Raw genomic sequence first — 72,089 nt, 5'->3', positions numbered from 1 at the left:
TTTTTATATAGGTAATATGCGCTGGCCTCAGACACTGTATCACAGATATTACTAGATGTTAGCCAGTAATATATCTTCTTGGAAACTTTGTTAAGGAACTATCTCTCACCTTATTAAACATCAAAATCTCCAAAAATATTATTTCGATATTAAAAATAACTTGGACATTTCAAAAACCACAATTATGGTCCGCAGCACTTGATAGGTAAATACAATTGTATTATTGCCTGGCCGATATTTTGAAACGTGAGTTAACAAACGTTTGTAACAAAAAAGGTTATTTTATGTCAATGTAGGTCTCCAAAAATTGCTTTCCTGGAAAAAAGTAGCAGATAAGCTAGACGTTAAGATGACCACCCCTTTCCATCTGAAAGTAGTTATTTTAAAAAGAAAATACTATTTGATAAAGTTAAATAAAACTATTTGACGCCCGTTAATTACAATAAAGAAAAAGATTGTTTTAATTTATTATTATTTTTAAATTTTACCGATCTAAGAAAACTTTTAAAGGTTGGGATGTTGGTTAAAATCTTAAAATTGATTTTGTAACTTTTCATATGAAAAACATATAAAACCATTTTATATAATATAATTCTAAAAATCACGCACTTTATACTTTACACCCTTAATTTTACTTTTATGTTTTGTACAGTGTTTTACATTTGTAAAAATATTTATTATATATCGTACTAGAAAAATTTAAAATAAACCATCACACACTTGTATTGTGGACTTTGTAACATACTAAGATATTAAAACCGAAACCATTTGTTTAATGGATAGAAGATTGAATCCAGCATTTCTAAGCATTTTGTTAAATTGAGTTACAACAAATTAGAATGAAGATTTAAATGTACTTCAATAGTACGACGAAGAAATTATAAAAGGCAGACATATGAGATCGGGTTATTGTTGAGGATTAGAAGAGAATGGTTCACGGGATGATGCCAACTTACCGATGTTGTTCTAGCTTCTTGCCTGGCTCACGGTGGAGGAGGGGGGGACACCTCCAGCTCGCTTAGAGCCTTACGGGGGTTGAAGCGAGATCCATGGAAGAAAGGGCCATTTATGACACCCCTCTTGTCACTACAACAGCCACTGGCGTCGGTGTGGGACACGAGATTAGAGGGATACATCTCGCATACTCTATCTTCTGTCTATCGCATACGAAACAAAGTTCTGAACGGCACTAATACTGAAAACGAATTAGAAAAGGCCACGGGACCCGGGACGGCGCTACTACACTCAACGAGAAAACAAAGGGTTTGTTGAGGTACCGCTTACTGTCCTACCGAAACAAGATTCTAGGCGGCACACATAATGTCATTGAGAGAACAAAGGACCAGACTGCGAGGCGTCGAAGCACGCTTAGAAAAAGCAGACTTACAGATAGGCACACACTGAATCAGCTTAATGAATTATAGCCTGGAATGTCCTGAACTATTTTAAATGATAAAACTAAAGCTTATTTTATTGTTTCGAAGGGAACATAGTGATCTATTACACATATAGTGTGTTTAATTTTTAATTCGAAAGAGAAATTTTATAAATACTTATAGTATAATGATTATTTACCAAAGTATTAAATTTATGCTTGAAACATTTGTGTTCAAAGAAGTGTTGTAAAGTTTTGGTTCCGAGACATAAATATTAAAATAAAAACCGACAGTGTGTATAAAAACAGTATTATCTTTGAAAGTGAGTTCATGGTCCAAAATATAAAATTAATACTATGAAAGGTAAAATGGGTTGTACCTTTATTGGCAGTCCATGTAATAATTTTTCATCACAATGATATAACGTTCTCAATACCCTGACTGGTAATACTTAGTGTCGTTAGAGTTAGTGCACAATTTTCAAAACTATAGATATAATTTGGTCACAGCTTGCACTGAAATAATATGTAACACACTTTAGTACCTACATTTTAAAACATCGCGGGTCGTATAGACCGGTTGAGATGTGTGACAGGACAAGTGGAACATAAAAGGAAGTATTCACAGGGGTTGGCAACCCTGTCTTTCAAGTAGAGCCTGTTATTTTTACGCAACTCTAATTAGAGATACTACAATTGTTGCGAGTACAACCACTTCAAGTACTGTGACTTTTGTCAGTTAATTAGTCCCTTCCACAAACACTACCTTCCCCTGATTTTGTCACTGTTTTTCTCTTTTTGTAAATTATAAAAATATAGTTCGTCTTAGGAATTTTGCATAATGAAACTTACTTGTAGAAATTAATATTAATGAAACATGTCTCATGGTATTACAGTGTTATTTTATGGTTATTTTACCACCGAAATAAGTAAATGTAGTAGGGATATCACGATACCCTACTACATTTTTTCAGAAGACAACTGTTATAAGCCCGGCCAAATTACTTTATGTATCAATATGGTAATGTAATATTAAATGGAGAGATAGAATATACATAGGAGTAACAAATTTAGCCCTGTTTATGCTAATATTGATATTGTTTGTACACCAAACCTTGATATGCAAATAACACATCAAAGAATGATTTTCGATGACACTATTCTTGAAAATTCCAAACTGCCGGACTATTTTCTGCAAGATATTGCAAAGATAGTGATTATTGCCAACGTTCGTAACTCAGGGTAGCGTGCCCGCTTAAATGCATTGGAGACATGTAAGCCAAACTACCACGAACGAATAATATTTTTTGAATTTTAAGAAGCATTTAATTATAATGTTAACCTAAAAACAATATTTCATACGTTTTATGGCAATGTGTATTACGTAATTGATTCAAAGCACTTGCAACGTATCCATTGCCCGCTTAACTAAACCTAAATGCTACATATAGTTTACTAGTATATTAGTACAATTATATTAAATTATGTTTGTAATTGGTAATTGACATGAATAGATATTCATTTATGAATAGTAGGGATAATTTTAAACAGCTCTCAAATGATTCTGCAATACGATAATGGTATATTTAAGAATACGCATATCAAATTGAATTTATTTTTACATAGTAACGTTTTTTTATGAAGCATAATTGTTATTCAATGTAAAAAAGTATTCAATAAATTTCTTCTAAATAAAACAGTGCAACGTAGTCTGGACGGACCCGACAGAAATTAACGAAAGACTTAACAACTATTCCACCATAGTAATTTCATCACATGTGTTGGTAACTTACTGAATAATTTTATAATGATCGTTCTCAGTTTGTCAAACATTTTTTTACCTTCTGATAATTTTTCTGGGTAGGGACACTCAAATAATCTAATTGCATGAATAATATCCTTTACGACTTATTCTCATACCTACCAAATATACACACTATATTTTATAAGAACTCGGTCGTCATGTTCTGAAGGAGTGCGACCTCAAACACCTTGACACGGAATTTTTATATATTAGATAAAAAATAGCTAAATTTTATTATTTTGTACAGCCACAAGACGAGATAAAATGATGTACATAAATAATGATTTGGTGTCCAGCTATTACAGTACATTGTAACAATAGTATCCTAATTAAACTAAATAAAAGTATATTAAAATACCTGCATTTGGTGTTGGGAGTGTATACACAATAATGAGAATAAATACTTTTGGTCAATTATTATTATTTGGTTATCAGCTTAGAAAAGTGTTCAAAGTAATATCATTAGACACATTAAAACTTCCACCGTTAGGAAAGACAAATTCTTCGGAAGACTCCATGTCGTCAAAGGGTATATTTTCAGGCACAGTTCCGAACTTACAGAAGTCAAATTCTCTTAAGTTGGATTTGAAAAATTCCATTAATGCTTCCTCAATGGAGGCTTTGACACCGACACTGACATTAGTGAAAGAATACGTCAACAATCGACTCATCAGTGGATTAATTATACTGAAACCCGTCACATTGAACATTATATTGTTGAGAGCGGTGATCTTCATGTTTCGGATAGTAACCACATTGCCCGAACACCGGTCGCTCGTCAAGTTCACCAAGAGTTCAAGGTAGATTGAGTTGTTTTCGACAACCAAGTCTAACGTTCCGAAGAACGGAATTCCCATGAACCTCGCTTGGTAGTTGTAGCCGATTCTTAGGTCGTCGAAGCCAAACTCGGTCCGAAACAGGAAGTACTCCTTGGCCGTGACCATTGTCGTGTTTCCTGCTCTTCTTATCGATGTCATATCCTGGAATGTCCCGTTGGTGCAGTTCACTTCCGTGTAGAAGTTTAGGAAGAGTACCTGTTTGAAGTATTGGGCGTGCACATTTGGTAAAGGAACTTGACTGTTCTGGGCTAGCCGAATGTCCTCTGTGAATTGGTTAAGGAAGCCGTCCATCTCTTCGTTGAAGGAGTAGATGTCCGCACGCACAGCTACAGTCAACAGAAGGAACCAAAAGGTGCCGGTGATGTCGCTCATGGTGTATGCTGGAACTGATTGGGTGAGACGACTAACAGTTTACACAATCGGTGGATAGCTCGCGTGACTAACACTGATAGCGGCTGATAACATCAGTTGTAAGACGCAAACTGTTATACAACAGAACAGTACGACAGCACTCTACATTTAGGAAGCTATTATGTACGAATTTAGCTATACTTGTAAACAACAATCACTAATCGATTAATAACTGTCATTAACTATTTACTCATTAATTTTGTTTCTGTTTATAATTTTTGAAATTCTTTTGTCGTTGAATTGGCAACGTATGTCGTTATATCACGATTAGTTTTGACCTGTATGAATTGAGGAATCTTGAATTGTTCAAGTAAGAATTAAAACATAGTGGCAGTAAAAATATATAAGTAAACGGATTAAGTATGGTTTGTGTAACTAATGTCATTAGAGTAGATTTTAAGGATACGAAGTAGCTGATTCATTTGATTAAAAATTAAATTTATGGACCATTAATCAAACAACCTAAAAATGAATCACTCAACAAAGTCCCTCCAGCAAACATATAAAACATATGATCTTAATGTTAAGACTAAGATTAGATATAAAAAATATAACATGTTTGATGAGATGTGGTTTAGATAATAATTATTGGCAAAGCTTATAACTCGTGGGGCTGCTGCAAATAATTTTGTGTGTGTTTGTCTATCCTCACAATATCACCAAAATTTACTGACTTATGTACTTGAAATTGTGCATAAAGCTTCATTTATATATGAGGAATACTAACGATGGTGCATTTCATGCCACGAAATTCTGCTGAGCTTTAGTGAATTTTTACTGTGATATTATGGGGAACCATGATGGCAACGAGAAAACAAACTTAGTACACTCGTACAAAAAAATTGGCATATCAATACATGTATCCTAACACATGCAACAATCTTTTTATGGTTAATTGGTGTGTAGCCTTTTATTATTTAAAAAATGAGATGAAACTTAGTTTAATGAATACAATTGTTAATGTAACATATAGCAAGGTAAAAAAGATGTCATCTGTAGATATGAAATTTTTCATGGAACCTCATTCCTTCATAAACAAGAACGAGTTCTACGATGTTGCATGTCCAACCATGGAATGTTACTAAGGGCCACAAAAGCCCACCACGATGTGGGTTCACACAATTTTTCTTTAATTTAACGGGGGGATATTAAACATTTCTATTCCGTATTGTTGTCTCTCATTCTATCTGTCAATAAAGAAATGAGATATAGATTTGAAATTGTTATTGAACCCCAGCGAACCATGTCATGCAACCGGTAGTGTGTATTATTATAGTAAATAGAAAGAACACAACAAAATTTAAGTTCCAATAGAAAAAGTTTAACATAATAAAATTAAAAAATTACGCGAGATCACGAACTGAATATTTTATTAATTTCTCCTTAATGTAAATTATTAACTTGTAACATCCCTGAATATTGTGAATAGTTAACTACCTTAAAAATATTTGTATACCTACGTTTAGCATAAAGAAGCATAAAATATATTTGTTTAGCAATAAATCAAATGTTCCCTAAATTAAGAGCGTAATAATTATTCAAGTCTAGTTCCGCAAGAAAAATGTAACTGCCGAAATAGTTTTGGTCATAAACATTAATAGTTTTGGAAGCTAGATATTTTTATATATTTGTGCTTAAATATTTCTCTTCAAACCAAATAAAAATATTTTGATTGTAGTGATATGATAAGATAAATTTAAAGTATTACTTGTATCAGTTAGCCAATTAATCCTTCAGGGAAATATCCCAATAGTTTGGAGTAGAATTTTACGTTCTAGCACAGAGTTATTGATGCATTATCTATTATTAGCATCTTTAGATCATGTTAGTTAATAATATGAATAAAAAATGCTCATTGCATATAATGTTGAGATGAAACCCATGTAATTAGTACTTTTAGAGCCCTTGGTAGGTTACATTATATTATTATTACACATTTTAAAATCTATTTTCCCACTAGCCTCCAAAAACTTCGTTTGAGCTACAGAGCTCGTAACCCCTTGATAACTTTAAATACTTCTATATATGTTGACTGAGATAATAAAAGGTATGTAGCTGCATATAACAACATAGGCACTGTCACAAATGTGTGATGATAAACTAATATTCCACATCGTTGTCAGATAGCAAGTAAACAGAAGAGGATTCGGTAATTTAGCTGCACAATTTCCGGGAACCCTTCAATATTACAACAAATCATATCCTGTATGTAACGCTTCAGAGCTGAACTACACAGCTAGCAGAGAGTTCAACCACATTTTTTATGAGTGTAATCAACAGATATATTAACATAATAGTACTTTCAGTCAAACGTACATCGCGCGCGCGTGCGTGTGTGTGTACATATATATACACACTTAAATAATAAATAATACACTGATGAGCTTTTTGATTTTAACTTTACTAACCCAACACTTTTTACAATTGAATAAGTCATTAAAATGACCCTCAAACACATCAAGAAACACCTCATGTCCATTTTTTAATGTTAGTAAAGTTAAAGTCAAAAAGCTCATCAGTGTATTTTGTTACATTAACCTAAGTTGCAAAACTCTAGCCATCTTTGAACGGCTGTCATTTTTGACTCGGTTATCCGTTTGAGGTCGGGTTTGCGGCTCTGTACTCTACTAATATAGACCTTTAATTTGATATGCATATCAACCTATGCTTACATTTAAGATTTTCTTCTGACTCCTAGCGGGCCGCCCCCCCTAAGAAAGCAGCGGATCACTGAATATGTGATAAAATAGATTTTTATGTCCAGTAACTTTTTGTAAGGTTTAATAGCTCTATTTTAAATATTTTGAAAAATATTTAACCGACTCGGGACTTTTTGGACACCCTGTATATATATATATATATATATATATATATATATATATATATATATATATATATATATATATATTATTTCACCGAAGTGAAAAAGTATGTTTCGCCTTAGCCTTAAGTGAGATGTTATTTGTTACTGAAATACTGTTTCTTTGTATTAAATATTAAATGTTCATCCCCTTTTCAGTTTCAAGCCTCATACATATTGTTACACCTCATTCTTTTCTATGTAGTATGCAAAATGTTTATCCTACAGTCACACAAGACATGTTTATACACAAAGTCTCTAGAAGATTATGTGTAATCTAAAGGGTGGCGAGCCAATCAAATTCATTTGTCCACAAGGCGAATACTGCAGGGCGGTTGTACAAAAATTTTGTTTTTATCTTAAAGCTTCTTCCCTTTAGCTCGAAAGTTGTTCAATATCTTGTCTGGAATAAGAGTTCTTCTATTCATGGTTAATATGTATACAAACCATGGATCTATAAATCACCTAAAGCATTTTTTATTAATGATGTACCGTTTAGTTCATAAGATACTGAGAAACGACTCTGGATTAAAATTTCATTTGCGTTTTAAACAATTTTGTAATCCTGGTATTCAAAAACAAACTTATTAACACTTGTGTACGAGCCAATTTTGGTTATATCCACAATAAATGCGGCCTTAATTACGATAACTACTACCTAAATATAGCCCAATTTTTGTTTAATAATGGCCCCAATAGATGTTAGAGAAAATAATGTCACATTATTGTTAAATAAAGAGAGTTAACTGTTACAATGAGCGAGGCCCCACCTGTCTTCCCCGAGCTGTCGGATGTAAACGTTCCTTTGATGTTGTCAGCCCCGCAGCCCCTTCATTGCCAACCATTTCCTTCTCCTTCCACGTCACGAGCATTGCCTAAGGAAAATGTTTTCATATTGATGTACAGTTTTTGTATTTTGTATGAAGAGTCTGATTTTTACGCGTCATTTAAACTCAATAGGTAGATTCATCTTGTTGAAAACGATGTACGAGTACATTACGTTATTTACAAGGTTTCATTTTCCTGATTGAAAATAATATTGAAGTGAATTTTCGAAATTAGTGAGTTTAAATACTTATTGTTATTGTTTCAGACTCAGAATACGTTTTACCAAAATTTGAATTCCACTTCTTTTCCGTAGCACAGAGGTTTTGATTTTCCAATTATTTTTTTATTCGGTAATTAAAGCGGTTTTTAAATAATTTATCATAAAATTAATCATGGTAGGTTTAGTATATAACAATGCTCATATTTTCTTGTGGTTAAGTTAGGGTTAAAAGTATCTTTTAAGTGTATTAAATATTTCGTGCTACTGTTATAGTGAAGTTACACTAAAACCGCAGCTTAATAGATAATAATTACAATTAAATAAATATTTTTCAATATCATTAATTAAATATGTTTACTGAAATTTAATACCAACTCTACATTAAAACTCAACATCCCCTTCCAAATACACCATATTATTGTTAAAAATTAAAATACATTAGATAAATCATATTATTACACAAAAGTTATTAGTGTATTATCCAGCGGGAAACGATCTATTGCTTTCACCATTATAGTAACGGAAAGCTTAGGAAAATTAAAGGATAGAACCTTAAACATATTTTTAATGCAAAATTTATAGGTCATATTTGCGCGTTAGATATCTTTTGCTGTCAAAAACAAACTTTTCTTATATATTAATTCCGTGGAAAGTGCTGTTAGAAATAGATTTAATGGTATTTTGAAATTTTTGGATTTCATTTTTAAAATTGTATTAAAAAAAATTTAATGTAACTTAACTTTTTTGAGGCAGTAACTTTTGGTGTTTTATGTTGGAACATCAACAATTCTCTGGATTTTGAAGCAGTGAAAATAAGTACGTTCTGCATGCTGTAAGATTTTAGAATTAATGGCAGAACTTAAAACAAAACAGCTGTTACAAAGCTAAGAATTAAACTGTGTTAGATTCCTAACAACCGTTCCTATATATCGTCCAACAAAAATTTAAAACCATTTAGGTTCAACAATTTATGATTGAAATATCCTCTACTATATTAGGTCATCTTACCGGTGCAAAGAATTAAGAGTTAATGAATTAGTATTGTGGTATCAAACAAATTCTTGCTCTATTTTCAAGCTTATCAAAGTATTGTTTATACATTAAGGTTATCCAAAATCATGATTCAACAACAGAACTCATAGCAAGTATGGTAGATACGTAATAGGAGTGACCACATATCTCACAGTGGCCGCATCAAGCATCATGATGTTTTAAGCTATAATATTGCTGCATCAAGCATCATGATGTTTTAAGCTATAATATTGCTGCATCAAGCATCATGATGTTTTAAGCTATAATATTGCTGCATCAAGCATCATGATGTTTTTAAGCTATAATATTGCTGCATCAAGCATCATGATGTTTTAAGCTATACTGTGGCTGTGGTTTGGCCAATGGTAGCTAGACGTTGGCAGGTTGGCATTTGGCCTATATTATCTGCAAGAGATGAAAACCAAGTGTTATTGACATGTGGATAATTCAGTCACAATAGCAAGTAACAACTCACGCGTACTCGTATGACTGTCACCAGCACAGACCCAGGCAATCAATCACTGTTTAAAATATAACAAGGATAGATCGGAGCTATTGGCTCTAGCTGCAGTCTTACCATACATCCTAGTTTCACTGCACCTTTATTTATCATCTATTAGATTTTGAGGCCCTAGGAAAATTTGTTTACCCATGTGTATATAACATTTAAAATTATGACTAATATTATTATGATTTAGGTTTAATTGACTTGTAATACTCTATTACTGGATAAATCTTGTAGAATCTTAAAGCTCTTTAAATTTCAATGTTAACATAAAAAATAAATATATGTATCCCCTGTTTTAACATTTATAGAGCGTATATCGAAAAGCTGAGGTTAGTGTTATGAGAAATTCAAATATTAAAGTTTGGAATTATATATATTTTCCAGTTCTGGGTACTGCTTTGGTTTAGTAAATAGTTCTATAGTTTTATTACTAAACAGTAATCATATGGTTATAACAAATTTACAACTAATCATTCTATAAGAATAAATATAATAAAGTGTCCATAAAACGTATGGAGTCAAAACACAATGAGTTATAATTCATTTAATGAGAGTCATAGTGGTGATCATTGTTTGTTTATTTATTTATGTGTTACTTACGGTCTTATAGCTCAAAACTTTTTCTTGTTTGTAACTTTTGTTTCGAGAATGATACGACCAACTTTTTTATTTACCTACATTTATTTTACTTATACCCTTTTACCACTCCTAAGTTAAATGCACAAAAATAAAATTTAACATATAGCGCAATACTTTCGGAAATCTCTAAGTACATTCATTCACACATACGTTAATATATTTGAGTTTTTTGAGTAGGTAGTTGTAGAATTTCAAAATTATACGAACAAATTTATTATCAACTTACCACATTATCTTTTACTATTGATCGGGTGGTTCAAAATAATTCGTTATTTGTTATGGTGCGGAGCTCTTAAAGCCATTAAATTGGCCATGTAATTTTGTAAACAACAATACAAGATTTTTGACTCAGATTTAATTAAAAAGTTATCAATTTACCGAGACCAGCGCTTGCTCGTTTGAACGCGCTAACCGTCAGGGTGTCCAGAGCAGATAAAAGATGGTTGAATAAACTCACACTTTAGGTATGAGACCGTCGAATATTTCAAAATTTAATATTTCTTTAAAAATATTTAAAACCAAATTGTAATATTAAACATATATGGTGAAGGGGGAATCATTCTATCGCGGTAGCCAATGGTATTATACGCTTTTATAAATACGTGATGCGACATCTCCTGCACCCTCTCAGTCTGCGGACCTAGGCTGGAGCCTAGTTGGCTTACAGGGGGAAATCCAACACTGCGTCCTATTCTAGTTCACTGTAAACACTGGAAGTAACGAGTGGTTGATCCTTCCATCCTGACCCTAATCCATCCTGACCTTTTAGACATAGTAGTCCGTATAGAGATTCTTAAACCCTAAACTAACTTGATGAAACTCCCTATATATTTATTGAGTAATAAGATTTAATAGAACGGTATTTTAAACGTACCCCAAACGGAGAAAACATTATTTGTACTTACAAAACACAAAGTCCTCACTCATTCATTACTCACTAATTCTCGAATTTCACGATATCTCACACGCATATCTCTTAACTTTTGCACACGCATGCCTTATGGCTTGAATAATAAAACTAAAGATTCTCATAAAAATCAAACATTGATAGGGGATGATATAGGGTTGCAACTACTACAGGAACTACATGTTGTTTTTAAAAGAATGTAGACTTTTTAGAACAACGCATGTTTTATTTTATTAAAACAATAATTCAAACACTACTACTGTGTCTGAGAACTTTGGGCCGGAGTAGATTACTATGAACAGAAGTAGAAGCTTATTAACGTGAGACTTTCGAGACATATCTAAACTAATTAGCATACATGAACTGGATTTGTAATTAGAATTACATACAGAATTACCTGTACGTTACATGTTCAATAGAAATTAAATTCGTACAGACACGGAAAGCCGTACCGTAAACCCTCACACAGTAAAAACTGGATCGACAATAAAGTCCATTTTATAACGGAGTAAGATCCAACCCAACGACATCGGTCTTAATGTCCCCACATAAACACGATATTAGCACTGTTTGTGGCAGGGTTTAGTTTTACTGCCTCTTCGGTATTGATGAGTACTCCACTTATAACTGTTGTGCCGCGTTTATTTATTTTTGTATTGCCCTTATTTTACAGTCGGTACTTAATATGATGAAGTTAAGGATAATACACATTCGACATGTAAACTGTTAGTTACAGTTTGTTGTGTAATTACATTTAAGAAATCTATTTCTGATTACAACAGAGATGATAGTTTAGTATGTTCGTAATAGCCCAAAGGTTCCAGGCATTTTAATTAGTCTTCCTTCTGATTGATGGCTATTACACGATTAAACATTTTTATTTAGTCTACCATTTAAATTTTAAAAAGTTCTAAAAATTACCTCATAACACAATAATTCAACAATCAGTACAACAGGTATAAGGTAAAAAAGCATTTAAAGACCAAAATAGTCAGTGTCCTGGACGTGAGAGTTAATGTAGAGCCTCATCCGCGCGTTTTTAAACGAAGAAAAATATGTAGCCCTACTGTTGATTTACTTTCATCCGCGTTTTTATTCAACCACATTATTAAAAATAAATAAATTTAGTTATTGTATATTTCTAAAACAATTTAAAAAAACTATGAACATTTTGATAAACGAAATATTATATATTATCTATTATGATTACAAACTCAACAGAATACACGCATAAGATCTATTTCTAAAAATATGTTAGCAATTATTGCATTGATATTATTAATGAAATTACTAGATGAATTTTCACATAAATATAATCAAAAATCAACTCGTATTTTGAAAACATACCAATTATCATGACCATTTCCACCAAACCACATCTATAATAGTTAGGAAGTATCGTGTGTCAAGCGTTATTTCCGTACGGTTAATAGCGGACGCAGTGAAAAATTACATATCCCTTTGCAATCAGTATGCCATTAATAATCATCCATCTATGACTGGTTGATAACAATTTCCTGAGTAGATCCTGGCACAGTATGGTGCATTCAATCACCAAACCTGCAATGCTGCAATATCCGGACAGCTGCAGTAATACCAATGACAACTGTCAAATTCTGAACCCTATCGTAGACTACGTACCGTTTGAAACGTAATAACCACAAGTATATTTTTTGTAATGACTCAATCAAACAGAAAATATTGCTTCTGAATAAATATATGTTATAGATTATACATCCATTGCGTGGCAAATATGAATAAATTAGCTGCAAAGTCTTTTATATAAACCTATTAGTGAATATAGAACCTGATATCTATGTACAACATATAAGGACTTAATTTACTTAATTATTAATTATAAACACATATTATTTTGTGATCTATGTGGTTCAACAAACGTAATTTTTAAACAACGTAAATTCTAAATTAAAATTTTGACAAATTGCTAGTATTTTAGTTTATCTTAGTTAAATTTGTTGTTGTCATTTGCGATATAGAGTCATTACTTTATTTGTTATCGTAAAGAATAACGTTGTGCGCTTAAAAATAATAAATAAGAAGTGGGGGGGGGGGGGTGGGGGGGGGGGGGGGTGGGGGGGGGGGGGGGTGGGGGGGGGGGGGGGTGGGGGGGGGGGGGGGTGGGGGGGGGGGGGGGTGGGGGGCTATTATTAATGGTTATCCCCAAGCATGATCCCATTTGGATTTAAAGTAGGCACGCTAAAAGATTTTCATGTTTTTTTGCACTGGAAGATATTAAAATGGTTTTTTATAACTTTTAATGAGAATAAGTTGTCAAAACGTATTTGTATGTCATTTATTTTGATCAAGGTCAATACATATAGTAAATGGTGATATAAAATCAAGGAATTTTATTCCCAACACAGATTAAATTTTTGCAAATCCACAAATGCCGCCCCCTCAGTGGGCATTATTTGCGTCGTAAAACCATTTTGGTCTAATTAGGGGACAAATTATTTTTAACAGTGACTTTTAAAAATTACTAATGGTTTTTAGTAACTTTTCCTAAATACTAAGGGGATCAAGTGTTGGGCCAAAGGGTTTTATTGCATTTATTGAAAGAATTTGATTGAAAAATAATCCCAGCACTGTATAGTTTTAGTCCTTAAAATTTTAAAAAGGTTTTGGAAGGTCGTTCACCAATAAGATTTCCCGTCATCAAAAATTTTCTTTGGCGACACTTGCTAGTTTATGGTGTCCTTGTTTTTGGACTTGCCATAGTGTGTATTATCAATTTTTCAATTTTTTGTTATCAAAAGATAAATTAATTATCGGCATTTGGAGCTTTAATAGGGCGGGTGCTTTACATTTTCAATTATCTTGCTCTTTTCTTTTATCTTTAATAAAATATTCATTTAAAATTATGTTATGAAATTTTTTCGTCAACTTGTTGAGGCAATAAACTTTATTTCCCAGACGCCTAAAAGTCTATAAAAATTAATTTTAAGGGCAAACAAAGATTTAAAAAACATTTTCGTGAAACAGTTGATGACTGATGTAAAAAGTCAGTACATTTTATACTATCACAAATTTAATTTTAATTTTCAAATTTCACTTTTGTTTCATTTTTCAATATTTCGTTTTAGACACTTCTTTTTTAAAACCAAAAAAGTTAATTTTACATGTCACGCTCCAACACTCGATTTTTTATGTACACTCTAATTATAAAAAATATTTTAAAACTAAAAAAGTATTGTTTACAAAATCACGCTCACCTTAAAACTGTAATAAAAATTTTTTTGTTTTTTTACTATATATATTTATATTATATAATATTTTATGTATGTATGTATGTATAGAAAATATATATATATATTATAAAAATTATATATATAAAAATATTGAATTTTTTGGTTTTTATATAAATTTCCTTCCACTATATTTTAATTAAATAAAAAAAATTTTTTTTTGGGGTTTTAAATTGCTTGCATAAGAAAAAAAAAAATTTTATTTACCCCTTCAAAACGTAATTGTGTTAATTCATTATCTGGCAAATTTAAATAAACTTGCTCGACTCTTCTTTATGAAAAAATTAAAAAAATACCCCAATTAGTTAGTGGGTAATATCGATAAAATGGTGAAACGGCCAAACTAGGTTATCGTAAAAAGATTGACCTCAAGAAGCGGGAGATCGAATAGTGCTTTTGTTTTGCACGTATATAGAAAACGATGGTTAAAATTTTAAAAAAAATTTAAATGTCCTGTATATGAAGTGAAATTTATTGGCGCTGTGTCATTTAACTTTCTAGGTTTAATGCTGAGTCTCAGAAACAATTTTCTAAACCCTCTTTCTAGTTTTGTAGGGAATTTTAACGGTGAAAAAAAAATTTTTTACGTTTTATACTTTTAAATACAAGTTTGACAATATCGATCCCTGTCAGTGAAAAAAAAAAATAATTAAAACTTTCCATGTCAAATTTTTTTAATGTTGAAAAGCACAAGGTTTTGATAATATCGATTTAAAGCTAAGTATATATTTTATAATTTATAAAACAAAACTTCCCCAAAAAATTAAATGTAAAAAATGTAGTTTTCTAGAAAATGTAAGTGTTTTTTTACCGATGGGTTTAAAAAAATATACTTTTTTGTCACATTGTTTAAATTACTAGAACATGATGAAACGTGCGTTGATTCTATGTTTAAATACAGTATTTACCAAATTCCTAAAAAAACCCTTTTTTCAATAATTCCTTTCACTTTGTCTTCCCAAATTTTCGCCCAAGTGACAATAAAATTTCATTTTTCGATAAATATAGCTAAGAAAGATTTTTTCTGAGGTAATTATAAGGGGGAAGAGAGGAAAAAATGTACAAACTCGCAATAAATATTTGGCATGTAGGACGATCAATGAAAAATTATATTCTATTGTTTCTTATCAGGTCAGGTTAAGGAATTTATAGTGACTTGAGTTTTTGAGTTAATAAAAATGAGTTTATAAAAATAATATCAATTTAAACGCTGCATAGTTACAGCATGTGCGATTTTAAAATTGATATGAGTTTGAAAAAAAGTGGTCCGGGGGGATTCAGAGTTGTTATCCTTAATATGCTAGTTTTAAAATTTTTTTAAATAAGCAAGACAATAAAAATAAATAAAATAAGTAACTATAAATATATTAAACTTATAAAAAATCAAACTTTATTGGTTATTTTTTGGTTAGATGCATTTGATTTTATTAAAAAAATGGATATATAACTCACAAAATTTTGTCGTTTCTCTTTCCCTGTGAAGAAAATCAAAAAAATGTTTTAGAACCGTTCTACCATCTTTCCTATTTTCTAGCAACCGTATTAAAAAAGTACAAAATAACCCAATAAAAAGGTTTACTTTTAAAAATAAAATGAAAATTTCCCGTGGGAAATCATATCCTGAAATATCTGATGACATTATATTGAAATGGGAAAAATGATGGCTTTGAGGTAAATGATAATTTATATAATAAAATAAAGTTTAGTATTTTGCTTCCTTTAAACTACTGAAATTTAAAATTTGAGAGGGCCCCTTACATCCTAATGAAGCTGCTTTAAAATTTTGCAACACTGCCCCCATTATTTTATTTGTTTGTTGTAAAACTTTTTTTAAAAAGTTTATAAAAAAGACAAGGATAAACACAATAAAGCCCCCCGGGGGGAAGTAAATTTTTTACACTAAGGGAATGCAGCCGTTGGCCCGGGCCTGTCAGGGGCTTAAGTAAGGTAATCCATTAGCAAGACACCCTTGGGTTGGTCATCTTAGAGCTTTGGTACCGGGGCTTGCTTTTTCTTCTTTATATTTGAAATTTAAATTTTCGGTTGACTTTTTTCACTAAATTTTTTTTTTAAAAAAAAATTTATTTTACATTTATACAGGATTTACATAAATTTAAATATTAGTAGAAATCAGTTGAAAAAAAAAGGAAAGTTGAATGAAAAATATTTCTGAAAAAATTTTTTTTGGTAAAAAATCATATTTTCTATTTTATACAAAAAAAGGTTTGTTTGTATAAATACATTTTTTTGCATATGTAAAGTTTAAATATCGATAGTAAGTTTATAAAACGATGGGGTTAACCTAAAATAACAGAGTTTTACTTAAACAGCTCAAATGGGGCTTTGGGCCCGATTAAAAAAAGTTTTTTAAAAGGGGGCAAAATTGCAACGTCATTACCAAGTTTTCCCACATGCCCTTTTTTATTTTGTTGTTTGGGGGCCCAAAAATTTTTTAAATATTGGTAACTCTTTTTGAAAAAAGTATATTGCAATTTAACCCCCTTTTTTTATTTAAAACTTTTTCTAGTATCCTAATTGTATTTAAAATTCAAAAAAATTTTTTGGGGTTTTGGGGGGAAACCCAATGTATTTAACAAGTTAACAACAAAACCCCCGGCGCGGGTGCAGTTAAAAACAGGAAAACCCCCGGGGGTTTTTTTTTTCTCCCGGGGGCTTTTTCAAAAAGGGAAAAAAGTTGCATGGGAGGGGCGGGCTCGGCGGCCTTAGTCTCAAAATCCCACCAAAAAACCTAACAGGGTTATTGTCCCAAAGGAAAAAAAGTTTAAAAAATTTTCCAAAAATTTTTTTTAAAATTTTTTTTTTGGGTTTCCATCCATTCTTTTTTTTTTTTATTTGTTGGTCAATAAATTTTTTTTTTTAAAAAAATTTTCCTTTTAAAAAAATTTTTCCGTTTTTTTTGGTTTTTTAACTTTTTTTTTAAGGTTTGGTTAGAAAGGGGACACTTTTAAACTAAAGTTTTGGGTTGAGCCATTGAAAATTCATCTTGGGGGTCAAGCTTTTGGGGAGTGGTTTTCTTTTTTGGTTCGTTTTTTTTTTTGGCATCTTAGTGTGGTGGGTTAATTTTACCCCAAGAAAAAACCCCGGGGGGGTTTTTTGCTTTATTTTTTGTTAATGAAAAAAATTTTTAAAAAAAATTTTATTAAAAAGGTTTTTTTTTGGGGGGTTTTTTTTTTAAAAATTTTTATTAATTTAAAAAAAAGATTGTGTTTTTTTGTTGAATTTTTTTTTGGGAAAGTTTTTTTGTTTTTTTTAAAAAGGGGGGGGGAAAAAAGGGGGGGGGGAAAAGGAAAGAAAAGTTTTTTGTGGGTAAAAAATTTTTTTTGGCCCCCAATTTTGGGAGGAAAGAAAAATTTTAAAAAAACGAAAAATTTTGGTTTGTGGGCGGGAAAAAAAAAAATGGAAAAAGAAAAATTTTTATTTTTTTAAAAAAAATTTTTTTGGGCGGTTTTTGGAAAATTTTTTTCGGAAATTTTTTTGGAAAAATTTTTAAAGGCCCCCCGGGGGGGAAAAAAAAACGTTTTAAAAAAAGTTAAAAAAAACCCTTTTTTAAAAATCTTTAAAAAGGGGGGGGGGGGAAAGTTTAAAGGCGGGGGGGGGTTTGGGGGGGGGGGGGGAAAGGGGGGAAAAAGGGGGGGGGTTGGGGGGAGGGCCCGTTGAAAGTAAATATTAATTTTTTTATTGTGACCACCTCATTTGTACTGTTTACCAGAACACGATAAACATATTTAAAAATTTCATACACTTAAGTTCCATAACATTTTAGGTTTGTAGTAATTGGAACGACTTATGATATTAAACCATAATGTGTAAAAACCTTAGTTAATAATTATAATTATATATATATATATATATATATATATTTAACGTTACGAAAATGTATTAAAACGTGTATATTTTATGGCCATTAATAATTTAATTCGATGTTACTATTAATTTGTTTCTACGAAACAAATTGAATCTATTGATTTTTGCCTCTTTCCTGAACAGGAAAATAAATATACATACATAGTTCTGAAAATCCAACCTTTGTCAAAAGACCAACTAATTAAAGTTTGATAACAATCTTTAAATGTTAAGTAAAATTTAGACTACATTGTATCTCAAATCTGCCCTGCTAGCAGTTGCTCGGCTTTGCAAGCATTTTAGTAGGCGTTGAACGTGTATGAAAACTGCTGGTTTGAGTGAATTGTATTTCCGACGCCAATGTTGAGATTGCCTTCTTGCTACGATCAAGAAAATACTTAAAACATTTAAATTGTGCCCATTGTAATTTATATTCTTCTTATTATTTGTTTATTTTATTGTTTGGATATTTAAACGCATATGTGACAGATACGGCCAAATACAATATAATTGAAATCGTAAAAAGTAAGGGCTCTGTTGGTGTAATGATATCACATTCACCCGGAAAGTGAGAGATCCGAGGTTCGAGTCCCCGGCGGAGCAAGTACTTTTTGTGATTCAATGTTTATATATATTTATATATATAAGCTTATTATATATATATATAGCTATATTTAATATATTGGCATTGGTACATTAGTTAAAAAAAATACAGTCCAGCGAAAGTTTCATCTAGCATAGTTTCTTGCCGACTGTTTCAAACGCAGTTTTCTATGCCAAACTCTAACCATCTTATGTTTTAAGGCATTTTGTGAGGTAGATGAGTACTTACCCAATCGCAGAAATTCCAAACGGTTAAATGTATTTGTTATTCCTTATGGAATGTTACTTACTATAAATAAAAAACAGATTGATAATAATAAACAAGGTTTACAAAGAACAGTTGATTATATTGAACATGTTCTTAAATAAATATTTCAAAACCTTAAAGACCAAGACTGGATTCATTGCTACTTTAAAGACCAGTGGGCGTAGCAAAATATGGAGGGATTTTCAGAGTAAGGCCTATATAAATCCCAGGGTCCCTAAGAATGTCCTTGTATACTTTCAGTACAGTCGGATGAATAGATTCTGCGTGAAAGCAAAACAAACAGGCAAATTGCACTTTTGAATTCATAATCTTATTAGAATTAGAATATATATCGTATTATTATTATTATGTTAAAATGTCTTTAGTAAAGTTTCTTTCAATAATATCAAAAAGGGCTGTGATATTAGATCTTGGACGTTAAGAAATGTTTTTAGTGCTAATAATTCCTTCAGATACACTCAAAAATATATGCTTATATCCACACCAATCAAAATCTCTATTATACATATTAGTGACAGTGGCGCAGTGTAGCTGGTACTACGGTTTTATCGCAAGATAACCGGATCATGCGAGCGTGGCTGCTGCTTGGATGAGGCGATCCAGTCCTTGCAAACAGCCCGCCTGTCCGGCCGATTGTAGTGGTTCGCAAGCGGTCACCTTTAAGCCGTTGGTTTCCAGGTTGCGTTAAAGAGGGCTTCTCAGCCCTAAATTTGCCTGGTAAAAGAATGCATATTTACTTACTTTACTTTGAGTGCTTTGTATATAGTTTAGACAATAAAAAACAATAAAAATATCTTCGATTTAGACAATGAAGATTGTTTTAGTATATAAGTGAGTAAACACTCGAAGCAGTGGAGGGGGCTATTATAATACAAACACTTGTATTTTTTTTAATATGTTAGACCAGCTACTTCATATACATAAAAGGTAAAGATTGTTAAGACTTTCAGACGTAATCACATCAGACTCTTTTGCAACATTTCAAACTAAATGAACAAAACACAAAACAAATAATGAAATAAATTGTACGTAAAATGTGTATAAACAATAAATGGTGGACTTGTCTATAACTTCCTTTGTTTACCTCACACACTTTGTTTTATAAAAATAAAAGAAGAGTGCGTACATTTAGGTACGATTTCTATAAATATATTTACCTCCAAAACGGGAAACATCTGGTGACGAAGAAACAGCTTAGTTTATCAGCAGAACGATAAACCGTCTCCCGCGGTTTTATTTTTGCAGCTGGCGCAGAATTGCCGTGGAAATACTGGGTTGTGGCGAGAACCCTCTTTGTCGTTGTGATTACGTTTTATCACAAGTAATAATCTTGGTATACCATGTTTGTGTGAGTCTGTACAACTGACTTGATTTAGGTTTGGCTAAAAATAATCTATTTCTTCACTTTTTGACATTTTCTTACAAATGTGATGGTACAAATCTATCTTGCATGTAAAATTAAAGTCGAGGTAACAAATAATTTATAAAAATACAAACTAAATAAATGTTCCTGAGTCATTATATTTGACGATTTAAAACAACGATGTAGTAAAAGACTTAATTACTTATTCTGAGATTGCGTTATGTTAGTTTTTAAATTATAAGAAAATATTTAGTTGTTATACAAAAATATTTCATGATATTATTCATTTAATACTACTATTCTATTTCTTGTAATAAGTCTCAATGCCAGTAAAATATGAAAATCTTTAACTATATTTTAAAATCTACCATTAACAACTATATGTAATATTTCCTGCAATAATTATATACCTGAAAAAAAGTATTATAAAAATGTTACGGATACTCGTGTTAAGGTTGGGACACACATAACCGCACCGTGCCCGACACGTCCAGTCGGCCGTGTGCTGGCCGTCATACGGTGAAAGAATTGCAGCGCAGTTTTTCAACCTGCAAGTCCACACATGTCCGCACCGACACCAGACCGTCGTGGCCGCACCGTGCCCGCACCGTCACCGATATGTTTAGTTTGAATTTTGACGGGCACTGTTGCGGTCTACGAGGGGCATCATATGTTGTTTACTGTTGCGTTTCTTCTTTTTAAAAACTATTTAAGTAGTCTACACACGTTTCTATTTTATTGAATTATTTTAGTATAGCCTACTAAACTCTACATCCTGTGTTCGCGTACAAAATCATATTTATTGATAAAAGTATTACATTTTCTTACCTTAGAGTAAACTAGCAATATTATCTTATTTACAACAAATTTGAAAACCATGTTGTAACATTAAAGTGATTTTAAACAACTAAATTTCGAATTATGAAAAATCTATAAACATTTTTGATTAATTAAGAAATAACAAGCATGTAATTATTTGCGCAAAAATCTATTTTTCTTTGATGTATTGAAGTTACTTGATAAATTTATTCCGGTATTTTGTAAGGGTCATATTTAGAATATTTCTATGACATTTTTATTTTTTTATTCTTTTCACTTCAATAAAGTAAAAATAAAAATATTTTATTTACAATAAGATTTTTAAGCAAGAAAAACCCATGTTAAAAATAAATAATAATAATAATAAATCATTTTATTTCCCCATAATAACAAACTGAATATTACAAATAAATATTATTGCCAGTGCTTAATAATAAAATAATACTACTATGACATAACGTATTTACAATAGCAGTAAATAAACAAATGCAACAAATATATGTTTTCTACTTACTTCATTTCTAATTTATGTACTTAGAGTAACCAAATATAAAAAGTAGGTTACATCCTTCTAGATTTTTCTTTCTTTTTTTTTAAGTAATAATTAGGCCAATAGATTTACAAAATAAGGGAAATTTTAGATACCCCATAAGAGGATGTGCCTGTGTTGGGGGTGCTATATACAAAAAGGGTAAAAAAATAAAAATAGCGGAATCAAGCAAGGAATGAAATGATAAAAATGAGTTATTGTAGCTTATGTAGTAAATAATGTACTATTGCGTTTTAAAAGTTTAAAATTTAGTATAACTAGTGTGCTAGTATTAAACAAAAAGGAATTTATACATGATTTACAATTCAAATATTAGGCCTTTACACATGTAACATTAAATATTATATTATAAATAATTATTTTATAAATGCTATAACGTGTCTATTAAATATTATTATAACTTAGCAGACAAGACTAACCATACACTAATGTATTATCTTAAACATATACTCAATATCATTTTGACCGATCAACCATAACTCTAATTTTTTTAGAAAATATATTTATGTTTCTACTATTTTTTGGACTAATTCTGGAAATAAATTATTTGTCCTCGGAGCTATAAAAGAAAAACATTTTGTAAAAATCTGTTTTTTTTTTAAGTTCTCCAGTATATATTTTACAAATATTTACTATGTTTTACAAATTATTATAAAAGGGCTTGCAACATAATAAACTCTCTGGCATCACACTATAGCTCTTGGGTTTAATACAAAAACACTAAATATACTGTTTATAGTGTATTTGACCGAAATTCACTGCAATGAAAACACAATGAACAAGAATTATAGGGTATAAAAAATATAACCAAGATAATGATATTTACAAAATTTTAACATACTAGCTGATTGTACAAAAGCTTTACTGTAGCATTACAATGTTTCATTCAGCACAGCGATTAATAAAAAATAACTACAATGAAATTAACAATTATCTCAAGCAATACTTAATCTTCCGAATATTTTTTAAGTATCTGTCCACTTCGAATTCAAAAGAAACATGCTCTAGTACAAACAGTGAGATTGTTGCGCTCGGACTACATACGGACATGTGTGGCCTCACGGTAACCGAGCTGAGCCCGCACCGACAATCGGCCGACTCCACGTGTCGGGCACGGTTGCGGTTATGTGTGTCCCAACCTTTATATGTGATTTGTAATCACGCGGTTGTATAATATGATATGTGGACACAGAAATACAATTTTGATATAGGCAATCCAAATGCAATTAAGGAAAAATATAAATTAGATTATTTTGGTGGAATTATGCATAAAACAGTTAATTAATATACGATTGTTGGATTTCCTGATGGAATATATTCATTTGTTTTTATATTGTGTCAAGGTGAAATTGTTATAGATGAGGAACATGTAAGAGACACATTATTGCACAATCTTTTTACTTTTATTATACTACTTTCACAAATTATTTTGTGGATTTTATATAAAATTAGTATACGTAACGCTTTCGTCATGATGCATTTATATATCTGGGTATATTCTATTGCAGGTAATAATTTTCCTCAAAGCGTATGTAATCGTCGAAAGCACATATTGTGGGCTTTGCAATATAGATTAAAAATTTTTAGTATCGCACTAGTTTAGTAGTTTTCAAGCATGTTTTTAAGATAAACCACAGTTCCATTTTTAAATTTATATTTAATCTCTTTTTAAAAATACGCATCTTTTATAAATTTCTCCGAGGATAGGTAAAACACGCTGTTAATTGAATTAGGAAATTGCTGAACTTCTGCGATAAAAAATTTTGCATTAAAACAGAGCGCAATTCAATGTTTCTACAATGGATTATACAGTTAATTACAGTTTTAACTATAAATTGTATTTAAATAGCACCTCACGATTAATGAACTTTTAGTACACGGTGGTAAACGGCGTGAAACTTGCAGTGCTACTTAAATGTATAAGCACAAGTTGAGTTGAAGTTTACAGCTGCAGGTGGAATTGAATCTGCACCATAAAACTTTTACACTGCCCGGGGCGGAGCTGGGTTTATTACTTTGTAGATGGCTTTCAACTTGCTCGTCGGATTGAAAACTTTGATTACAAGTTAACAGGACTTCTAATAGTTCGAATTCTACTAGACTAATGGAAGTATATTACAAGAAACTAACTTCGTGCATAGCATTTAAGATATTCTGCAGTGTTCTATCAAGAATAAAAATGTAGTTCTACCTATTATCGACTAATAATTACACAAAATCCTAAAAGAAAACCTTACACATTATATTTAAAAACATTAACATCAAGTGTCAGAAAGATATAAAAATTAGTAAATTACCTTAAAACCAAAACAAGTCTCACCCATTAAAAATATATCAATTGTAATGAAAAAAAATCTTTTGTTCCAGAGATCAGAGTAGATTTCTTTTGCAACATAACACCATGAAAAAAGTAGTTGAAACAAAAAAGCCTAACTAATAATTCTCTCTATCTTATTAATTCATTTAGCTGAACATTAGCGAAGTCTATCACTCGAGGTGGTGAACACTTTTTATTTTATCCCCATTTATATCTCTATTACTAGCGGACCCGACAGACTTCGTCCTGTCAAAAAGATTTGTAATGTGGGCAGTTTTTTGTTCTTACCTATTTTTTAGTCGGGGCAAAAAAATTCTCCTGAACAGAACCGTCACCCTGGTGATAGAGCATTGTGCATAAAAAATAATTAAATAAAACATACATAAAGCATTAAAAAGTAAGTTATCGCTTTATTGTTAATCATGAGAATCATAATATTATTAACAAAAATCAGTTTTATTTTCTTTGTAGTTCTGTGTGATATACGATGTTTTTTGTTTGATTACCTGGCGCATAGACAAAACAAATCTGATGGTTTTCCAACACGGGAACAGGCAACGTACAATTGACCATGTGAGAAACATGGGTTTTCTAGATTAATACTACAAATTAATTAATGATTGATGCCCCTGGGACTTGTTTATGGTCATAGTAAAAGGAAGCCGCGCTGCAAACTGTAGTCGTTTAAAACTCAAATGGCACATCAGCCGGAATCATTGGGATGCGCGGTATGAGAACCATCTTCTCCTTTATACTTTCCTTTCAAGTATAGTTGCTACTATCACGTTGTTTAGTAATTTTTTTATCGCTAACCGTGTGCCGTTGCAAAGACACGGTTGGTTGATATTTCGCAAACATTATAACTACCGATCCAACCTTTAATTGAAAATTGTGAGGTTTGCAATCCTGGCAAAATCCAGTGAATTCAAAAATTCCGGTGGATAGTTGACTACATCATCTTGGTTAGTATCCGAATCAACTTATTTATATACCCTCGATTCGCCTGTAATTTGTTCTTGAATATTGAAAATTTAATTCATTTACATCTCTGTTTTTTTTCAGCCAATATAGCTCGTTCGCTCAACTAATCATGGTTTCTGTAATTTTGAAAAACATCTGGAAATCACCTTCTGAATAAGTTCATCGTTTGATCGAGTTAACTGACAGAGACTTTGAGGAAAGTTAATGCAGCCAAGTCAACATGTCTATAGGAAATATTGGCCATTTCCAATGTCTCTGAAAAAGAGACATAGTTTCTATTTCCAATGTCAATGAGTTGTTTAGAGAATATGTTTCCAGATTGGTCATTTTGGAACTCGACACGCATATTCTTGCTTAAATGAAGTACTTTGACATTTTTCAAGTTGGAGGACTTTAGACATGCCATTGAGTTTCATCAGCTGGCATTGATCGTGGAATCACTGGCAATGTTTGACGAAAATCTTCTGCTAATAAAATCATTGCACCACCAAATTGCCTCCAAAGATCGTTAATGTGCCATCGTGCATTCATCCCAAACAATCAATTTACATTGCTGCAAAACCTTTGCCATTGCAGAGTTCTTCGAAATGTTGCAGGTTGGAGTTTCATTGCTTTGCATATTTAATGGAAATTGTAGTGTATGGAAAATGGGCTGTTCGACCACCTTCAAGCAAAGTTGCTGCGATTCCCGACGAAGCGAGTGCAAGTGCAATTGTATTTTGTGAGCGAATTGTTGCTAATATTAATTAAATCCAAAAATGTATTTCCTGTACCACCATGTGCATCTAAGAAGTAAATCCCTCCAGTTTCATCATTTGTTACTTTCATAAGAGCATCAAATACATACTTCTGTTGTTAATTCAACAGTGGAAGGTTTTGTTTGAATTAATTCTCTCAAAGTGTTGAGATCGTACAGTGTTGGTTTTGGCAACTCTTGGTTAAAAGCATCATGCACTGGACGATTGGGCGCGGGCCAGGCCCTAATTGAGAATTAATAGTTTGTTTGACATCATCAAGCACATGTCCTCAATTGAAATCAATGCTTCGTTGTAAATTTCTTCACTGATTTGTATATTTGGATTTTATATTCTATTCCGTATTTGATACAAAATATCATCAACACATATAATCTTTGTACTTGATCCACAAATCAATTGGGTTTTGATGGGAAGCATGTAGACATGATTATAGAAAAAACGTATTTGATGAGCGTGTGATGATACATAAGTCTTGTTTTTTAGACTGTAGTCGGAAAAGAATGAATCGTTATCGTTTAAATTCACTTACTAAGTCACAATTTAGCTTGCCGTATTGCCTCGATCAAAATGCTATATAGTTCGATTATACAGTTCTTGGAAAACTAACTTTGGTCAAAATCATCCTACTATGGGCATCTGTAATATACTTTCCGTCTCAAATATTTCCAGAGACATAGTTAGATTTTGCCTTTTTGTCCTGATGAAGAAAAATCTACACATGAGTAGGACTGAGAAGCCTATTACGGCCTAGGGAGAAGTCCTACCCATTTCCTATGTTACTTTTCGGTATAAGGGAGAGAAATCCTTATTGAGGTTACGCAACATTCCAAAATAAAAGTTTTTTTGTTACTTTGAGGCATGTTAGTATTAATTTCTCTGTTTTGCCATAAGCCATTGTTAAAATGCCATATCACAATGTCAAGGAAGCCCACCAGTTTAAAGTAACATATGTGAAAACATTCCTAACTTTGTTCATTAAGGTTGGTTTTATAACAGTGTTTAAATAATAATTATATAAAATGCATTAGATGATTTAAATTCATCAGTAACACGATCTGGAGTAAAATGTTGATATTAACTTTTTATTTACTATCTGCATTACGCTAATGATTAAGCACTGTTTACGTAATATTTGATCAAATTTAAATGTAAACATATGTTTCAGCCAATTTGTCGACATAAAACTGAAGGTGTGAACAGCTGTTTTTAGCGCCGATTTAATTTGGATTATGAAACGTAAAAAACTACATTTTTTCTGAATTTAAAAAATATTCCAGGTAACTTTTCTTATATATTTGCTTCATAAAAACCTTCCTCGGATTTCAATGGGACATTTTACAAAAAGAATTAAACCGAACTGGTCCAGCCGTTCTTGAGATTAGCGCTTACCAACACATTTAACGATTCATTTTTATTTATAAGATATCTAAACATTATATCGAAAAGAACTGATAGAATTGATTAGAAATGGCTGACATGAATTTTCTTTTCTACATAGACAACATCGAGTTTGATAATGGTGCAAGTCACTCCATAGCAGTTTACAGAAAGTTAGTAAACATATACTTTACATTAGTCTCATGAGTAACCATGATGGAAAACGAGAAATGACATAATAAATAAGTTTGTAAATAAATTGAGAACACTCATATGGCACTTTAACATATGCCATAGTAACACATGCTATAGAATTTTGCCTGCAACCTCAGCGAAGCCTGTTAAGTGATATGTGCTGGGTCGTGCTTCTACCTGGGTTATGTTTTACATAATGTTATAATATTATATATTAATCTATACATTTTTTATAGTGATGAAGTACTTATAGTAACAACATTGTCATCTGATTTTTTTAAACCTGGTTACTTTTCCGTAGTGAAGACCTAAACTTCAATCGTAATGAATAATGGTTTGCCATAGTATAAATACACCCAAGATTAACTCTGCGTCCTGTTTTACTTACAATGCAAATAATATATTTTTCACAAGCGTACAAAGTTTATCTACTATCAAAAACTACTGAAAGCCGTTCCAAAAGGGATGCTGCAGAAGTTATCTATGCCTCTTTGTAGGCTACTTAACATAACGCCGGACACACAATTTCATAACGTGCTTTTTATTAGTTTCATTCCAGTATTAATATCTTAAGTGAGGTTAACTGTGTGGGCCCTAGGCTCATGGAGAAGCGCAACATTTGCGCAATGTGACATGATGAGAAGTTTAACACTATAGAAATTACACTAAATAGTTGTTGGGTTTTAAATAGGATCAGTGAAAAAATAATTGACAAGAAATGTTAATGATAACCAGACCTATTAATAGCATAAGTAAAACAGTTCTTCTGCTGCACCTTTCAGATTTGATTACTTGGTACTTTGACTAATGTTTGTTTTTGATTGGCACTCTTCTAGATTGTGACTTGTTTTTTATAGTACTAAAGGTCTTCCTCCTAGAGTTGATGGAATGGAAGCAAATGTTATGTGGACACAGGGTTTAAATTTTAAAAGGAAACATACTTGGAAAAAGTGGTTCTGACTACTATGTGGTTCTGACCACCTGAGAAATCTTTGTCGGATCAGTAAAATTACAACGTTTTGCTTGACTTTCTTGCGGGTTATTGCAAGGAAATAGCTACAAAAATCTTTGCAAAAACTGTAAATACCTTGAGAATCATAAAAAATATGAACTATCCTATGTTGGAGTATACATTAACATCTCAGCAGAAACACTACTTATCATGTCATAGGCTGTCTCTTTAGGCACATTGTCCTCAGCAGCCAAAATATTCCCATGAACATCACATTAAGGTGCGTCCCCGGAGATCTGGAAAATAGCTGGTTGCTGTGTTTTTGTTTCCAAAGTTACTTACAATCAACACATTCAGTCCATTCAAAATTGACATTTTTTCCAGTATTCGTCCAGCAAAAACCCGAGACACGATATTGTGTGTAATGAAAAACACTGCTTCAGCTGGAATATCTAAATGAAGGTGATGTTCATATATAATCGCGGTATGATATGCCTTTATGAGGGATTGAATTGTACTGTAACATGAAACTCTATGGTTGTGATATAAACTCACATTATTTTATAAGAGCCCTGTGTTATCATTGAAAATTATAAATTCTTTGAGAAATAGAACAAATATATAGTTCTTTGGAAACCTTTTGATGAAGTTTTCCACACACGTCCATCAGAATGATAATAAAGTTCAATATATTTCACGTATAGAATTCTCAATATTCGCCTGTCAAAGTATCTGATGTCAATGCTATGTAACGGAATCTCTTTGAACAAGCATCTGGTGGATAAATTACACTTATTTCCACAAAGAATCGGCGTTTTCTATATAACCAGGTTTATTGGTTACATGTGATGAGACCGTCGTTACATAACGCGTTTGCAGCGAGATATTAGATGTTGATTGCCAATCAAACGAGGATAAAATAAACATGCCCTTGTAGAGGGTTGTGTTTCATTGGAAATGTTAACCAGGTTTATTGGTTACATAGGGTGGGTTCGTCGATACATGACATTTTGCAGTGAGATATTAGATAAAGATTTCAAATAAAACAAGGATAATGTAAACCGTTAATGTGTAGAGGGTTGTGTTTCATTGGAAATGCCATGTGTTAACCAGGTTTATTGGTTACATAGGATAAGTTTGTCGATACATAACACATTGTAGTGAGATATTAGATATATATTTCAAATAAAACAAGGATAATGTTAACAATTCCTGTGTAGAGGGTTGTGTTTCATTGGAAATGCTGTATGTTAACCAGGCTTATTGATTACACAAGATGAATTCGTCGATACATAACACATTGTAGTGAGATATTAGATATAGATTTTCGAATAAAACAAGGATAATGTAAACAGTTCCTGTGTAGAGGGTTGTGTTTCATTGGAAATGCTGTATGTTAACCAGGCTTATTGATTACACAGGATGAATTCGTCGATACATAACACATTGTAGTGAGATATTAGATATAGATTTCAAATAAAACCCATGTAATTTAAACCTTTACTGTGTAGAGGGTTGTGTTAAAATATAAATTTCATTACAAATATTTAAAAGGAAGATAAACATTCACACAGATGTTTTGTAAAATACGTATACAGGGTGTTTCACCCATCCAGTATCTGTAGCAGCGAAACAAATCGAGCTGCATAATTCGATTTAAACGATACCCTCTTTTTTGACCACATAGAATTTCAGTAAAATAATTTTTAACCTGGAAAACTGCGTAAAGAGAACTTTATGAGGCTTAGGGGTCATTTTTAGAAAAATTTCAATTAGGAAAAATAGGCCATGTGACACTTCATTTTCAGGGGCTATATAACGTGAGACAGAAACTCAATATTATGTTTATTAGTATTTACAGGGTGTGACAAAAATGTTTTTAATGTAGGTTTTAAACAGTAAATTCCTGTTGTCGGGCCCCTTTAAGACCTTGGTGCATTAATGTATTTGTATCATGTTTATTTACATACCTTATCAGCAAATATAAACGTGGTGTAATGTTTAACTTCCTGTTCTAATTAAAACACCATTGAAACATACAACATTTGAACAATACATTAAATAACAAGAAAAGCCAACAATTCTAAATAGCAACCTATGGTGCAAAGTACACCATTTCTTAATGTTATTAAAGACACAGGTTTATGTATTTGAAGTTTTTTTTTACCTTGCGCAGTTTAATAATAGTTCTGGTCATTGGTTTTGCTTAATTTATCTTGTATTGACTAATGATTTGAAAGTCATTAGGTGCTTGATTTAAGTATTGCATAATTATCCCTGAAATATCTTATTCTAACGAAGAGGATTTTCATATGATCATAGTGTTTGGTGAGTGTTTTCAAAACTATATAGCTGCTGTGTAATATGCACAACGTTACCCAGAGCGAGGGCACCATTCTCGCCCCGTCTATCCCAACGGATTGAAGGATTCTAATATATAGTAAATTCAAATATTATCGAAGGCAACGCTCTGTAGCAACGGAGAAGTAAATCGGCATTACATGATGTTTTGGTCTGTTGAAAATCCCAACTGGACGAGGGAAGTTGACAACTATAAGTATTGGGCTTTAAACACGTAGTGTGTAATAAGGAAGGTCATTTGAATGGTGAAATGTATAATCACTTCCTACAAAATATTCTTCAAATATTTTTTATAGTACACCCTGGGCACCCTCGTTCAAATGTTTCTTCAAGAAGGGGATCCACCTCTCTATTCAATTAATTTCCGCCAAACTCTTGATCTACATTATCCTGCCAAGTGGAATAAGATAGGAGGGACGACAATATTTTTCGGCAAGATGACCGGACTTGATTTATTTGGACTTGAGGAGACGACCAGATGATATTGTTTACAGTACTCGGCCTACAACAAGAGAGAGGACATATGATGTTACAAATTTTCAGCGCAGTGGAAGTGGAAATATTTTAGTGGTAAAGAAGTGTTAAATTATCAGTAACTAACATAGTATATTAAGATTTTAAGCACTAATGTTAAACGGGCTAGATAGGAAAAACTTCAAATACAAATATTTAAATTAAATAACATTTTGATATGGAGTACTTTGCAGCATAGGTTACTATTAAATACTCTTGATATTAAAAAAAATAGATAATAATTCGCGCAAGATAGAATAAAACTAAAAAAGGAGTAAATCTTCAATAGCATTTTAAAATTGTGTATTTTGCAATATAGGGTGTTGACTAAACTTTTGACTTTTCGTGTTTTTTTATTTATTAATGTTTCATGAATTGTTAATTGGATAAGGTAATTACGTAATTCCATATATCCTCGGAGGGTATGTAATTAATATGACACAAAAAATAAGTGCGCCTAGGTTAATACCCTTTTAAAGGGGGGCCGAAAGCAGAATTTACAGTTAAAAACTTAACTAAAGACATTTTGTCACTTTCTGTACATGTGAAATAAACATAAAGTTTAATTAGTGCCAAAATTATCAAAATATATAGAAATTTTAAATTAGGCATGGACATGGCCTATCTTTCAATTCCACCCCTACCACCAAAATTGTTTGGTCTGAGCCATGCATGTATAAATATAAGTCGGGGAATGTTGGTCCTGGACAGATTATAACATTTGCTCAATCACCTATTGTTTCATTGAAGGGCAGATAATGGAGAAATTGGCTTCGTCACCTACGTTGGTAGGTGGTCAACAGATATGACCACAGGGAAATAACATGATCGCTGAGTGGTAGTTGTTCATATTTAAGTCAGGGGACTAGATTTTCATAAAATCTTTGCACCGTATGAAGTTAGTTATAACGTACATTTAATGTAACCTATTCTGCGAAGGATTGTGCATGAGACGTGAAGTATTATTTGTTGCGTTTGTATTTAAGATGTTTTAAGCTCTTCTGGTACTTTAATGTATACATACTTGTGAAAGGTGTATTGAAAATTGGAATTCCTCAGGCATTTGCTTATAGCCAATAATTGGTATGAATGTCGAATTTTTAATAGAAATAAGAATTGAGTTTACAACTCCTTCAGTGTATTCAGTATGTGTGAAATATTGAAATATCAGTTAATGTTTTAATCTAAGTCAATAACGTAGTTTATTTCAAAATAAGTTATTTGTATTGGACTTAGTTTGCTCACTTTCGGCCTTCTATTTTATGATAAGATCAAGTTAAATATAAAGGTGTCAATAAAAACAGTATTAATAAAATTAATTTAACAAACTGGCAACAAGTATTGAATAATATATTCATGGATGACACCTGTGTAAATAATATGGATGTAATAACTTAAGGGGTGAATTTTTGACCCTTCGAAGCGTTTCTGTTCAACTGTCGTGAATAAAAAGTTGCATGTTAGCGCCGGGACACATCTGCGAGCGTTCCCCCAATAACTCGACAATAGCAGAGCAAATAAAACCTCCACAACTGCTTCATTGTCCTGTTACTGGAATCCCACCCCCACCCGGACGTTCAAAGTGTCATTAGTGAAACTGTACTGATGAAAACAATTTTTTGTTTCATAATTTCATAATCTCATCACACATGAATTACGCTATGAGTGTTTATTATACGTTTGATTTGTGGCAAATATCCTCTCAACATTGTATCTAATAGTTATGTATAAATAAACGGTATCTTAACTTCAAATATGTATTGAACAATTAGTTTTTTTCCGTAGCGACGTATATCCATAGAACGTTTTAACGTATATCCGCAGAAGGTTGTAGTTCTCACTATAATGTTAAATTATTAGGAAGAATAGAGCAGCACAAACTACACTGTTGGAACCGTATCACAGACTGGTAAACATTGCCACCTTATTTGCCAGAAGCGGACATACGTCTATTTTTAAACACTAAATTTGTGTCATATACTGTTTTAAAAAACAATAACAATTTAAGACTACGTTAAATATGTATAAGTCAAGTATATTTGTAACTATTCTGATTAAACTTAGTTTTTAATCGGAAGTGAAAATAAATATCAAAACTGCATTTCTTAGCGTAGTGTTTTAATTATTATGTATTATTTACTGTTGTTTAAAGGTTATTTACATTTTATATTAGTTAGTTTTTTATTTGATAGAAAACCTATACTGTTGTTACAGAATAGAAACGTATAAAAGAGAAAAATGAAATGTACTAATTTCATTTTTATTTTGAAGGTCAATAAGAATTATATTTAAAACAAATATGGCTGTTGTCCATGAGTCATGGACTTCTATAATAAACCATCATCTTTCTTTTGTATAATTGACTATTTCGGTAAAGATTCTTATGGTTAAAGTATTTTATTAAAACTGTCCATAATGTTATAACTAGCTGTAAAAACATAAAATAAAATCACAGTTTGGTCAATTAAAAATTTCAATCAATACTAGGTGTATAGAAAAATACAAAACTATGATGCTATGCACATTAATAATACTTTTAATATTTCTGTAATTCTTTCAATTATACAAATAAATATTAAATAACGTACAATTAACAAAAATAAATTAAAATTATAGTCATGTATAATTACATTTTAAAATTCACGAAAAAAGTTTCAATTTTATTGTACGGTGGTGAATTGCTGGACAGTTGTATGATATAAGTATGGCAACTGATAAGTTGAGTTGAACTTTACAGCTGCAGGTGGAATTGAATCTGAGCCATAAAACTTTACGCTGGCCCCGGGCAAACTGGGTTTATTACTTTGTGGATAGTTCCAACTTGCTTTGTCGGATTGCAACTTTGAGTGAAAGTTAATATGACTTAAAACCTTTCAAAATGGACAGGATAGATGGAAGTATTGTTTTTGAATTTTCATCTTTATATATTGTGTAATTATACGTTATACGGATTTCGACTGTGCTTATAAGGACTAAACCGACTCTAAACGTATGTTAAAATTATAAAGATTTAATATAAAAAAAAATCTCTATACACATGATAATGAAAAATAATTACCATAAAATAAAGATGGTTTAACACATTATTCACTAAAATCTTGATTTAAAAAATAGATGTTATAGAAATGGAAAGTTACATTCACCACAGATTAGTGGAGGTTATAACAGTAATTTTATCCAATACAGAATATGTAATACTTACATAAAAAGCATTTTTTCGTAAAATAAAGCACAGAATAATGAAAATTTAAAGACTTTAAAGTAACTGGTTAGTAAAAAACAATTTAATATTGTAACGAACGGCAGGTATCGAAGTAAGAGTGTTCAATATGGTTGAAGCAATAATCTTTCAATTTTTTGATTGTGATTTTAGGTTCATATTTACTCAGCCATAAGTATTGCCTACCCTAACCCGGTGTATTTTTAACATGGTAGAAAATAATTCATGAGTATACCTTACAAGGTGAGTTACGCTGACACACTTGTCCTCACATGTGAACCAATAATTTGGCTAGAATAATTATCTGCAACCATCAAAGTAGAGGTGGGTGTGTGAAATTATAACCAAAGACAGTCGAATATTGTTCTGAGAAATCTAACAATGAACTTGTTCTAACAATAAACATGTTCGAGGATGATGAAATTAGTTGACTTAGTCGTGCGCTAATGGTTAAAGTTCTGGCCATTAGAGGTCATTGACTGACCAATTCTTGGCTCTTAAAGCACAGTATTGGACTATCATAGTACGTGTACAAGTGTTGGGTGAACCAGGCAAACCCTGCCTATGCCAGCATGACCCGGGTCCTCCTAGTTGTATTTATAAATCCAAGCATATGTGCTTATATTGAAATTAGGTAACCATAAAATAATATACATATTACGTCAGTAACAAATATAAATGTACCATAAGTAAAAAATAAAAAATTATGTTGTTTACAACTGTTTAAATTACTAACAAATATATTTTTTCTAACCAAGTATAAACTTTTAATGCAACTTCATCAGTGTTGCAATAATAATTCTACAATCATAAATAATGTTAACGTTAGTATAATTATACCAGAGCGGGTCAATTAGGTGATAGGGAATACAATCTTATCTCTTTAGTGTTTATGTTGAATATTTTATAACAGATGACGAGACCAAAATAATTGTATTTTATTTTTATATTGAAATTAGGCGTTTTCTGAAACGCCTCTGAGAAAATGACAACATATAAAAACCCTCTAATACACGCATTTAGGTTATGTTATCGACATGTAAATCGATGTATACTTCTTTTAAATAGTACAATTTATAAAATCATTACTTTAACTATTCTATGTGCTAATATCGTATTAAGTATGAATTAATTCATAACGCTTGAAGCTTTTATTATTGTATCTGGTGAAAAATTAACAACTGAAAAAATAAAGTTTGAGGAATTGTTTAAAATTCATTAAGTGTTTTAAAAGAAATCAGTTGTATATCATTAACCATAATATTATTAAAATGTCATAAATATTTGCTGTATTTATATGAAACCATGCAAATAATTCTTTATGAAAGGTTATCAACGAATTTTCATAGCTCCCGTTTCATAACTACGTCGTCCATTACTAGTTCTGCTGATTGCTCTAGAATCAATAACGTGGCGAATGTGTAATTACTGTTCTTGTGCAATGAAAAGCAATTCTCGTCTCGTAATTGCAGTACGTGTGATGTTTTCTCTTCACTGCATTTTGATGCAGGCAGTCAGATAAATTTCATATTCTATAAAATATAAATATGATAAAATATTGCACTTTTAAATATAACATTTTACCACTTAAAAATATGCAGTTATGTTCAATGTAGTTTGGTGGATGTAATGGCATACAATAGAAATATTTCTACTGTATCACAAACATGTTACAAAAACGCATAATAACGTTATTTAAAACCCTTTAATGTAAAAGCATATTAGCCATTCTTTCTTGTGAGTTGTTGTACTTTAAGAAATTAGAAGTTTACATTTTAACAGACAGTAACTTACCTTAAAACAATTTGTGTGGGTTAACAGTATATTCCAGGAGCCCTGAGAGCTAATATAACCTGTTATATGCAAATAATATGGTTTTATAATGCATAGAGAAAATTCTGTTAAGAAATTGACCGTCAGCCACGCTAGTCATGGAGAAGGTTATCGAAATGGAAATGTATCAAAAGGGTTAAAAATATAAAACTGATTTTTCACATAAATAAGAAGAAACGAAACTTTTAAAACCGACCGCCAGGCACGTATGTAATACCACCGTCAGGTAAGTAGATATTTATTTACACTTGAATTTGCACTGGAATTCGCCACTCCATAGTCGCTATATGTCGGTTTGAATATGATAGGCTGACGCTGATGTAACATTTATTTGCGTGCCTGAAGAATGGTTTTCTGTGTGACAAACTAAGTATTCTTCATGAAGTTATATTAATTTCCACCATGCTTTGATGGATGTAAGCCAATTAGCATACACACATTCCATAAGCTTATATGAGTTGCGGTGCTCTTTGGGTTTACCTCCGAATCAAATTCCTGCTGTAATAAAAATTGCTGAATGTAAAGCTTGCAAGTTTTATTTTCCAAGGAAACAAAAGAAAACAATATTTTGCTAAATATAATTATAAAAATGTATAGTATTTTAAACACGATTTTAATTAATTTAAAACCAGTTAGAATCGAACAATGAAATGTACAACGTCATCCTTGATATAATTTGCAATTACTACGAGTCAACGTACAAGCTTGCCTGTCACGCAGCGCCCACCATGCCTGTGAACTTCGTCGTACACAAGGAAAGTGATTGTTGACAGTAACCACAGTTAATTTGGCAACTATTGTGATTTATTAAAATTATTTACAAATTAGTTAAATTGATAATGTACTTATATATTAAAGTGTTTTAGTAGAACTATTGGCCTGTCAGATAATGGCATATTTGTTGTCAGACTTGAAAGTGTGCCTACCTTCTAGCACCTCCCTGAATGCGTCACTGTACGATATGCATGGGATTTGACGTACTAGGCCCCCTAGTCCTACGTAACTTTAGTCCTTTCATCTCTGCTACTCGAGGAAAACCATGACTACTATACCGTTCTCGGAAGCAACAATAAGCATTTATCTATTACAATACTTATTTGATCATATTTATAACTTAACCAATAATCCAAGTGAATGTGTAAAGGACTGAATATTATTTTTAACTCTCATCAGTGAGGTTTCTGCATAATTGTAGCTATAGTTTATAAAATTCGTAAGACACTATTTCCTTGTAGAGATAAATATGACAGAGCAAAACTTTGCATGTTTGAGGTTAAACTTTTCGGTAAGCAGGAATAAGTAATTTATTTGTCTCTATTCCTCTATAGACCTAAAATTATTGAAGGAGTCTATCAAACACCTTTATTTAATCACGTATATAATTAAGAAATCTATATCTTTAAACTGAGCAGTGAAATTCTCTAAAGTCTTAAAAGATTACGAAACTTAGTGAGGTGGTCTTACATTATAATCCTTCTTTATCTGTCTGTACCTTGATTTTTGTCAAACTGTGGCATCATCAATAATTATGTCCTTTAAAATCTTCTTTACTGATGACTTTGGCTAGTTTTAAAGTTCAAAACTCGTGTTTACATGAGAGACATTTGTTACAATTAAGTGGGTTTTTACACATGTGTTATTTTATAGTTATAAGTTCTATATATTTTTCTGAAGTACGCTTCAAATAAGTTATTGTTGTATTGGGTTTAAAAAACGTGGTTAGAGACAAACTTCAAAATATAAGCATATAAATAAAACAAATAGAAAAATACTTGGAAATATAATTTGAGATAATAAGAAAACTATGATGCCAGGGGTGCTGGAATCAAAAATGAAAACACAATTAAGGTAAAATATATAATATTTTACGATAATAAGTAAGGGTATTATGTAATATATTACCTGCATTTCAACAATCTAAAAGCGAATTACAAGTGACGGGGAAATAAGATGGTGGGTTGCTTTAATATAAAATTAATAGTAGTATTACAATTGTTGTGTCTTAATAGAAACATAGATAATTTTACTACACTAATAGAGTGGTGACTTCCAAGATTGACATGTTAAATACTTTAAAAAGGAATTATATTAAAGTGTACTAAAATAAAGTTTGTTTTTTTTATATTATTTTATCTTATATTATGTTTGTAATATTTCATCGTAAACATTGGATATTTTATTATATTTCTCAAATTATCTTATAGCTACGATATTCAATCCTTATTAGATATGGAAACTGGAAATATTTGTAGCAAATAACTAAGAATTTGGGGTACTAAAATTTATTGTATTACATTAGGATGCCTAATAACAGATATACAGTTTAAACATTTATTTTACAAAAGGTTAAGCAACTATAACTTTTAAAATATGTAAAAGCCATCAAGATCGCTTACCTCTTGTAAAGAATATGCCACTTATATTCTGTTATAACAAATTTAAAAATAAAATCGTGCAAAAATGTGCAGCCACCACCATTAATTTGTTAATGGAATAAATTCAAAACCATGTGTATGAAACTATTACTGCGTCAAGTTTCATTTAAATCAATTAAAGATTCGGATTATAGTGTTATGGGTTATGGGGTTGGGAGAACTGTCTTACTACTTTCGCTGTAAACGAAATTGTGTGAGGAAGATTTTATAGTAAGGCTATGCAATTTAAGTAATTTGAATCTAGCTCTAGAAATTCAAATTTCAATACACAAAATATGACGTTTTAATTAAGATCAGTGCAGAAAATCTGCTCCATAGTATTTGATTCCAGCCAGATTTCTAATTCGCTTGACCCGTAGTTTTAAAGATTTTTTGCGTAACAATATGTATTAATATATGCAATAAAAGTTTGCTTTTTAATGTTATACAAATTTATGAATATGTACACTTGTTTGAATACCTTTAATTAGAAGAATGTTTATGACGGTTGTGAAATACTTTATCTATTCGCAGGTTTATTGTACTATTACTAGTATAAACGAATAAAACATTTTCCAATATAATTTTTTATTTTGTGCAACACAATTTTTTATACTAGTGATAGTTACAATAAACCTTTTTTCCAATGCTCCAAGATTCTACATATTCACAGATTGTTATATTTAAGACATATCCATGTATTTATATCCTAACATGTTTTTACTAACAGAAGCTACGGTGAATGTGTAATAATCCCATCTCCATGAACTATGGAAGTGAATACAGTGAAATATGTCAAAGCTAAGTCCACAGTGGGGCTTTGTATAACTCAACCATTATTATGACGATCTGGCCATCGGAAATGCATTGGATATTGATTGCAAACCACTTAATTCGTTGTGAGCACCATTCAATTAGATGAATAAAACCTACGGTACATAATCGTTGCACAAATAAGGAATCATTACTTCTATGTATTGCTAAAGGTTAATTAATGACATCCTGAGCTTAGGCTAAAAATGCACTTTTACTACTTATCACATTATTTTTTGTTAAATATGTATATCTACCCCGGTATATTTTCAAGATGAAACAAATAGCCTATAATTAATGATCATTTGGTAATTTTGTTTTCTTTCATTCTTAGGACTTTAGAAGTAACTGCAGATAGAGTTTGTGAATAATTTGGTAGGCTATAATAGTATTTTAGACCCAAACTATGCCTTGTTTATAGGAATCAACCAATAAAAAACAATACGTGAAGGAATAGTAAAGATTTGTTATTCGCATAAAAATGTTGTTAACATGGTTGTCGTACAGAAGTTACTGCTTCCTGGCTCCAAAGTTGTTGATCAAGACTGGGGATAATGATGAACCCAGAATTTGATAATCAAATTTGATTTTAGTTTTGTGGAAAAAGAATCTTTAAAAATTACGTAAAACGTAACATTTACAACATCAGCATAATGAATAGGGATCAAGAAGTAGCTGATACATCTCAACTGTGACATGTTTGATGCTTCCGGCTTGTGTAAGCGTACCACTAAAGTGGCCGTGCTCGCTTATGCGTTGACGGATTTCGTTGAGAAAAGTACCGTGTACCGTTAGAATTATATAAATTAAAAATTAATTTTGTGTGTGCACAAACTATAAAACTATAACTATACTGGTTGTGTCTGTATTTATATATATATATATATATATATATATATATATATATATATATATATATAATATATATATAGGAACTCAATGGTGTATATTAGTATGTTATGTGGCAATCGTTTTAAGTTAAATCCAACGTTTTGTTAAGGAGTACCGTACTAAAATATATATTTAGGTTTTAAAGAATGCAATGTAATATATAATTCAATAGTGTTTTCCTACATAGTACAATAAACGTAACGTCCTAGAATATGTTATAAAATATACATTATTGATAAATGGTTAACGGTTAGGTTAAGGTTGGACGGTAGGGAAAGTCGTGTTTTGACCTCCGTGGGCGATCGCTTGTCATACCACTGTAAATATTCCATGATTTAATCAAATCTTCTTAAAATTAGTGCGTAAACGCAACTGACTATATGGTTTTTTAAAAAGTATTTATTCATTTAAATCCTTACAGATATATTTTCCGATTATATCATATGAATCGATAAATTACGTAAAAGATACACCTAAATACGTCTCTCATTGTCATATATTCACACTCGTATCTGACAATGTCTGAGTCGTTACTTACCAAGAAGCTAAAGTTTGGTTTGGAGCAACATCAAACGCGTACACCCACGCATGACTTTGTTTCGTCTTGAATGAAATATAAGTTACTACTAAATGAGACGAATTTTAAAAAATCATGTTTTTAAATAGTTTCACCTTACTTCGTTTACAAAGTACAGCAATCCAATCAGGTTTAAAACCTGTGTTACTTATATAATTGGGATTAAACCTAAATAATGTGCAATAACAAAAGAGGGATTATAATTTGTAGCAAACAAGAAAAAAAACTTATTTCATTAGGTTAAATAGGATTGGGTGTCGGTTAAACAGTACAAATTTGTGTCGTGTTTGAGCTTGTTTGAAGTTTTAAAAATAGCTTGATTCAAACGTAAATAGATTGATTACAAAATATCTACAATACACAATTGTACTACTTATAAATTTAGTTGTTAATTAATACCGCAAAATTTTTCAAACTACACTTTACTGTTTCATAAATTAAGAGCGCAAAATCTTTTACTTGTAATGTTCAAGAAACGTTTCGCCGCATTGTGCAGTAGCTGCCGGAAGTTGAGTATTGTTGGAACATGTCTGAACGAGCTGGTTCAGCAGTTCTGGGAACTTCCTTCCCTTTACGTTTCCTTTGTTACCCTGAAAATAAATGTATTTTGACAGCTTTGCCGACAAAGGAAAAGCATTATCGTTATATTTCTATCTGTAATATTTTACAAGGATTCGCAAAGGTGAGTAACGTTTTTATGTAAGCCCCATATAAGGGATTTGCTTATACTGTTTTTCAGATTAATGATTGATTTAAATGAGCTCTTTATGACATAGTTCTCGTGCTTTTACAGAAATATATCTCATTAAAATGGTTAAACTATTTTATGTCTGAAACTTAACGTACCTGATGTTTAGTCGTTCTATAAGAATAAATTTTAACTACATCTTTTTTATAAATAAAAATCTATTTACTAGATAAATACATCCCCGTACAAAGAGATAAACTAAATAATTTTATATGGCTCTAACAATCAAATAAGATGTACAACTTGTGTTAATGTGAAAATTGTCAAACTAAATGTTTAAGTAGTTACTTAACTAAATGTTAAGTAGTTACTGAATTTCCTTATTTACTATTAGATCTTTTACAACCATTTAGTATACATCTGGAAAAAGATGTAAACTTAATTCTGTCACAGAACTTGTAAGTAGAGGAACGACTCCACATGACATTTGTCTCAATTGATGAGGGGGATGTCCAATAGAAAGACCTGTATAGCAGAGGCCAGGAGTCGGAGAGAACCGATAATTATGTAAGTGATGTATATGAGATACAAATAAGAATTATTAAAGAATGTAATGGTACCTGGAAAAGTCATTCTTATTCTTACAATTATTTCAGGAGAAATAAAGCTTTTATTTGTAAAGCAAAGTACTTTCTTTATGACGTGAACTTATACAACGTCTATTTATGCCGTGAAATGTTCAATAGATTTTGTAAATTGTGTAGTTGAACACATAAGGCGGTTGAGATGGAACACTGAATTCCGAAAGTAAAAAGGGTGAATTGCATTAGTGTGATTTGAGTAGATGTTATTGAAAATTTAAAAGCCGTAGGGGCAAAAGCTTGCAGCCGTAGAGTAAACGCAGAACGAGAATTTATAACGGAATAAATGTTCTGCTTCTGAGCAGAAAACTCTATTCACATGATCGAGCAGTTTCAAAAATGTAAATGGCTCAATATAAAACGTTTATTTAAGCATTTTAAAAATTGGAAAAAGAAACTACCTTAAGCTGAGGGATTATCGGTGTAGCTAACGTAAATTTTGCATTATAGGGTGATTCATGAAGTTCTCCCCCCACTTCTACAGCACATTGTACTAGTAAAAATAATGAAAAAATGTTATATAAACATAGGTCCGAAAACGCTTCGTTAGCGAGTTACAGCTAGCGAAAGATTTCGCCTGAATTCCTGGGTTAAAGAGTAAAATAAAGCCATACTGAACTTTTGGAAAGGTTAATTAAGTAAGAAATATCGTGGATTCTTATGTATTTTTACCTGATAAAGCTAATAAAATAGGTTTCAGAACTGTACCTGTAGTAGTTTTTGAGGGATTCAGGGTTAAATGCAAAAAATTGGGGCACGAAACAATGTTTTTTTAAGTTAGATGTACACTAACTTTGTTAAATTGGTAATAAATACATAAAATCAACGAACATTAATTTGTAGAGAATTTAATTCTGAGAAAATTGATATAATCAAAGTCTAAAATAAAACAGAAATAAGTACCAAAAAATCGATTTTATTCAGTATAATACATTACTAGCTGTAAAGAAATACCGTACGGTATTTAGTTAAAATAAAACAAAAACAAAATTTTTGTTCCTTAATGATGAGATAAATTGAGAAAACAAGATTAACTGTTAAAATAAATTAGTTTGTAAATAAAAATATCATGTTTTATTACGTTGTATTTTTTTTAAATAAAAATTTACATCAAATGTTCGAAAATAAATGAAGCAAACATTTTCCCATTATTGTTTACTAATCATCGAAATGCAGTTTTTTGTTTTATTAATTTCTAAGTTGGTAACGCACGAATAACAGCTGATCAACAATGGTATTCTGTACTGTTACGTTTAGAACTGTGTATTAGTGGTGTTTTGCAAGCTACAGCAGGAGATCGGGTTTCTGTGAATCGTGTTATTAAATGCAATTTTTCTGTGAGTTATAATTCGATTGTTTATTCAGCGAAAAAATGCCTTACTTATTTACATCACAGGAATACGCTGATATGGTTTTTATTTTAGGTTACTGTAATGGTAATGCTAGAGCTGCTGTAGAAGAATATGAACTACGTTACCCTAACAGGAGGATTCCAGATACCAAAACAATTTCAGGAATTTTTCGTACTCTTCGGGAAACAGGATCACTACCAAGTACTAGAACCAATTATGAACGAGCTGTCCAACTTGATGATGATATTGTTATTAATGCTGTTCATCGCAGTCCAGGTGTAAGTACACGACGTATTTCTAGGCGGATAGGAGTTTCGCAGTCAACGGTGTGGAGGTCACTTAATCGAAACAAATTTTATCCGTTTCATAAACAAAAGGTTCAACATCTACAGCTAGGGGATGGTCCGCTTCGCTTGGAGTTTTGCAACTTTTTTGAATATTAATAATCAACTCTACAAGCGTATTTTGTTTACGGATGAGGCACAATTCACTCGGGATGGTGTCAATAACTTTCACAATGAACACTCATGGGCAGAAGAAAATCCACATGAGGTAGTGGAACAGAATTTTCAACACCGATTTAGCGTCAATGTCTGGTGTGGCCTTTTGCACAATCGGCTGATTGGACCTTTCATATTACCTGGACGCCTAAATGCTGAGTTCTATTTGCATTTCCTTCAAGAAGAGTTGCCGCAGCTGTTAGAGAATGTTCCTTTACATCTCAGACAAAATTTGTTACTTCCAGCATGACGGAGCACCTCCCCACTTTCACGTGCCGTTTCTGCTTACTTAAATCATCAATTTCCTGGACACTGGATTGGTCGTGGAGGGCCTCACCCTTGGCCACCAAGATCACCAGATCTATCTCCATTGGATTATTGCATCTGGGGATGGATGAAAAGACATTGTATACAAGACAAAAGTGAATTCTCGTGATGAATTAATTGCCCGTATTATGGATTCGGCTGTGCAGATACAGGGAAGTCCTGAAAAATTAAGAAACGCAACAAAAGCAATACACAAACGTGCTGCAAAATGTATTGATAATGATGGCCTCATTTTCGAACATCTATATATATAAAAAATGAATGTTTGTATGTTTGTCCTTTATGGAATCGTGAACTATTAGACCGATCATGATAAAAATTTGTACGTATATGTATTTTTCCACGGAGAAGGTTTATAAGCTATGCCCATCCCTTTCCCGATTCAGGATTCCGCCCCACTGGTTACAGAAATACCCATAAGAAATGCATTGCAGCAAACATATGTTAAACGTCTTTTCAAATTTTTAATCAGCTGTTCTTTGTAAACATATATTACACTTATAGTTTTAAAGCATAGAGTAAGCTTAAGAGAAACGACAAATTTTGTTTAAACTGTTTTTGCAATCACTGTTAAACATAGACTTTACTATCCAGATAAAACAATTCAAATTTGACGTAAAAATTCACCTTTAACTGCAATATTTATTTAATATAAACCATGCTCATGCTTGATCAGAAGAGTAATGCAGATATCATAATTACTATCTTACGTTGGCTACAAATATAAAGAATGTTATAAAATCAACCTTAGTTGTTTTTTTTGACAGAAGTATGGTTCTCAAAACTCCGTGTGTACATATTCTCTCGATCGAGACAACAAAGCAAGCTCAATCATGGCATCGGAGATATAACTAATTTAATCTAAAATTTATTATAGTAAAAAAAAAAAAATTACTAAGTAATATAAGGACTTCGGTTCTTAAGATTTGCGTGCGAAGCCGTGGGTAACAGCTAGATAGAGGCAGGAATTATGGTACATACCTTCATAATACGCCCAAGAGGCTCACGATGGAACGACTATCAATTATCTCAGCAATGTTTAGAATGTGATAGAAAAAGAATAAATGAATATAGTGTACTATTTTCAACGGGAAATTGCGTGCGAAGCCGCGGGCAACTTTTGCAAAAAATTATTGAAATGCGCAGCAAAGCGCGCCGGGCCCGCTAGTCTATTATAAAAAGGTGTGTACTGTTGGCCCAACCTGATTAATTTTGCTTAAAACTAGTAATGTATTATACTGAATAAAATAGATTTTTTGGTACTTATTTCTGTTTTATTTTAGACTTTGATTATATCAATTTTCTCAGAATTAAATTCTCTACAATTAATGTTCGTTGATTTTATGTATTTATTACCAATTTAACAAAGTTATTGTACATCTAACTTAAAAAAAACATTGTTTCGTGCCCCAATTTTTTGCATTTAACCCTGAATCCCTCAAAAAACTACTACAGGTACAGTTCTGAAACCTATTTTATTAGCTTTATCAGGTAAAAATACATAAGAATCCACGATATTTCTTACTTAATTAACCTTTACAAAAGTTCAGTATGGCTTTATTTTGCTCTTTACCCAAGAATTCAGGCGAAAATCTTTCGCTAGCTGTAACTCGCTAACGAAGCGTTTTCGGACCTATGTTTATGTAACATTTTTTTCATTATTTTTACTAGTACAATGTGCTGTAGAAGTGGGGGGAGAACTTCATGAATCACCCTGTATATATATATATATATATATATATATATATATATATATATATATATATATATATATATATATATATATAGAGTATATAGAAGAGTTACCAGCAGGGCTTTTGTTGGTCGATTTTCGTATCTGCCAAATGGCTTACTTACTAATCACTGTGTTGAATAGAAGAAAAGAAAAGAACTATTTTTCACTTCTATATTTCGGGGGATTTAATACCCCCGTCTTCAAGAAGTTTTTAAATACAAATAAATACAGAACTATAACATGTAAACAAAAATTATAACATGTAAACAAAAATTAATAAAACATAAATCAGGATTTTATTAGTTTTAAATAATAAAACAGGATTTATGTTTTATTAATTTTTGTTTACATGTTATAGTTCTGTATTCATTTTTATTTAAAACTTCCTGAAGACGGGGGTATTAAATCCCCCGAAATATAGAAGTGAAAAATAGTTCTTTTCTTTTCTTCTATGCAACACAGTGATTTATATATATATATATATATATATATATATATATATATATATATATATATATATATATATATATTTACATAGGTACAAAATGTTGCTGATATTTATGTAAATTATCTAAATTGCATATACTGAGTAAACGTAAGAGAATTTATATTATAACTTCAAATGACAAGTTATATCTGGAGTATAGTGAATTGAAATGTAATCTTTCTTTTTCTTAAATCCTTGTCTGTGTTTAGAAACAGTGACATGTTTAATTTGTAGGCAACCATATGTTAATGTTGACTATAGTGGTTTTACAACCTTACTTATTACCATATTGGTTTTTAATTTTATTATACATGCTTTTGATAAAGCGACAAGATATTCAGCTTCAAAGTCAAGCAGTTTTTTTTTCTTGACGTATATAATATAATGAAGTAGACAAGAATATAAATTATAATCTGGTGTAGTTTATAATTTATAAAATAGATAATGATGGATTAGTAAATTATTTAAGATTAATAGGCTCATTTTAAACTATTATAAATAAACATAATCGGAATGAAACAAGAAGATATTTAAAAAATTTAAGAAGATGTGGTAATTTTATCTATACATTATACTTCTCAAAAATGTTGTACAATATGTGATTTTGATCACCATATATCTATATTATGTTTTCAATATTAAATAACTCACAGGATTGTTTATACCAGATCAAAAACAAACAGAGACCGATAAGTGATTCTGATATTATGACACCTCTGTCAACAGTTTGCATGTTGAGACTTTTTGTTTATGCAATCGGTTGCATAAAATTGAGGACACCCATCTCTCTAACGTTTGTGTCATAAAATATTTCTTAATTTTGACAAACAATTTTTAGGTCTTAAACCTAATAATATAGTATTATTTTACAGTTGTTTATTTCATGAAAACTGTTAATATGCCCTGCAATAAAAGTTATATATAGAGGTGATACAACTATTATTTTTACAAGAAATTCAATATAAAATAGAAGGAAATGTAATAGAAATTATTGTATTTATTCTAAAGTAAAAAAATTCTAATGAATATTGAGCAGTGAAATACAACGTAGTGAACGTTTTCAATTAGCGGGCTATACGAGTTTACGGCTGCCATAGAGGAAATAATTGGCTGACAGGAGTACGTAGTTTTGACGTTTAACAAATTATTTCGTTGGGAATTGCACGAATGTTTAAATTAATTAAAACAAAATTTTCGATAAACTACTCGTCAATTTGATGGGGTCTAGATTAATTTCACATTGAACCAGCCTGGAAAGATTAATCAATTACCAATCAAAAATCCCTAAAATTTCAGCCTTTGAAGTGACAACGTTGTGAGTTATTAATTTTGTCTCGCTTGATTATCCAGGCATGCTCAGGGCTTCATTTATTAATATAAGTCATAAGTAATAATTTATCTATTTATCTAGACTCCATTGATTTTGCCAGACTTACTAATTTTACTGTAACCAAAGGGCCCATGGCTTGTTCACCATTGGTCAACACAGCACTAATGGGATATATTGTAATCAGCTGTGCATAATTTAACAGCCTTTGAATAATAGTCACGCCGAATTCAAAAGGTCAATCCTATGCTAAAGCGATAGCAGCTCACCCCCAATTGTTTGTCAAGAGGCTCTACTGCTTAGTACTTAAATGGCCAACTGGGAGGATAGTTGAGGGGAATGTGTAAGTATAAAATAGATAAAATTTACAGCTTGATCTTGGTTATAAAGGCACATCATACATTTGTGCCATAGTTTCTGTAATAAGTGTAAAAGGTTAGTGCCCTATTTTTATTTATAATCTATTTTGTATCATGTTGTAGCGTTAGTTTTATTGTCACATCACAAATATTAATCAATTCTTGTACAAACTTAGTCAAACAAAAGATTTGATTAATCAGTTAGGGTACACAGATTTGTACAATTTTTTGTCGGAGAGTTTATCATGCATATTCTAAGGGGTTTTATCTTATTGTGCTAAGTAAACAAAGGTTGAGGGAGATGTATGATTTTTTCGATCAAGGTCACGATAAATCTTGATATGAAAATGTGAACTATGGGGTTGTCCACTTTATCATAGAGGGACACCCATTAGTTCGGGGAGGTGCAATGAAGGGTTCCATATGGGTGCTAAATATTCATTAACTTAATTGGGCCTGATAGTAAGTTGAATATCAACTTATTTTTTCATGAAACATCTGTTTATCTAACAACAGAACGCAGCAGCAGAAAAAAAAATAGGGTAAGTGCTGGTGATGCTTAAAAAATATTGGCTCCAGTTTTAAACTTGCATGGCATCTGGATGCACATCAATACAGTGTGATTCCAAGTAATATGTTAATCGGTTGCAATTTGAGGTGTATTTCATCTTCAAACAGATTTTATGTTTATTAGTTTGTTTATTTTACTGATATGTGAAATACTTCCATTGTGGAAAATGTTGGATTTTCAGTTGTGTGTTTGGAAAATAACGTTTAACCAAGTTCACGAATGCAGGTTATCAGGTGTGGGTGCATGGTGTCTCTTGAGGCGGTCTTTAAGATGAGAATGGGTGTGGATTGGAAATACACTGTTCCTAAGGAACTTGTATTGAAAATTAATTTATTTTCACATATAACCGCTTTAGTAGTTGTACACCAAGAATTTTAAGGTAATAGCCTTCATTCGCACGTAGAAATTTTCGTTATTTTCTAGAGTTTAAATGCAATCAAAAATACACGACAAATAAACATTAAAAACTTATCAGATAGAAGAAACGTAGTATTAATTCAACGTTTTTGGAATAACAACTCTCACGTTATACGCAGCGAATTACACGGATGCACATTAAGTGTTGTCTCCAAAGAGGCATTTGTTGAAGTGACCCGGCATGGTGATGATATGATGCTGGTTTGATATCAGGGCTTGGGGGACCACACAGAGGGTGTTTGTGAGCACAGGGAGGTGCTCTGGTGTGGCCACTGACCACACATCACAACGGAGCTATGATTTTCTGCCACAAGCGTATTAGTGTGGCGGCACGGCAACATTTGTGGCATCACGTACCAACAACCTACAAATACCTCGTTCACTGTCTCACTAATACCTTGATACAGGTGCTTGGTCGCTGAAAGTTAATGTAAATGTTCATTTACTCAATTATTTTCGTTATAACAGAATTTGAAAAAGGATTAATTTATCTATACCTTGTATTTGAGAGGATTTTGGTTTTTTTAAGTCATCACTATATTTCTAGAATATATACATTTATCAGTTATTTTTCTAAGGACTTTAATTTTTTCACAAAAAAGTGATTTGGCGAAATAGGAAATAAGTTTTGGAAACACTTTTTAAATCATTGATGATAATCCCCAGAGTATAGGTTAAAGTAAAAATCAAACTTTGGGATTCTAGGATAAGTTGCCTTACATTTATAATAAAGGGAGACAATAATTATTTATAGCTAGATAATACCTAAGTTATTAACCGTACATTCGATATTCTCTCTATTTCATCTTCACTTTTTTCACATCTTACATCACATAATGTACTAAGACGCAACGAAAAAAATCAATATTTAGCATTCCTCCAATTAATAGTTTAATATTATACACCAAATAGCACGGTTCTCTCCTCACATAATTCTACTACCCCACAAAACTTAATTCTCAGTATCTACCATCAATATTTCCCTAAATTAACCACAGTCAGTCCGTACTTGTTCCTAATAAGTATCTCCCCATCACACAAAGACACACCCGAAAAACTCAGTGTAAGACGCACCAGAATAATAATAGTGTAAAATACTCCTCTTCAAGATAAATACTTATGTTTCTAGAATCACACATTATAAAGAGAATCTCTCACACAAAGTCATGTTTCATGCACCGCAATGTCCCAACCGCTGTCCCCTAACCCAAACACACCCATACTCTTAGCTGTGTCTCAAACTAATACCCAAAACACATAACCTGACAAAAGTAATCATTTCCACACCCCCACTAATACAAAACACTCCCCCACCAGAAAATACCAAGTCTAAACAACACCCCTCGCGCAAACCTACTACCCTATACAACTGACACCACAAAGTAAATGACACACACCATATAGCATCCCACAGCCTACATGCAAAAAAATGTCTCTGATACACAATATCCCAAAGACATGCATCCCTTGAACACTATTCGCTCATTCTCGCACCACCCTACTACTATTGATATAACTCATACAGAATCACTCACACTCAGACGCCTCACACATAAATAAACTTTATTCACCTACATACCCCGTGTCATATTCATCCACACTGCCTACATTGATCTCCCCACCCTCAACACACTAGTTACAACCCCCACTGTACACATATTGAACTCACCAAGACCAACCCGCATGACGTTCCCACACCCATTACCCCACAACCCTATCCCTAGAGTGCCATCTCCCATCTTATCATATTCACAGAAACCTTCCTCATACGTGAAATCCAAAATCAACAATACGATGTCCCCAAGTCCACTAAATACTCCCACACTCTTCACCAGTATCTCACTACCCATTAGACATTATCAGACACCCCTCATCATGAAAGTAGCTGTACAACATCACCTTCCTTAAGCAACTCTGTCAATACTCTCACTCCCAACAGACCTAAACGCTAATACAAAGAGTAAGTGGAAGACATATGACGTTCCTCTATTGTACACTATCATGACAAACTAGAGAAAAATCTTCGGTACACGTAAAGAGTGTCATGATCCCCCAAGCTCCACGTTACACTAGATACATCCTTCGCACACCCAACTAGTAACACCTATACATACAGTGTAAATCTCACCTAATAATCAAGTGTAGTATGTACGCATTGTTGTATCTGTCTGAAGGTCATTACCTTCCTACCCCATATAACCCACCTGTGTAAATAGTAACTATATATCTTTTTACCCCATCACTTCTCGCCATATGACCAAAACATCGTCACTCTCAAACTTATAATCAAGATATAGTCAGAACCACTAACCTCAAATCTACTCACACCAATAATAAATTCTGTGAAATATATCACAACTAGGAGAGTATCCTGACAGCTCGTTCTCAAATCTCTCTAGTGTTCGTGTCTATACATAACAAGTGACCTAGAGTCACACTCTACACCGCCGCCCTCTGATACTATTGTCCTCATCAACACATCACGACATAAACTATTGACCAATCGCTAATTCTGGTCATTGCCTAACTATTCACCACCCACATAGCAAATCCACTCCCATCCATTGAAACATAAATACCCACACCCCATCCCAAGTGTGGTGTCAACAAATCTACTGACAACCTTAGTGATACCTGACCCCTATCAACCACTAGATCTTAAACAACTCACTACTCTCTAAATACTGTCCATTATAATATGCACACATCCTGTGTTGTGTATCACGCGCCTACTACATAGAATGTATTAAAGTGTACCTCTAGATATCTAATATAAAGTACAAATAGTGTGTCTCCCTAAACCCTAGAGAGACTCTATACATATCAAAAAACGTTATACACGCCTGTGAACCTCAGACCACTAACTCCCTACCTACAACCCCCCCTCCTTAAAACATACCCCAAACCCCTACCCCACCCTTCCCCCCACCACCCCTTTCCTGCACACCCAAACATGTCAGTCCCTACCTATCCCCCTTTGTTGACAATGAACCTAATCCATGTGTGCTCTCCTCGTTGAAGAATAGCCATTTGTCACAACTCCTCCCCTAGTATTACAAGAGAGTCAAGATACCCTCACCTCCCTCCACCCCCGACCTCCCTACCCCCACCTCTCCTCCTATACCACTGTCTGCTACTGCCATCCACCAATATGATCCACATGTGTGTTCAAAGACTATCCACATATAGTTGCTCTGAGATAAGTGATAGAATTGTGTCTTTACGACTCCATCACAACCGCGCTCTATTTATACCACTCTTATCCAACCAAGACTACTCACCACACCTGTATCCTACCTAAACATACACAATCTGACCACCCGTGTATCCTGTACTCCTATGTGATCCCTCTCATCTGCTACACTCTCTTAATGTGATACCGCACACCAGTTTCTGGTAATAGTAGTCTGCACCTGCACCCACTATGTCACTCCTCATAGACTCTACATAGATAAAATGTTGTGTAGATGAATGATGCACTTCTGTTGCTGAGTACATAACAAAAACTCGATTGGCATCTAAAATATCAGTAACAGTCTGTGAAACTGATGACAGTTGATCTCGCTCCAGTGACAGTCCTAAGTTCTCCACTCGCTCACCCGAAGCCCCCTCGCCATAGAAACAAGAAGAGACATGTTCACAACTGGAGTGTACTATTACCTATATCCCTCTGTTGTCTCTGTAGACCTATAGTGTGAACTTTGTCATCACGATGACCAGATAGATGCTCTATCTACAACACCACCATCCCGCCATACATATACCATCTGTGGTGTCCGCGTGCTGCAACCGCCCCCATCTATAGCATTCTGACGAACAAATTAGATGTGAGATCACCACCCTCTCTAACCCAGTGTTAGCTCCCTAATAGATGTAATATATTGTAATTAATCTCTTGCACAGAGCTTCGCGCCCGCCTTTGATATATACAGTACCTAACATGTATTACTGTGTCTAGTGTATATATGTCATCAACCACTAGAACCTCTCCAATAATTAGATGTACCTTACCTTGACAATACTACGAGTAAAACATCCACAAATACATTCTGTGACCACCCCAATAATTAGATCTTACCGCCTCAGATAATATACTGTGTCCTAGACATCCAGACATCAGGCACTGATCATCACACGTGAAAAATAAGTCGCTCCACTCAAGCCACAAAACTGTTCTATGTTGTGTGTGATCTGATACCAACAACATCTCAATGTGTACCTCCTCCCCCAGACTCATCTTACTGTGTGCGATCCTCTTCCACCCATGTGACACATGTTAGTCCAAATATCATAACAGTATCATCTAGATACAACGTGTGTATCGTGTGTGTCACTATAGAACTCCTCCGCTCGTCATGTATCGTGTGCCACATCACAGAAGCTCCACTCTCCTCTGCAGCAGTGTCTCCTTCCCACCATAGATTCTAATACTATATCGTTCGACTAACAATTACGCGAACTCATTAGTCCTAACTCGCAAATGTATCACAAATAAGTGATGAGAATATGTACAACATCTGTTATGATTGTGCCCCCACTAACATCCTAGATAGTTGTTATTATTTCACTGACCCAGATGTCTCAACCTTGAGAGTAAAATCATAGTAGATAAGTTGCTGTGTACCAGATCTATACCATAGTCCATGCCTTCTACTGTACTCGACCAGTGTGTCAAGTGATCGACGCAACAAATCTTCAACTATTATGTTGTATGATAGTCACCTCTGTCTGCAGTGCCTCCCCTGTGATACCCAATATCTGTAGCTTAGCCCGACCATCTCACACTCTTCTCTATGACAGTTTATCAGTGTGAGAAAGTAAATAGTACCAAATAGCACGCAGAGTGTGTGTAATCACTACCTAGAGCTGAGACTATAAACTATTGTGTGTATGTGAAAGAGCATATCAGCTCCCGCGCCTAATACGTACCCATACCTTATACTATTGCAAACTCCAATGTCTGACTCTTTGTGAAACGTCCCCTCAGTTCTAGTAGTAGCTCATCACACAATCCCTAGATCAGATCCTGAGACATCTCTGTGTAGAGATAGAGAGTAGAGTCATAAGACATATCTATAACAGCCAATATCACCATTGTCGTATCAAGTAGCCAACCTTCTGTATGGAGAGATCAATCAGAGGCTATCCTATAACTAATAAAGTATACATAGTGTTCACACCTAGACTCAGATTAAATGCGAATCTTTAAGAGAACGCATATCCTAATATTCTCAAGTGTTGTGCTGTCATGTCGCATAGATCTCTGTGTGTGTATGTGAGAAAGTAGATTAGATCATATTTAAAACATAGCAATTTTGGAGATGTTTACGTGCTGTAGATCTATGTATGTTCCTCTCTTCATCTTCCAGGTGTCTATACATAGTGACTATGTGATGACTCTCTTATATAAACTCTCTCTCGCGCCGCTATGTCATCAATTTTCGCGCAGTTATATAGATGTTGATCTATAGAGTGTAATAGTGTGTGAATATCTCTATATTTTATACTAAACCTCGTAGCGGTGTTGTATAGTATGTCACAGTATGTCCCCATGTATCTGTCTCTCGCTGTGTGTGCACGCATATCTACTATAAAAAAAACATGAATGTGCCTATCAGAGTACTCTATATCTGTGTCAGAGCTTATGAGCACATAGTGTATTGATTTGTGAGCGTGAAGCTATACTCTTGTTGGTAGCTTGAAGAGTAGTGCCTTGTCATAGATAGAGTACGTGTGTAATGTTCTAACTCAAGATAGCTCTGAGAACTGTTTTGAAGATGGCTGATCGCGACCACTGTGTGTTATATTGGATTATATAGAGAATTATTATCTTCATATTAGAGACTTTACTACTTGTAATTATTCTGCATACTATCGGCTGTTTATGCAATGTGTAGATGATAACTGTATTCCTCGTAGAGGTATTGAGAGTTTGTGAGTGCATCGATAGAGCATTGTTAGTAAGATTTTTTGTGTGTATAATAAGAGTTGTGATAGTAGGGTAGCATAGGATGCTGTTGAGATATAATGTGTACCAGATCGGTGATATCACCATGTGACGGCGCTCTGACTTGTGTAGAAGCAATATGAATAGGTCACGAGTGTTAGCCTTTAGTACGGACGTATGCTAGTGTTGTAAGTGTTGAAGAGATAAGGTCATATCGTCCGGTATTCAATGGTGGTTGTGAGTACAAGTGTGTGTGTTAGTGTCTCTATAGATGGGTTGAAGTTTGTGTGTAGCTAGAGCGATGAGTCTTGCTCGCGCAGTGTATGTGGTGTTAGAGTAAATAGATATTTCGAGAGTAATATTCTAGTAGGACTATACGCACTAATTATAGATTTAGGTGAACTAGCCTGCACGACAATGTATTGTAAATAAGTATTATTGTGTTGTGTCTGTTGTGACTGTAGATCAAATATTGTTCTCCTTATATAGATATATACTTATATGTGTTGTGTGTAAGTGGAATCTAGTATTAATAAATGCAGCATTATATAGCTATTCTAAAAGTGCGTAGATTGTATATGGCATAAGTGTATGAGTGTATCCTATAAGGGGTAAGAGTCATACAATACGGTGTCTGTGGTTTAACGCATCGCCATGATATAGATCACTCTTCTCGTCTAGTGAGTGAGAGATGTGTTATTTGTGGGTAATGTGTTCTTCTCTCGCTGGTGAAAATAGATACATATTTGATATAAGTCACTAGTTGTGATGAATGGAAACCTCTCAGTGGTTTAAAGGCACATGTTTAGAGTAAATCAATCTTTACGAATTTTTATATCTTTTAAAATTTTTATATAAAATTTGAAAACTAAATATTTGTGCGATTTTTTTATCGCTATTAATATCTGAATGGACTGAAACATTCAATAAAAGCGGTTAAAGTTGATTTTTACTATTCTAATACTCTTCTCATCGATCACTCTCTTACTTCATCTGAGCATAGGCGAGCTATTGTGTGCTGTGTGCGTGTTGAAATAGATGAACACTGACGTCGGAGGAATGGATGTAGAGATATGATGTTATGAAGATCCACCTCACGCGCCGTGACAGTTTGTGTTGCATAAGTGATAGAGAGCGTAGATATGGTGTATCGGTGGAACACTCTATGTAGAGTGTGTGTGTCTCTCTGTTGTATCGCACTTTGCTCTCAGTTGTGGATATTAGTTATGGTTAATTGAGCAGCAGCAGAACACATAAAACTTGGCAATAGTTGTAACCTCTGAATTTGTCCATAACAGTTTATGGTCTAAACATCTATCTATGAGTGCTGCTACTATTAGTTTTTAATTTTTTAAACTTTATATAAAATTGGATTTTTTCAATTCTACCTTAACCATGCGTTTTTTATTTTTAGAATATATAACTTCTTGTAGGTAAACTGATTTTGCTAACGAATAAAAGAAACGGTGTTCAATACAAAACTGTATAATGTGAATTGTCCAAATAGTTTGAAAAGTGGTGGATTAATCATTCCGAAGCTGGTTTGAGTAGTTAAGGTTTGAACAGCTGCTGAACTATTCCTCAAAACTTGGGCAGTTGAGCTTTCTCTAGGGTTTGTGGTTAAAGCTCATAATTAGAAAAACTTGGTCTTATGATTATGATTGAGACAATAGTTTCAAACAATTTATAGGAGGAAAATGCAAATGATTCCATTTCTCAGTCTTGTATTAACGCAAGACAAGAACAACAAAACCTTCATCAGAGCAGGACCTAGATCTTACTAGAGAGAGTGTTTCGTTCTATTTGACGGAAAATGTTGAAGCAACAATTCAATTCAATAAAGTTACGTGTAATAAACTGTCTAAGTATTTGATTTTGCTGTCCATCAACACTCTAATTCACTTTCAAAGCATGATCTCATTTTTTGTGCCTATAAACTCCATACCCCCAAAAATAAGCCCAAATATTATCAAATATCGCAGATACAGGGACATAGATCATGCTTCACTTCTCACAGATGCTGCTGCTTTACCCTGGCATGAAGTAACCACTGCCAATAATGTAGACAAAATGGTTATCAAATTTAATGCTTTACTTACTAATTTATTTGATAAACATGCCCCAATCATAACTAAAAGAGTAACCAAAGCCCCCCTCTCCATGGATGAATGATTTCATAAAAAATTTGCAAAAGCAAAGGGATTCCGCCTTCAGAAAAGCTAAACGTTCTAAATCCACTCAAGATTGGGAGGCATATAAACGTCTTAGGAATCACACGCAGCAGCAAATCCGTAACGCCAAAGTTAGATTTTACCACACAACACTTTCAGAGCCTCAGTCCACTAAATCACAGTGGAGTAAAATTAAAGACCTTGGTGTGGGTAAAATCCAATATCAGTCCACCTGTTCCGTTTGACCCCAATATTATAAATGATTACTTTATTAATATCCCTGTTAATATATCTGCAGCTACCGATTATTTTGCTGAGCTGGAGGCTGCTCCTCGAGAGGCTGCTGGCCGCCAGTTTTCTTTTCACACCTGTGAGTGAGGCTGATGTGCTTGCTGCTTTCGCGAGGATGACCAGCAACGCAGTTGGGGCTGAACAACATACCTTTGCGCTTTCTGAAAGATACATTGCCAATCACCCTTCCTGTTTTAGTAGTCATTTTGAATTATTCTTTAAATTCCTCTGTCTTTCCCTTAACCTGGAAGCATGCTCTAGTTCGTCCGTTGAGAAAAGTGTCTAATCCGCAATCCCCTTCTGACCTACGTCCAATCAGTATTCTCCCTTGTCTCTCCAAATGCCATGAAAGAGTGGTACATCAACAAATTTCATCTTATCTGAATACCTATAACATCTTATCTAAATACCAGTCTGGATTCAGGCCTAATCACAGCACCACCACCCACAACCCTAATTAAAATCACCGATGATATCAGATTGGCAATGGACAAGAGACTAATCACCATTTTACTGCTTTTTGACTTTTCCAAAGGCTTCGACTGTGTTTTATTACCCCCTTCTCCTCATCAAATTGAAGAGGTATGGTTTCTCCGATGAGTGTGTTAACTGGGTCAAATCGTATCTTACTGGGCGACAGCAATATGTCAAAGAAAGGGAAAAAATATCTGAATGGAAAGCCGTAACACGGGGTGTTCCACAGGGCTCTGTTATTGGACCCCTATTTTTCTCAATTTATATTAATGACATTACTATTATAAGGCACTCTAAGTTTCATCTTTATGCCGATGATTTACAAATTTACGTACACTGTTCGCCTGATGAATTGAGCACATTTATGGTTCTACTCAATCAAGACATTGAATCAATTGCTTGTTGGGCAAATAAACATGGGCTGAAATTAAATGAAGACAAAACGCAGGCAATGGTATTGGGAAACCCAAGATTGATCGACCGTTTGGACTTCAACGTTGCACCAAAACTTGAACTCAATAACCACGTACTAAATTTTCAAAACAAATTAAAAAATCTTGGTCTTACTATGAGCTCAAGTCTTAAGTGGAATGACCAGGTTACGATAACGTGTAAATAGAGTATTTGCTGGTGTTCACAGTTTATAAAGCGTTTTGCTTTATATCTACCATTCAGTGTCAAGGTTATGCTGGTTAAAACTCTCATACTGCCACACTTCAACTACTGTGACGCTGTGATCAGTGACATGACTGTTGAGCTTTCGGACAGGCTTCAACGTGCTCAAAACTATTGTATCAGATTTATTTTCAATCTCAGACGTTATGAGCATGTGACTCCATTTTTTCAAACAGCTATCGCTTCTGAAACTTCAACAACTTCGCCAACTTCACATTCTTTCAACTCTACATTCAGTTATCAGAAACAAGTCACCTGTTTACCTGTCCGAAAATTTCAAATTTATTTCCGATATAAGTGAGCGACCTACGAGAAGGGGATCCACGTTACTCTCAATTCCTGTTCATCGATCGAACTTCTTCAGTAGGTCGTTCACTGTTCAGGCATGTCGCCTCTGGAACTCTCTTCCTGATGATATCCGTATTATATAAGGTCGGGCTCGTTTTGGGGCGGGGGTCAGGGACTTGTTGCTGGGCGGTCTGTAGGGGTGACGGGTGGCGGTGCTCGTGGCGTGCTTGCGGTCAGGCTGTGTGTTTGTGAGAATGAATGTAGCAATAACAAGAAATTATTTAAAAAGTAAATTGTTAATTTAATTTTTAATTTATCTTTGTTTGAAAATTTTCTACATGTTCAGCTGATAAATTTGATTTTTAATTATTACATAGTAGTATATATTTTGGTTAAATTTAAATTTAAAATGGAATTTGTTATAGTTTTAAGGTCATTAAATGTAAATATGTATATATATATATATATATATATATATATATATATATATATATATATATATATATATATATATCTGTATATTATGTGAGGTTGAGTGGTAGAAAGGGCTAAATAGCCCTAACTCCGCCTCTTGAATAAAGGCATATTTCATTTCATATTCAAGGAGTTGTAATACCAAACGATCTTGTAATTATTATATTATTCCGTTGAGTTAATACTTCAATTTTCTTGTTTAAATTTATATTTAGACATCAAACTTATAATGTTTATGGCGTAATTGGTTATAACCAAATGCGTCAAAAGAAACAATCTGTAAGATATTATGCGGCAAAAATAGCCTTGTAACATTAAAAGATTGTAGCATTATGATGCTTAATTTTCAATTTTCCAGATTATATTTTAAATTACATTTGTCTCTACAAATGTTTCTAACTTTACACAAACAAAATTATTCTCAAACTTCAAAAAGGATTTTGCTTATCAACTCTAAATAGAGCAAGACAGTTTCTTTAAATACGTCAAACCTTTATTAAGAACGGGATTATTTAACGGCATACATTTGTACTATCGTGATTAGACTGAAGTTCGTGCCAAGTTAGAAAACAAATGGAATTTGCACCTAGCCAAGTTGTCAAGTCTAGACTCAAGGATAAACCCAGACATTGCGATAAATATTCTTGAGTATTCTTGTCGTCTGTTGAGAAATGATTTCTTACGATGTTCTTCTCAAGATACAAAATTTGATAAAGTATCAATCTGGCATAGAGCAATGGTTCTTCCACTTCACCAATCCCAATATTTTTATTCTTGTTTGCTCTTTCCCCTCTTTTTTTTGTAACAGAGGGCCAGGTTTCCTAGGCCTGGTAGTTGCCTCTCAGCCATCCGGCTTATTGTGCACCCTCTCCCAGGTGGTTTAAGCTGTATCAAATCCCAGGCCTTTACAAAACCATGAGATCTTCTGAACAATGCTTTCCTGTTCCAACCCCTCTTCCGTATGCATAAGAACACATAGGGATCTTGAGCGTTTGCTCTGTAATGCCGGACATTCAAATATGACGTGCTTGGCTGTTTCGTCAGCCTCGCCACATTTCCTGCACAGTGTTTCCTGAACTGGAATACCTATTCTGTTCAGGTGGCTTCGGAATATCCAATGACCTGTAATAAAACCAGTCACCTTTCGGATCCCCGTTCTACTCATTCTAAGGGCATCTGCTGCAATGTTCCTTGATGGTCCCTTGAGCATCCGCTTTGCTTGTACATTCCCCTCAGTTTTTCTCCAATGTTGTAAGGGTTTGTTAACCATCGACTTGGTGACTGATCTACGTGCTAAGTTATATGAAACCCCACACGTTGGTTCAGGACCGGTAAGAGGACAGTTGGCTCCCAAGTTAGCGCAACTGTCTGCCCTTCATTACCTCTTTCCCCTCTGATAGAAAGTATAAGCACTATTTTTCTTACTTGATAATATATATTTACAATTACATATCAGTATTATTACTATGGAACAGCCTATTTGAGCTATATAGGCTCACCATGATGCTGTGTCCATCAGGCATTTTGGACACAGCAGCATGAACAGTTGTTACACAGGGCATGGATATTTGGATATTATAATTTAGCAGGGCTGTGACAGATTAAAAAGTTTTAGTTAGCTTCAAACTAATTCACACGATGGTCTATGGACTAGCAATGTTTTACATTTTTGTATTTTTTACCAAATCTTCTATTTTTTTCGGAAATACCGTCACATAATGGATTGAGATAAAAGGAAATTTATCACTATACTGGTTGACTGACTAAGCAATGGTTCTTCTGGTTCATTTGCACTTGTTTATTATTTATTGAGGAGATCCATTACGACGAAGATTCGATTCGACTTCCTCAAATTCCTCTTTTAATCCATATTTATCTGAGCACAAGCTCTTTGCTCTATCAAATAACGAGTAGGCCACTAATTCTTTGACAGATTTTTGATGGTTTGGCTGACAATTTAAATATTTTCCTATGTGTGTTTCCTTTTGAAAAATCATAGTCCAATAGACATCCCTATCTCCTAATATACACACATCCGAGAAAGGAAGCTAAAATAGCTTGCACATTGGCATTTTTTGATTAAACTAATGGTTTTTTACAAATTTTGCTTCAAAAAATGTTCTTTACAATACAATATATCAGGAACTACTCAAAACTGACAGAGTTTTCTATTTGTGAAAACGGAAATTGCTTACATTTTAGCATTTGAAGACTAGTTCCTAATCATTATTAAAGCTACATCATTAGTTGGTAGCTACACCCAAACCATATAAGAGATCATATAAAAAAATCATTTATATATATATATATATCATTTATTTATATATATATATATATATATATATATATATATATATATATATATATATATATATATTCATTTAAACTGCCGTATCATTTAAATAGGTAATGAAAGACCGGGAATGAACTTGTCTATATAAAAAGTAAAGCCCTCACTCAATCATTACTCCAACGATGTTTTAGAAAGTGTAAAATATTTAAACTTATGCCTCATAACTTAAGTATAAATTCTAAAGCGTTTTCATAAACATCAAACATACTTAGCGGTTGAACGGGATTGCAACGCAAAATTTTATTTTCAAACTGCTTGATGTCCAATAAAGTTGGTTTTCATATATACTGTTATACCCTGGAAATAAAAAATAAATGTTTTATATAAATATATACCACCTACTGGGGCTTAACGGGTGTTGCCTAACCCCTGGAAACTATATATTTCTAAAATTTTGAAATACAGAAGCTTTATGCTCTCACAAGATAAAATAAAAAAGATTATTGATGAGTACAACGTCAAATAGAGCCAGAAATAGGGTTGTAGTCTTTGCAAGAATAACGCATTGTGTGTGTGTGTGTCAAACTTTACCTTTCAAAGACAGCGGTAAGCTGAAATATATATATTACGCTCTCAACCGGTACATAATATGCCTTAGACCGGAAGTCGAATACAATGACCGAAAGTAGTTTCTTTTTGAGCTAAATTAACTTTTCGTATAAATATATGTATATAATTACTGATAGCGGGGCAACAAGGCAAACGATACGCTGAATACCTTACTCCAAAACTAGACAAAAATGGCCATAATTAGACGTTTTTCGTGGAAAAAGACTCCGGATCTATATATTCATATGTATATATTTTATTGGTCCGGAAACATTGCAAACGATGCTACGGCACCGGAAATATCTTATACCGGAAGTAGTTCCTTTTTGAGCTACATTAACTTTTCGGAGAAAAATATACAAATATAATTACTTGAAGCGGGCCACCAAAGCAAACTGTAATGAGTGGAGAAATCTGAAATTAAACAGCGATCTGATGTTTAAATCTGTTAAAATCAACGCGTGAGTATTCACGTTGATACATGATTTTGTTTTTTAATTGTGTCAGTAGGAACTAACAGCAACCAACGGACTGTCGTTAAATGTTGTACCTACATGTTAACTGTGGTTTATAATAACAATATATCCCATTACAGTTATAATGAGATCATTAGCTTTGATTGATCTTTAGAGGACTAACTATTGTCAGTTCATTAGAGACGGGTAGAGGGAAACATGACACTAGCATACATTTTATGTACTTTTATAGACACACTTGTAGTGTTGATTGTTTTAGAGTACAATCGTTTTTGCTCTGCAAATTCTTTTCAGAACTCAGGATATTTTTTTATAAAATTGTATTGAATTACTAGCTGTTACCCGCGGCATCGCACGCAATTTTTAGAACCGAAGTCCTTATAAAAAACAATTATGATGTAATATGATGGGACTCCCACAAACATTTTAAAACATAACTAGGCATACATCAGGTAGATATTATTAAGTTCATGGTAAATAGTATCAGAGTTTAAATTAATTATTATATCATGTTTGGCACGTGTAGGAGCATTTCTGGTTCTAATTAATTATATAAATAACGTCACAGCTGAATCTGCCTTGTAATCCCGATTAAGAAAACACAAATATCGGATCACACAGGTCTCGTAAACTTACTTTGGTCAAAAATCGTATATTTCCAGTCCTTGTCATATATTTCAGGTCTAAGATATTTCCAGTACCATAGTAGAGTTTGCCTTGTTGTTCTGACGAAGAAAAGATATATATATATACTTACATAGGACCAAGATGCCTACCTCGGTTAAAAAGTGCCTACATAAGACCGTTTAAATTCACTTACCTACTATTTCACAGGTTATCTTGCCATATTGCCTCGATTAAAATACTATATACGTTCGATTATATAGTTCTCGGAAATATATTTTGGTCAAAATCGTGTTGGCATAGTTGAGTTTGCTAGGACTTAAAAGCCTATTACGACCTAGGGGGAAGTCCTACCTACTTCTTATGTACTTCCGGTATAAGGAGGAAATCCTTATTAAGTTTATGCAACATTCCAAAATAATCGTTATTAAAGTTTTGCGTTACACTTGCTTTTTTGGACTGTAGCCAAGGAAAGAATGAATCGTTAAGGTATGTTAGTAGTCATTTCTCTATTTTTCCGTAAGCCATTGTTAAAATGTAAAAATCATAATGTCAAGGAAGTCCACCTGTTTAAAGTAACTTATGTGAAAACATTCATAACTTTGTTCATTAAAGTTAGTTTTATATCAGTATGTAATGCATTAGATGATTTTAATTCGTCACTGGCGCAATCTGGAGTAAAATTTATATATTAATGTTTTATTTCTATCTGCATTACACTACCGATAAAGCACTGTTTACTTATTATTGATAAAATTCAAATGTAAAACAGATGTTTCAGAAAGTTTGTCGAACTATAGCTGTCAGCAGCTGTCAAAATACGTTTCGTTCTTATTGTAACATTCGAATGTAAACAAACAAATCTTTTGAATTCGACTTTATTTGGTGAAATTAATGTGTTATGGGTGGCAAAAAGCACTATAAATTTTAATTCAGACCAAAAGCTATACCTGTTCCAAATTTCAGCACAATCCGTATAGCAGTTTCAGCGTGATTCGAAGACAAACCTTCAAACATCCAAATATCTAAACATTCAAACTTTCGCATTTATAATATTAGTGGGATTTCAGTAAGGTATCATACAATTAGTTTTTAAGAATGCAAATATTGCAATTAATATATTTGAACCGTAATAATTCATATTAAACTAGTTTAAAAATTGGTTGAAGCATAGGAGTACATCACACCAAGTGTCGAGTAATAGACTTCACTGTGGTTGCATGTAAAATTAGTAAAAAGCTAAGAGAGTTGCTGTATCACAAAGTGTTACAATGTCTTAGTATTTTACTCAGATTTTTAATCATTTATTTATTCTTTAGTTATCTAGTTGTCATCAGTGTACAAATAAGACCAATGTTAAAAGTTTCGCTAAAGACATTTTTAACTAACGCTCCATCAAACTTTACTAAATTACATGCACTATAATTTAACTCGATGTTGCCTATGTAAGAATGATGATCCATGCAAAATACAATTATGTGGGTCGGTTCGTTTTCTAAATATCGCTCAGACAGACGGACACACAAACTTTTGTAGCAAATATCCAAAGGATTCGTTGATGCTCAGCCCATTTTATTTTACAAAAATACACAATATGTATTGTGGGTTGAGATGTAACCACTCTCTGATGCATAAAATATATTTGATATCAGTCAAATATCTTTGATATGTATTGTATCTGATGAATATATTTGATACGTATGACGAAGACAAATATCAGCAGTCCTGTTATCTTTCCAAATCATCCATCGTCAATAATAAACTTCAAACAAGTAACTATGTTTACGATATAATAGAACAATAATATACAGTAAATTAATAAATTACACAACATCTTTTGGAGATTAATTTCTCAGCTGTCCTTTTCTATGTTCATAGAAATTTTTCTGTTCTAATAATTTTGTCAGCACTACTTGGAAGCATATATCAAAATATTTTGCTAACAGACAGACAAAAATTAAACAATTTCTCAGCTCCTTCAGTATTGGTTTCGCTAACGTTCAATAAATAACACCCTAGTCTCAAATCGATAAATATTTTACTTCAAAAACTTACATTTTCGTGTTTCGATACTAATTTATTGCTACAAATATGACTATTTGTTAATAATATGTATTTATATTATTTTCATGTACAGATGAGTCCATAAGGCACACTATTTTGTAAAAATCTGTTTGAGTAATACACCTCATCACGAGTGTCGCGCAACATGCTTCGCTTTTAACATGCAATGTCAACTTAATCTGTGTACTCTATAAAACGTCACTAAACTCTCATACGACTGGACTGATATTATTTACGAATGTATTTATTCTGCTATTTCCTCGATTAGACCAATATAAGACCGTAGTTACGTTTCCTGTTTATTCAACTCTCAATGCGAGGGTATCAGTTAACTTGCGTGCCTCTTACACTGACTGTGAATAGCTTACAAAATCAGATTGAAGAAATAAGGAATAAGGAAAGCGGACCAACAAGAAAAGAAAGATCGGGCTTTGTATTCTGAGCTGATAAGGAAATGACTATTTGGCGTACAATAGGAGATGCTTTCTTCTTTTTGCATCAAATTTAAGCCAGATAAAGGGCAATAGATTATTTTAATTGCATTTTTTTCAGACATCTTTTCATATTAGTTTTTCTAATAAAATTAATTACATATTTAGAAAAAATCCCTGTACTTTCGTTAGTACTAACATTTTACTATATTGAAGAAATACATAATCAATCATTCCTATAAAACTTACAGTTTTTACGATGGATGAGTTATTTGTATTTTATAGTGCATAAATGAATCATGCTTCGGAATTCTTGTATGTTATTGTACAGGGTGTATATTTTTGGTGTGGTTGAGAGCTATGCACAATGTGCTTGAGAACTGGGTTTGTTTATGAAGCATATATTGCAGGACATAATGTAAAGTTGTTCATTATTGTAGAGTTCGGCGAGTTATAGAATTTTACATAAAATTCTGGAATGTTCTAGAGGATTCAGTAATGTTACATAATATTGTAAAATGTGATTGAATATTTTTATATATTGTAGACTATTTAAAATATTGTGGTATATTGTACAGTATTGTGGACCTATATAAAACGCGCTACTCATTTTTCTCAGACAGTGGACTGTCTTAATGTGTTACTGTCTGGATAACAATAGATCACTACTCACTACAGGGCGTGGTCAATGGTCTCACCCTGATAAATCATCTCCCTTGTAACTCGAGTGAGATCCAACCCTGTTCAATTTTAGAATATAATATTTTCACCTGGGAAAAAAATAGTGCAATCAAGGTTTTCTAGGTGCTTAATCTATTATTAGAGCTATCTTCTTAAACTATTATTATTAACCATGACAAATATTTACCGTTATGCCGTTAAGAGATTACAGAAGTACAAGAGATGACATAATTAATAAAACACAATTTCGAAAGTCAATTATACAGTGCATATAAATTACTCTAACAATCTTCAACATATGATTCTTTATGTCAAAATAAGTACAAAAAGTTATATTCAGTACAGACCTATCCTCTTTACCTTAACTTCTGACTGTCTAATTGTGCTTTTTATAGTTCCTGAAATATATAATCTCAATTTTAAAAATCGCGGCTATGTAAAAACTGACAAACTGACATACGAATAATATTAAAATACAAAAATCGTAATAAACGCTACTTAGGTATTTGGCAGTTGAACTACACGTTCTAAAAAAGTTACTTTGATACAATAGACGTAATATATACACTGAAAAATCGTTTTTATGAGAAAGTAAACATATTACATAGCCGTAAAATGTGAAAGGCTTTTATAAGGTAAACAAAGAGGAGGCTAAATTGTTCTTGGCCTCGTCTTTGTGTACCAGTGAGATGTAAGAGTTAATGATAAATGTGTTTTGTTTTCATCCCAAATTGGAAGATAAAGTGGTAAGATGTAATATTTTTAGAACAACGTTATCATTTTAGCATTGTACAATTATGTATATTGTTTTTATCATTGTTTACTGTATATTTGGCTGGTATTGACATGTATCTAGCGTGCAGCTGAAAATTATAGGTAATTATTTCAAGACAAAACTTTTTTGTTTTTTTTTTTGTACATTTTGTGGAAAACGTAGTTTTTATAGTTAAAAATACTTTGGCTTTTTAGCCTTAAAAGATCTAATTAGTACATTTTTTTAATTCTATGTTTGATCATATCTATGGAATTAAATTACATCACTACAAAATCTTTAAAAGTTTTAATAGCGACATTTTATAACGTGCAATTTTTAAGTAGGGCTTTTAAAATGTAATTATTAGAATGTTTTAAATTGTATTACATTATAGAATAGTTGTGGACTATTACATACCTAGAGCCCTGTGTTTTGTTTATATTTAAAGCTACAGATTTTCTTTAACATGACTGCAATGAGCGTTTTACCATACAATTAATTCTGTGGAAGAAGCAATTCACTCAGTTAATTGTTAAGAAGCGGAGCACATGAAACGCTACCACTGCCGTTAGTGAATTGTTTTCAGAATTCCACGAGTTAAACCGCTGCTTCATGAGTGCTTACAACTTAGCATTGTACCTAATATTATTGGCCTTCAGTGACAGTGATCTTACAATCTTCTAATCTAAAATATTATCACAGTTTACTGGATGTTATATTTACAATCACTGAACTTGTAAACTCAATTACATTTACAACATTGGTCCTACCCTATCTCATGACACACTATCCCTAGCATGATGCATCATTTAATTTATAATCAATAAACTGTATACTCAATATTATCATGCTTCAATTACATTAGTAAATATAGGAAAATATAAAAACATCATTAACTAGAAAAAATTCTAAATATAAATCAATAAGGTTTTAAAAAGTTTAACTTCAGAAACAAACGATCTTTTTAGTAGGGAAAAAAATAGTATGAGCATTTCCAGCTTTCAGACAGCATGTTTCTTATCTTTCTCATACTCCTCATGCCGCTTCTACCAGATTAATAAGTGCACATTGAGATTGTTTACAATTATAACTGTTATTCTGGTTTATAGTGTGATAAAATTCCGTTTATACATTTTATATAAACTACACGATGAAACGTGTTTTACTGTATTTTTTATAAAGAAAAGCCCTTATATCATTTTTAATGAAAGAAAAGGACCACTTTTTTGTATCAAATCCATCAAAGAACACTTGGCCAGTGAAACTGTTAACACAGAAAGACTAGAATCATCATTGTTGGCGAGATCTTGAATGGAAGGTCACATCTAAGGCAAATTTGGTGTCATGTATAATGTATATAGTGTATTCTGTATAGGCCAATAATATTTTTAACTATTTGTTTACAGAAGTATTTTAATGCCAATTATTTCATAAATATTCTGAAGCTATAGTAAAATATTGATACTACGTATGTATTGCTAGGTTTGAAGTAACGTATTTCGTAATTGACGTTACAGACAACGTAAATAATTGAAACCATGAATATGATCGATGACTTTGAATAGGATAGTTGTCGATTTAATTAATTCATGTACTTCTGAGTAATAATCGCCATTTTATTATTACGCTTTCGCATGCTTACTCGTATGCTTGCTGCAAAAATACAGTCTAAACTTGTAGTATAAACTAGTATTGGAAAGGGATACAACAAATATTTATCTAAACTCAATTCTTCATACATAAATATGTCAAAATACAAAACAAAAACAATGAACTGCCAAATCTGTAAATGTATTAAACAAGAGTAATTTTCAAATTTAAAAATTAATAAGGCATAATAGAGTTATAGTAATTATCCATGTCTTTGAAAGGTTGTTTATTCCATTGTATTTAAAAAAGAAAACTATGGATATAAAAAAGTGTGTGCCAATCTCCCTTGTTAACGTAATAGCAGCATTGGAAATATACCTAGCCAAACATGTCCAGATCCACCTTCGAGGTTACAGTTCATACTATATTAGCATTCATCTTAAAAGTTGATATTTTGTTTTCTATAACTGCGATATATGCATTCGAGCATTAATAAACTGCCAATATAATATGGAAAATACAGTATTCTTCATTCTCATTCTAATGTTCAAAACTTGACTCCGTTATCCGTTGACCAATTATAAACTAAAGTTTTCTGTATGTATTTTAACCCTATATTATGTGAATACAATTAATTAGTTATTACCAATACCTAAGAGTACGATCAAACAAGAGCAGCAAAAAATAAAGAGCTATCCCTTGAAGTTGTTCGTCTCAAAGATGTGGCAGAGAATGCAAAACCACCTCAACAACATCAAAGTGGGGAATCGATAGCAAAGCAACGTTCCTCCTATCACAACAGCTCACACAATAAATCTTCGACCTCTTGCCTGTCACTTTAATCACCATCGATCTCACTTATAGAGACTTGCCACTTATTCTCAAAACCCTTGCAGTGCTCCTGAATCTGTCAAAACATTATAACATTGTAAAATTACTCTTGAAATATCTTTATTACTCGTACATCTGGTTGTGAAATATGATGCTGTACAATTTCTGAAGTTTTGTGCTTCATCTTCAGCACAGCTATCGTAAAAATTAGATTGAGGCCAGTTGATTAAGTTCCTTTTTCAAACACAATGAACCGGAATCTCGCGTAGATCCCTTCTTATCATTGATGTAATGTTGATTAATTGAGAGTCTGCCGGTTGAACAACATCAAAACTTTAGAAATTAAAATACTCCTACTAACAAAGAAATATGAGGAAATATCTTGAAAAAAGTTAAATAAAGGACCTTAGTTCACAACATTTTGTACGAGTGCTATTTTTAATCTTCAAGAATTATTATATTATATTTATATCTCAAATATTACAGAAAAGTTTATTAAATTTAGTTATTTTCTTCTCAAAGTCAGTTTTAGTAGATTTTGGGAAATATTTGAACTAGAAATTTGTACAAATACGAACTTGAATGACGAACTTGAAATATTAGTTCAATAAATTGTGATTGACTAACGAATATACTCAGGATATATGAAATTACTATGTTTTTATCAAGTTATCTTGCTCATTAAGTCGCAATATATTGCATAATGACATACGCATAATAATAATTTTCTGTTTAGAGAATTATTTGTTTCTGGGAACCATGATTGGCGAAACAACAAATCATCTACTGTAAATTCCATAATGAGTTGAAGTTATAGAAATCGTATCGTTGTGTGTCAGCCGTTCCTACATTCCTGTTGACAGGAATGTAAATATTGAACTTTGGTAGCTAGGTTCCCCCAGATCGAAGAGAGAATGATGTACGTCTTGGGGACAAACGGTCAAAGGAAAGTTCAACTGACTAGCTGTTTGTATGTTTACCCGGCTGTGCGATAACTATTGACAAAAAGATCTCAAAGACTTGAAACGTGGTACATTAGTTTCTTTTATCGAAGGAAAAACTGTATTAATTTTAAGGTCAAAAGGTGAAAGGGTTGTCTGTCCGCTCATATGTGCGATAACTGTTTATAGATCAGTCCCAAAGACTTTTAATTTGGTACATATGTTCCTGTTTATCCAAGAAACACCTTACTGATTTTTGCCAGTCAAATTGTATATGCACTATTTTACTACTTTAAAGAATTTGACTTGATTTCCACGTAGCTGAGAACCGATTGCGATGGAATTTGTTCGATAATCCATGACAGATTATCGATTATAGAACAATTCTGCTGTAGTGAGTAGCAGATCATCACTACACATACTCATGTTTTGAAATAATTAAAATGGCCTTTAAAACATCGATAATTTATTTGATTTTAAATTGGTTCCCTAGTTCTCACCGTTTTCAAGAACTATTAACAAAATAATAATATGTTAATCGTAAAATAAATCACCGTTAAATTAAATAACAAGGTTTTTGCAATATTTATCAAAATATAAAATAATCAGGTGCGTACTCTTATCTCTAATAGTTGTATTTGCCATGCGTTAATGGTTTGTAAATGAGTCAGAATTAAATTTGATTTTAATAATATGCAATTTACACTACTCTA

The sequence above is a fragment of the Homalodisca vitripennis genome, chromosome 1, assembly GCF_021130785.1.
Source record: "Homalodisca vitripennis isolate AUS2020 chromosome 1, UT_GWSS_2.1, whole genome shotgun sequence".
NCBI lineage: Eukaryota > Metazoa > Arthropoda > Insecta > Hemiptera > Cicadellidae > Homalodisca > Homalodisca vitripennis.
This window is presented reverse-complemented; position numbering follows the sequence as displayed.